Genomic DNA, 72,089 nt, shown 5'->3' with positions numbered 1-72,089 from the left:
TTATTACATGTAATTGTGCCAACAATGCAAAAATGATGCTAAAAAGATATTATCTTTAGACGGATGGGTTCATCCAATATGAAATCATTTCATTCCTTTTAAAGAGCAGAACACACGGTGTATTTCTGCTGTAGTAGCTTCTGTTGAGGTTATAGGACCGTGGGCACAACAGATTCATGCTCCTCTCTGGAGCACCAGTGTTGTGACTTGTTTTACTGATGCTTGTTTACTGACTGAAGTGGGTAATAAGCCAAACGTGCTAAACTGGCATATTAACAAACAGTCAAATTCGTGTACGGGCACGCCGCCTCAGGAGGCCTGTGAGAGGAACCGAACTGACGAGTCATGTGTGTAAAGAGAAGACCAAAGGACCGGATGGATGTAATTCTGACCCCGCTCTTTTAACCTGGATAGATCACCATGGTAACTGATGCTGCAAACTTAGAGTTTCAGCCTAAATCGGCTTAAAAAGCGCTGCCTTCTTCTCGCAAATCATGATGCAAACATGTTGTCTGTCTTTAAGTCTGCCCTCATGTCTGTCTTTAAGTTTGTGAGTATTATATGTATACAGAGTGTTTTGCTTTCACTGAAATAATAATGCTAAGAAAACACTCAAACAAATATCTGCATTTCATGGCTGCATCCCATTGGATGAAAAGTGTGGCTGACTCTGACTGGACTTGCTTTGCAGGAAGAGATTAAGGTCAAGATGCAAAAAAGTAAAATCTACATCAATATGCAAATTAGAATGAGTAATGTAGTATAATAAAACAAACGTTAATCTGCCCACAGGCGTATATCAGCCTGTTAACTTGAAAATCTTAATGAAGATTGGATGAATACTGCATGCACATATACATGCTACGTTAACGACACGTACTTTTGTGTATTTGGAAGTCTTCAGAATAATAAAATAACATATCAGTCATTAATCAACCATTTTTTGGTAACACTAAGCAACAAACAGATAGATTAGAGGTATAAACAGACAGAACTGACCTGTCCACAGTTGGGTGACACAGCGGTCGCTCATCTTGAGGAAGGAGGTAGGTGATACCAACTACGCCGACCACTCGAAGGCTGAAAGGTCCAACCTACACAGAGAGACACCACCGTCAGTACTTCAGTGAGACCCGTGCATCTGGCTTACTGACAAGATGTGATCAGAAAATATCAGGGGTGCTTATTACCCTTCTCTGATTTTACTCTTTTTGGAGACTTGAAATACACATTTTCAAATCCATCTTTCTGTCCGATCTGTGAACTATGCAGCATCAACTTATTCACTGTACATTCATATAAAAGGCAAAGTGCTTGTTCCTCTTCCTACCTGAATGTAGACACCAGGCCTCAACAGATGACGCATTTTCTCCAGGATTTCTTTCTGCAGAGCATCCCAGGTCACTGCGCGGTCCATGTACAGTACGAAAGGCAGACCGAACCTACAACAACAACAGCCCAATAACTCATTACTGCCAAAAACTAACTGCATTCTTTGGCCTTTATCTCTTTATTGCATAGTGATGGAGAGGAAACGGATGAGAGAGAGGGGAAGACATGCAGCAAAGGGCCCAGGAGCTGCAGTCAGGCCAAAGCCTTAATGGTTTGTGCTCTACCAGGTGAGCCTCAGGGTATTGCATTATAATGATCATATGGTCTTTATATTATGTATTCTTATTGTAGTACCTCTTTCCTTGGTGGCCGGTACAAGCTCTGTTACACACCAGAAGGATAATTTTTTCTGGTCCCAGGTTCTTATTGGGTGATGCAGTTAAAGGAGTCATGGCCCCCTGCATGAAAGACGGAGTCCTGCTGATTTCCGCCCCGTACTTCAAGTTGTTATGATTCAGGTTTGCCAGAAGACTTCCTGTGAAAGACACAAACAGGTCTCGATAGATTCCCTTCTGTTATTTTAATGTCAAAAATACAGATTGTTGGCTGAAGTACTAGTTAGATTTACCTCTTTTTGTGCGAATGTTCTCCAGTTTGAAGGTCTCTGGTGTCTCAAAGGCAAATATGGAATCACTCTCTTGAATGATGTCAAGATCATCATCATCGTCACAAAAGGAACGATGGAAACCGTCATAGTACATTTCAGTCAAAACAAACTGAAAGAGAAAAGAAAGTAAACTTAAAAAAAGTGTTTCTCTGGAAAAGGTGCGGGTTCTTTTAATGTTTTATTCTTATGTTGAAGCAACATCATCATCCCGCCACTCCTTATCCTGCTTTAGCCTTCATCTGCACTCACTCTTGTGGCTTTTTCACCACGCCAGCTTTAATCAATGTTAGCACTCAGTTATTGGAGCCTTAACCCCTGAGGACAGACAGTTAAAAGTGTCTTACTAACCAGCTGAACCTGCTTCATAAAAAAATTTTAAAAACCTGGGTTAATAACAAACTACTGTACAGACGCAGAGCTGGTTTCAGGAACAGCGAGCTAACATTGTATGACCGTAACACAGCCTGAGTGTGTCAGACCCTGAGCTGATAAGAGACAGGAATAGCACCTGGTCCATTGGGATCTTGGTCTCACGTGACACAGCATCTCTGAGGCGATAGACGGTGCTGTTGAGGGGAACAGCGACTCCAATCCGCATACAGTGGGAGTACTTGCCTTGGTAGACCACTGTCACATACAGGGGCCTGGCAAAAACAAACACACGTTTAAACTGTGACATTCTGTGGCTTCACGGTCATAGTTTACATTTCTTATCATGTAAAGGTGTTAGATTACCTCCCCCTACTTCATATTTCTAACAGGACGAGAGATTTATCTTTCTTTCAGGACTAAACACTCCCTTCACATCAACACACTGTTGTTTTGGTTTGAAAAGTGAGCGCTCCTCCCACACCTGTTTGCTGCTCCTGCGCCTTCAACCCCCCCCCCACACACACACACACTCTCTAACACACCTGGTAACATTCCTCCTCCTGACAACACACACTCTGCTATCTGCTTCAGGTTCTTGTTGTTCACACACACAGTGCGATCTCCAGTGAAGGTTAAGTTAAATACACTGTGACTGCTTACATCCTACAAGAAGAACTAACACACCACAACATGCTGTGACATACTTTAAAAGCCTTATTGAAGGATTTTTGTTATATATGGAAATCAGTAGTAATTAGTCGCGAACATGTAAAAGCCTGTCGGCTGAGCACTGTTACCTGATCACACCTCATGCTGGAGCAGAGCTCAGGAGAGCAACTCACCTTGTGTGTGGCAGTGGGATCGGTAAGGAGATGCAGAGGAAGGGATCAAAGGTATTGCTCTGCTTTTGGCAATGGGGGCATGTGAGAGAAGACCTGTTGGGGGGGAAAAATAAAATCTCTACTAAGTATAACAGGGGGGTAATGTGGCCACATTGGTAAAACATGGAACTGGACATAAAGCCCACCTGTACTGAGCCTGAAACAGCTCCTGCACAAAAGACCCAGCAGAGAGGGGAGGAGATGGTCCCTCTATGCTTTGGTCATCTTCTTCAATAGGTGGCTGAACAAACACAAACAGGTTTTATCAGTCAGGCTTAGAAATTACAAATAATACCTGTCTAGTAAGTTCCTGGGAATCAAGAGGAAACAAGACCAGGCAAGTAAGATACCAAAGAATAAGAATAATTGCTGTAAGTTATAATGCAATGCAATAACAGTTAGAATAACTATTTTCAGCTCAACTTCGGGGCTGTATTTATCAGTGAAACACCAAACTATGTCCATAACAACCTCCACAAACATTCACCTTTATAGCGGGCCTGCTGTTGGGGTTGACAGTGTTGAGGTCCTCGTGTACTCTGTCCAGCAGCCACAGTAGAAACTCTTGAGCATCGTGCTGAGCATTCCCTTTAAACTGGGTGGCATTTTTTGACACAGCATTCTGCAACAAACAGCATCTCCCAAAGGTTACAATGCATGCAAGGCCAAGATCTCACCACAGTTTATCCTTACGGGGTCTTAAATGTGTTGGTCGTGGTCAAGTTTCACTAACTGCAGCTCCTAGACATCGATGTGCAGCATGTTGTAGGTCAATACTGACATTCTCAGCATGTAAACCTCTCCACAGATGATAAATTTACCTTGAAATCCCTGCTATGCTGAGGGGTATACTCAAACGTCCACAAAGCCCGGACAAGTCCAGACAGTTGCTCTGTAACTTCTCCTTTGGCCAGCGGACCCTTCTTCTGCAGATGTACTCCATTTGTCTTTGGCTTGTTCTCATCCAGCTCGCTGTCTTTGTAGTGCTCCAAAACCAGGTACTCAGCAAAGAGTTCAGTGTTACTGAGGCACTGCAGAATTGCATTCATGAAGCAGGTATTCCCGTGGTTTTTCAGACCCGACACTCCAGGAACTCTCTCTCCAGAGAGGAAACCCCCGAGCTCCCCATCATCCATGGGCACATCTTTGCCCCCAGATTTAAAAGTGGAGAACCCTCCATCATCTTTATCATCCTCTGCTTGCACCTCAGACCCAAAGTGAGATAAAGCCGTCAGTGTCCGCAGGACTCTGCTCATAAAACTGCCCACAGAGCGCACAGAGCCTCGCCTGAACAGCTTCTTGCTGAAGCTCGACTTCTTGTCCTTGGTTGCGGCTTTGCAAGACATGATTTCTCTCTGACAGACGTGCAGCTCAGACAGATGTGTTGTGAGGACCGACAGCCATCTCTCTGGCTGCTGTCTGCTGCTCCATCTCAAAACATGTAGACAGCAAAAACGTCCCACCAGCTCGAGTCAAATCTTACGCTGCTAGCGACTTGTTAGCTAACCTTAGCTAATAACACCATTATGTGTGTGTGTATTCCTCTAAAACATGCAGCCGTGTTTGTTTAAATTAATTTGCCAAGCGGTAGCATTTGGTGCACTACAACCTCGCTAAAATACTGGCTAAGACAAATTACCTAACAGGCTAAGACGCCAAACATAAGCACTGCTCAGATCGGATGTTTACGCCAGCAACTTGCTCCAGAGTTACCTTGTTTTTACGGGTTACTGCTCCGCAGCAATGAATCAACATCGGTTATGCTGAGAGCGAAGACAGCAGCAGTTAGCTAAACTAGCTAACGCTGGCGCTAGCTACAACAACAACAAGAGCAGCACAAACAGCGGCAGAGCTTCTCAGCAGAGACGTCCGCGTCCGACAGAAGGTGGGAGTCCGCCATGGTCGGCAGGGGACGACAGCGAGAGCAGAGAGTGTGTCCGCAGTTTGGTTCACCTCAAATTTGTCACATATTTGGAGGCACAGTCGGGCTAAGCTACCACTAGCAGAATCGTTTTACTTCTTCTTCTTCTGCTTGTTTGTGTTGGCAGCGGGTTCGCTGGCTCACAGCGACATCAGCGCCACCTGCTGGCCTGGAGTCAGAGCGGCAGCCTGGAAATACACACCTGGTTCAGGTTGAAGGAGTTTAAGGCCTCAAACTACAGGCAAAAACTTTCCTCATGCATTTTGGATTATTTTGTAGATATGTTTATGTATAATATCTAATATCTGATGTGGCTCATGTGGGAATTCCTGAATCTGGACCTGCTCTTTGTGGAAAGTGTCTTGAGATAATGCTGTTATAAACTGGCGCTACATAAATAAAGATTAATTGATTGATGTTTCATCTTTAGATGTTAATTTTACTACACTTGGTTTATTGTTGTCTGTAGATTTCTTCCTCTAAATTCTGTCTTTAAAGTAAAAAAAATATGTTTTTTCTCTCACTATGAGGCCAAAATACACCAAACCTCCCAGTTTTATTCCTCTCTATATTCTGGTTTACATTTCATCCCTATAAATGTTGTGAAAATTGTCTTTTAATGGAAGAAAAACAAAAAGAAATGCAAATTAGTGTATTTTTAATTAGATAATGTACCATTTGCATATTTAAGCAGGACTTCAGAAAACATGTAATACAAAAATGTTTGTCATAATAGAGTTATCATCTGTTTCATGGTGATATTTATTGGTTAAGACTTTTATCACGTTCACCTGCAGTGTCTCGCCCTGCCAAGCCAATCGCCAATGATTTAAATATACCCAAAAACAACAGTTCTCCACATTACTTTACGGTTTCTCTCAGTTGCTTTGACACCGTTTTCTTAAATCTTCACACACGATTTTAAAAACTCACACTCAGCGGTACAAACATCAAACTTCTGGGTCTGATTCAACGTTTTCTGCTGAAAACTGCGGGATGATTTGTTCTTTAATTCAAAATACTGCCTCCAAAAAAGTTTAAAATGGGTTTTCAAAGAAATAAGTCACAGCACTGACCGTTCAGATCAGCCTCCAGGAGAACTTGGGGAGGGAAACATTAGTGCAGCCGCTCAGCAGAATCAGAGCTTTTTATAGGCTGAATATGAACAACATATATATAAATAGATTTATTACTCTCAGTATCTATGTGAGGTTGTCTTTGTGTGCGCTGTAGTGCATCTGAAGGTTAATCCAGTGCACAAACATCAGTCTGGCTCATCAGTAGTGGGATTCATTTCATCAATTCAACCTGTATTTTCAGGAGCTGATGATTTAAATGCACCACGGTGTCTGCACATGCTCAGTATACAACTTTTAGAGTCCTTGTTCTGATTATCATGGTAGAAAACCACTCATGTGCCATTCAGCAGTAAAAGAAAGTGGCCGTTGTCTCTTCTGTTAGTCAGTTCACCGTGCTGCCTGAGGGAGGCACAACGAGCTCAGGAAGACTTACAGGATGTGTGCATGTACTAACACACACGTCTGAATACTGAGTATCTAACTGCAGCGATTTTAGAAGTTGATGCATGAATATGTTTGCATGTGTGTGTGTTTTATGTGAGATCAAATGTGTGTGTGTGTGTGTGTGTGTGTGTGTACTAATTTAACTGAGCGTCTGTGTCTTTGCACATCTTACCTAAATAATCAGAGGACTTCTGCTTTAATGGCAACATGTGTGTGATTAATTAGAGAAGACCTGAGCCTGTGGGAGCAGAAGCACTGTGAGTCAGTCAGTCCGTCAACACATTGGGAGTATTTCTGATCAAAATGAATCATCCATTTACCTTTTCAGGTACAAGTGTGTGCAGAAGACGGATAAAAATAGAACAAAAGAGGACATTTTCATCATGAATATAATGATGCCAAATAAGTGAATGTACAAAGTGCACTCTTATAATCCACTGAAGGAAGAACATCCTGTTGACACAGATGTTTTATTCTACAATATCAGTCTTGACACAATCTTGTCCATTTATCTAGTTACACAGGAACTTTTGCTCCGGTGACATTTGACTCCTGTAATGTTAGAGACAACATTTTGAATCTCAATTTGAGAATCTGCATGTTAAAAGAAAGAACATCTTCAGTAAATCTTGGTGGGATGAACATGACAAGCCCCATCCTGTCGTAAACCTGCTTCGTCTGAGTGTGTCAGAAGAAACTAAAGTTGTTGTTACACTTGTCGTGTCAATAACTCCACCGCAAATGTTATGGAGATGATAAGTTTAGATTTTTGAGTGACAAGTGTTTTGTGTTGACGAGCTGCTTGTTTCCTCTGATGGAGCGAACCGTCAACACTGCGTTAGACTGATCCTTCTGTTGTGTAGAACAGGAGCCAGCAGTCTCAGCGTGCTCTCACAGATCAATAAAAGAAGAAGGAACGGGATATGAGTCCTCAAAGGAAAGTATAGACAGTCCAAACTGTGAAGGAGCTGCTCCTCGTCTCTGGGACTCTCTGTGGAGACACATGGTGGTCATGAGTGTGAGCGGCGTGTTTTACTTTGAGGCGTCGTCAGATGTAAAAGTAACGAGCAGGACTGATGTGTGACGGTGATTTGACAGCAGACAGCAGTGACAGTGTGTGAGACACTGAGGGTACAGCCTATACAGCCTGCTCACCACTGGGGGGCTGTACGTGCATCTCAAACCCCCAGCCTTTTTTTTTTTTTTTGGTAATGTTCTGCTGCTTTTAGACTGCTTTGTGCTGCTCATCGCTCAGCATCATGGGTCAAATCTGAGTGCGTCTGAGCATTTTTAACCTGTAAACAAGCGTTCTGCAGCGCTCTGTGTGCCGCCGCCTGAGTCTGAGCTCTGACTGGCAGCATCAGCACAATGTGCTGCTCTGTATTGATCTGGAATCTGAGTGGAAAATGTTGCTGGACGTACCGTTGGGAGGAATTCAGAGTGTACTTGCTCATTCTGCCACTTCCACTTAAGGCACCACTGTAAACACTGCACACAGTCCACCTTCCCCTCTGCTGGAAACACTGAAGAGTAGAAAGTGCAGTGACTCCATGTTGATTAGCGCTGCATGCATCATAGGATGCATTAAGATAAATGAGTAAAAAACTAAAAGAAATGACACAAATGAACAAAAATTAACAATAAGAAAAATTAAAAACACACATTTCTAACATGTGTGCTGTCGTTGCTCCATTATGTCGCAGCTTGAGGACTTTAATCAGGTTGAGTGTTGGACTTGAAAGTCAGTTTTGCTTTCGTCTTGGTTTATAACCAAATCCTTCACTTGTTATTTGCCGTCGACACTTCAAGCGGTTGAGGCCAGCTGGGGAAGTTCTCTAATGATGTGTCCATGGAAACAAGGCAAAGGGTCACATGTGTCTTATCACTCAACACGGGAAAAGCCTTCTGTTCAATTTTGCTGAGATTTTGAGACGATGTCAGAACGCATCAGAATCAGAGAGAAGTCAGCCTCTTGTTTTTCCTCATTAGTGAATTAGAGATGGTTTCTGATGGTTCTGGTTCCTCGTCAGGCTCTTTCCATGTTATCTCATCCTCATTTGCAGCTCAGGAGGCTCTCACAATCAGTCATAAGGAGAAATCTGCTGTTTTTAACTTGCATTGGTGATAAAACACCAGACAAAGTTGAAAAACAAGCAGCTCAAGCACTTAATGTTCATAATTATCCAGCAATGACCCAACTGTAAGGATCAAGTATGAATTAGCATTGTGTTACGGCTAAAAAACAGTGGCTGCAGGGACTCGTTTTGACCTCTGACCTGCAGCTGTTGAATGCACAAGTGTTTTCCCAATATGCAGCTCAAGTGTTGTGTTATTGTTCTGACTTCCACAGGAATGTGAAATGGCTCCACAATGACTTCTAAACCTTTTGAGCAGTCTGGTGTTCACAGCTGGGATTTTCAGCCACGCAGAAACAAATCAGATTTTCTTTTCTATGTGCATCACAAACAAATGTCACTCTTAGTAAACTGCAGATAAACAGTGATGATAAACTCCCTAATTGCAGGATTTTGATGAGCTCGGACCTTACTGATGCCAGTGAAGGGATCCATTCGTGAACTGAGATGGTGCCTGTCTGCCTGCAGCTTCTGTTAAAATGGCCAAGTGTTAAATCATTTCTATGCTTCCAGAGAGGCACCTCTCCCTTGCAAGCGTATAATTAATGTTCCTGTGCCTATTTAAAGCATTCGTGCACATGCAGATCCTCTCGGACGAGTGGGGAAAACACCTGGCGTGTCCTCTGATACCACGGCTTTATTATCTGCTCAACCTCACATGCATGTGCAGTAAATATTTGTGCCACGCCTCGTTCACCGAGGCACTGACACACAATAGATCGGAAAAACAGGCGCCAGGAGCCTATTTAGCACAAGAATCATAAAAGGAAGTTAAGATTTATTCCCATTATTGACATATTAATCACACGCTCAGTCCTCTACTAATGAAACTATGCTTCACATGTAATATTGAATACGTCCAAAATGATGAGATGATATAAGGAAGTTATGTTTCAGTGGCCTTTATGTGTTGAAATGTTTAGTATTTGGTTCATGAGAGACACTGAGACCTTTTGCACAGCAGCCTGAGGCCTCCTGAGGCCCACTGACACCTTCACATCCGTTTGACTTGAAGGAAATTAAAGCACCGGATGTGCTCATTAGGCAGCGCAGTAAAAGTGTGTGAGCCCGGTGTGACTGGCAGCTGAACCCACGGCTGAACCCGCTCCTCTTCATCGCTCCGAGGATTTTTCTCAGCAACATCCCTCAGCAACAGTCAAATGGTGCCTTCAGGGCCACACCGTAAAATGCTGTTTTTTTCATTTCACTGGAGCACCTTTGGTCGGAAGTGATGATCAGCTGTGACAAGAAAGAGAAACATTTGATCTTTAATTACAGCTACATAAAAAACACCATGCAGATTTTTTGTTTTGTTTTGTTTTGTTTTTATTCAAACATAAATGATGGTGTGTATGTTTGATTGACAGCTAACTGGCCACAACAAAGGGCAAATGATGTGAACAAGTCTTATTAATTATTAACACTGGGAATAAAGAAAAGCAGCATAAAGCCTGAGTTGCTCTCTTTCTCTCTTGGCTCTCTTCTCTCTTTCATTTTATTCACTGGACTGTGACTTTTGTTTGCATGTGACACAGGAACTATATTATAAATATATGAGTTTAGATCAGTTTTTGTTGCAAATATAACCTGTAGACTAAAACCCATTTGCTTTGTATTGATCTTTGTATTGACTGAACATTTACTTTATCAGCCTGTAGGCAATGATTAGAATTAAACATAGCACAAGTCACTTTTTCATTCACTGCATTTAACACAGCACATGTCGAACAGCCAGTATAAAGAATAAACAGCTTCATGCAAAAAATAAACCTAAAACAAATCCCCCTGCTGCCTTCAGCCTAAACCCTGAGCTGTGTCGTGCGGTCAACCCGTAACAGCGACATTTCCGACAGCAGTGGAGGGCAGTGAAGTGTCGCTGCACTTCCTATGGCCATATTTGGCTGAGCATCGGTGGCGCGTGAGCTCAGGAAGGCATTTGGAAGGACCAAAAATGAGCTTTTGTCCGTCGTCTATCAGCAGAAAAATACCCAAAGGTTGTTTCCTGCTAAGTTGATCGCGGATTGACGGAGGAGAAGAGCGTCCTGCTGCAGAGAGCACAGCTTTGATCCACAGCAACTCTGACACACGCAGCAGCAAAAGCATTCCACACTGGAAAACTGTCTCAGGTAAACTGGATTTTCTTTTTCATCATTGCAACATCATTAACATCCTCCTCTTATGATAATAATTACAGCACAAACGTGCATCAGCTTCACGGGCTCACACTGGGGCTGGAGAGGAGGCTGCTTGATTGGCACCTGTTGATCTGAATTTCCCTGCAGTTGAAAAAATAATTTGAAATGAGCCTTTTTTGTTGTTGTTTTTTTTGTCTTTTTTGGAGGATAAAGTTGTGTTGATGCTCAGATAATAACAATGTGTGCATGAATATGTGACTGACACATGCTGAAGCTCCTCCATCAGATCTGTTCCACTTTTTGTGCATCATGCCTGTTGTATTAGATCTGCCTTATGTCCAAAAGTTCCCCTTCTGTCCATCATAAAGATCTTTGATGCAGCACCAGAAACCTGATCACCAGCTCAACTTGTGTCTGTGTGATTCAGGCAGACGCACCAGACGCTTCACCCAAATGTTACATAATGTTGGCTTCACCAAAACTTGACAGGGTGGACCAGGTTGCATGGTCTTTGTTGGTGTATTCCTCTCCTGGCATGTAACCTCGTACTCTGTGCTGCTGTCAAAAGCTAGAAACGCCCCACACCCGTCAAGAATTAACACACACACACACTCACACACACACACACACACACACACACACACACACACACACACACACACATAGGTGCAACAGAGCAGCATCAAACGTAAAGCATGAAGTTGGTGTTGAGGACATGTCGAGCACTACAAAACATCTCAAATGCACTTTTCTGGACACATCTGTGGGCTCTTCTTTACTCTCCGGGCTTCCACAAAAGAACAAGTTCTGTTCTGTTGGGAAACTAAAGGCAGGTTTAGACCTCTTTGCACACACACACACACACACACACACACACACACACACACACACACACACATAGAAACACAGAAACACACAGAGACATCTAGGCTAGAAGGATCTTTTCCCTTCAGTGACAGCAGCAGCAATTCTGAGCGTGTAATTTACCTGAGCTTTTAATACTGAAAATAATTAAATGTGCAGCAGATTACAAGGGTAATAAAAAGGACTGTGGTTCATTATTCATCAGTGGCATGAAGCTGCAGCAACGAGATCACTGAGAGCGTCTGAGATCTGCAGAAACGATCTCCGTCAGGGTTCAAACTGAGGGTCTCCCAGTGGCTCTCTGCCTTTATCTTAAGAGGCTGCTGGTGCAGGTCACAACTCCACTTCAGGCTAATCACCAAGAGTCCATTACTCATTAATTATACAGCACCTCTTATTATTATACAGTACATCAGTGGGCATTATTAAAAAAAAAAAACTGCTTCCTCAATGGTTTCCTTTGGCCACACACTCACAGAGACATGACAAGACGGTTATGGTAATGCTGTACAAATATAGTATTCAGTTGTTCTCTTCGGAAGTACGCCATTAATTACAGTGCGTGAGAGCAGTTGTATGACTTCAGAGCCTGAGTTGTATTGTAGCACATCGTCCTGTAGATGCAGATTGATGTTTTCTTTGCGTAAACTCTGGAGGTGGAATCATTGCCTCTGCGTAAAGACCAAAAACGGCTTCTATTTTTGACGGCAGTGAGAGAGTTTTTTTTTTGTTTTCAGGGTGACAAAGGATGTATTATCTATGGCATAATAAGGAGGGATTCGTGCCATTGTTGAAGTTTTATATTTTGTGGGTTGCTGTCAGTGGTTTCCTCTGCCAGGCTGCGCTGCAGACGCCCTTTACAAAAAGCTCACAACCATCAGCTCCTGGAATTTTCTCCGGCAATCAATTTCCAAGCCAAAGTGCCCGTCATGTGCCTCGACAACACGGCCGCTTGGAGCTTTTGGGAATAGACAGCTGGGTGTGATGCGCTTCTTTCGGCCAGAGCCTGCTGGATTATAGATTATATGTGTTATCTACAGGTGCATACTGTAGAGATCACAGAGATGTCTACACTTTCCCACATCCAGTCCACTGGAAAGCTTGTTAAGATCTGGCAGCTTGATCGGTTCAGCCCTTACGTCCCTAAGAGCACATAAAGACACTGATGGCCAGTGATGAGGCTCTTGGTTCTGTCTTAAAGGTTATGATAGTCGTGCTTTTCAGCACTAAAGAATAATCCACTTGGAGCTCTGATGTGAGGAATATGGAAGGAAACGTGCACGTGTTTGATTCAATTACATAAACTGTCAATATCACTATAAAGGGAGCCAGCTAGTATTTCCCTTTCGTTTTGACTCAGGAGGAATGTAATGAATTAAATGCATGCTCCTAATCACATTGACTGGAAGACAATGAAATGTAGAGAAGCATAATCCTCCCCTTCGTTTCCTGTGTCTCCCTCATCCCCCCCCCCTCATTCAACATCGCTCTAGAGACACTTGTAGAAGTGTTCGACCACAAAAAAGACAAATGATTTAGAGACGGCACACAAAGACTAATGATGAGGTGTCGTTGCAGCTGCTGATGACCAACCGGCGCAGCGCCCATTGTAAACCTTGTTACTTCATTGATCTGCTACAGTATCTCTCGCTGTCTTCTGTGCTGCGTGTACGTTGAAAACATCAGACGAGAAAGTAATAAGAATCAGGAACAAAAGTTAAGGTGTGCGAGCTGACAGCGAGACACTGACTGACGCTGGTGGATGCAGATACTCTGTTGGGGAGAGAGGGTTTTATTTGCACCCTGTCTTTTATATTTGTCTCTGTCACAGTTGTGTCCGGAGAAGAAGTGACAGGATTGCGGCCTGTTGTGACCGTACCACGCTGTGCACACGCAAAGCTCTGCATGTTCTGTGCCGTCAAGGTGAACACATTTTAATCATCAAGGGTCTTTTTGCAGCGTTTGTAGAAACCATTTACCTGTATTTACCAGCTCCTTTTCCTCTGCTGTTACCATAGAGACACTCCATCCCTATCAGCAAGGCGCCTTTGGCTGCCGGGCTCATTGGCTCTCTCAGGAGAGAGACGCTGGTTAGCAAGTGTTTCCCTGGCACGACTTTGGCACCAGTGTAGCGAGAAAGGCATTTGTTTGGCTTTGACAGCGTTTCCTTGGCAGCCGGCGCCCCACTGTTGGTGGCACGTCGACCCGTTTTGTCACTATGGGCTGACGGCTGAGACAGAGTGAAATCCAGTTGGGAGAGATCCACTCCTATAATTGAAATGAGTTCACCTGGGAGGCAGCTGCTCTGCGGTGCCTGTTAGCTGTCAACACTCGGTGCTCACCAGCCTGCATGTAGTGGATATGATGTGATGCCTGAGCAGGTTTCTCTTTTTGTCTGTGACACCATAGTTTGGAGTTAGAAAACATTTTTTTTCCCCTTTTTATCACAGTGAAAAAACAGGCCTCAGGTGCTGCAGCTGCACGGCCTTTTAAAGATGCATGGAAGAGAGCATAACGCTGTCGTCTCTAAGTAAGACGAGAATGGAACGGTGAACTGCTCCTGGCCTTGTGGCATCTACATAGTCTTCAGGTACCTGTACCGTTCCCACTACATGACTTTCTGTCTCGTAATCGGGAATCATCTTGAAGTCATTCTGGTTTGCGCGCAAACCGCACGACTGATCAGCAGCAGGGGGGTCACACATTACAACCTTTCACCGGGAGGAATCCTCACACAGTAAATGACATGATAACATGCCGCCGGACAGGATTTTTTCTTCTTCTTCTTCTGAGATGGATGTCAAGAAACAAGCATTCCAGGAAAAAGACTCCCCCCTCCCCCCCAGTCCCTGTCTGCTCTCATTGGCTGCCTGACTCATCACCGACACGACCAGATATTTAGCCTGCTTGATGTGTTTTAGGGGACAGTGCAGCAGCGGCGAGCTCCCTCACCTCGGCTTTGATCAGGTCAGAAACGGTGCTCGTCGCTCTGTGGAACGAGCCCCGATGTACCTGTGATCAGGGGGCTTTTTTTCAGCTGTCTTCGAAAACTGTTGGCGAGTTGAAAGTCAGGGCTGCAAACCTGTAGCGTGAATGCGGCTTCACAAAGCTGTAGCCTCCGGCGCTCGGTGACAAAATGCACATAAAAGCAGCGTTGTGCTGTGTTAAAGAGTACAATCAATATCACACGTACAGAGCATAATGAACATCCATCAGATTTAACCATGCAGCTTTAATCCATGAACAGAAAATAAAATTAGTCATGAAGCATCAAGCTGATAGAACCGTGTTTTGAGCTGTTAAAGAGCTTTTGGGGCAACAGATTCTTTCATAAACGTGAGAAGGTGACACAATCAGGCGGATCGGTTTAAACCTAAGCTCTTATTCAATGAGGCTGGTAGAAACAGTCGCTCCCGCCGTTTCTTATCCGTGTGGATAGAATTAAGTATCTAAACTTTGCCATTGTACCTTCATATATATATAAGATATATTTCCAGCCATAAATATGGAGATTGACAGCAGGAAGGATCAACAACTCTGAGAGGCAGCCAGGCTCAAAGAGCAAGAGCTTTGTTGGCTCGTTGCAGTGACATTCAAAAAGCAGACAAGAATAAATCTATCGTCCGACAGGCAGCTACTCACTGCAGCTTCAGTAGACCATCATGCAATGCCACAAGACGTGCTGACAACTAGTAGGCTTGGTGAAATATTAAAATATTAAGTTCACACTCTATCTCTGTCTGCCATTTTGTCAAATATTGGAAATCACTATCAGGAGTAAAAATAGAGGAAAGTCCAACAGTTTGTTACTGGCGCCTGTTGGAAATGACACATTGATGATATCTGACAGAGAAGGAGTATCGACACTTGAGTCTAATAGAGTAAAGTGTAGATACTCCAAGTGGATAACAGGTGTCAGCCTCCTGGATCGATAGCATACTGTCCTTTGGCTCAGCCCATGATGGCACTTGTAGCATGAATTTCTGGCTTGCTCAGAGCTTGAAAGCCGACTGCATGCTGCTCTCTGTGCAGTTGGCCTGGGTGCTAAATGACAGCAGCCATCCGGGCAAATATGTTTAATTTTGTGGATCCATTTGGTGGAAGTGCTCTAACTGAAAACAGGCAACCTTCAACGATGCCATCCAGACTAAAAGGAATAAAAAAAAAAAAAAGAGTCCACAAGCACACTAAGCTAATTGTCCCTCATTACACTTTGTTGATAGTGACTATTGTGTCTTTTGCTGGCTGGAAAATCAGAGCGAGCTCCCAGCCCACGGTTCATCGCCTCTTTTTCACACAGACGTACAGACACTGGCTGTCAGCGCTTGAAAAGAGCGTCTGACTGTCTGAGTCTTCTGAAACAACTTCTCCATCAATCAAAGCCTCTCTCTTGTTGTCCTCTTTTTTTTTTTTTTTTTTTTGAGTGTTCTGTCTCTTCCTCGTTCACTGCTGCTCTTCTGCACGCTGACTGCTCGACACCGAGTCGTCCAGGTGGAGACAGAATGTCACATCACATGCAGTAAATTGGACGAGCAGGGACAAAAGTGATTGGATGCTGTTAAGGAGACTCTTTGATTTGACTATCAGCTTCACCCTCTTCCTCAGTTGCTAGGCAGATGTGCGGGCATCCTCGAGTGAAGCAACTGCCGACATTTATGCAGTTAATTACCTTTTGGAATGAGATAATTTTCGCACTTTTTCCTTGAACAGTAAGATGAAACGCAGCCTTGCCGCAGCAGCGGCGGCCCGAAATGTAATGTTATACTTGAAAAACGTGGCAGCAAATAAATGTGTTCTGCTCCTGTGAGAGTTCAGTGACCAACTTCAATATTGAACTGCAGGTATTTATAGAAGCCCGACCTTCTGCCAAGATTAAAAGGATTAACTCCTTTTGATAAGTGAGTAAAGCGTAGATGTACTGCAGATGCATAGTGAAGTCATAAAGGGGCGTTACGCTTAAAAACATTGACAAATATTGAGTTAATCACATGGAATACAGTATATCACCGTTTTTTGTTACACAGAACAGAAACATATTTATATTTTGGCTTCCTGCACCGACAGACTCAGACTGCAGCCTCAGCTTTGGTCACAGTTAACGGGCTAAACTGTTGAAGCAATTCATGTTGCTGTTGAAAAGAAAACTGTTTGCTTCCTGAATGTTTCCTTTTCTCCAGCCTTTTACTTGGGGAAAAACGCAGACATGCACAGTTTCAGTGAATATCCCTGAACAGAACAGCTCATTTTATTCTTTAACTCTTCCTCTGTGGGAAGCACCGACGGTACACAGCATGGTTGTGAGGTCATTTAATTCAGTTATACTTTAAAGACGCCATAAAGCCAAAATGAGAGTTCACTTTATGGCTTGGAAGGAGACCCAGCGAGCATCGTGGAGCAGCACAGTGCCTCTCTGAGGGCGACAAACAGGCTCATTTTTCTAAATTTACAAGTGCACCTCTCTCTACAGACACTTGGGTAACATTCTTTTATTGAACTTCATCAAGGGGAAAAGCTGCCGCATGTTAAAAGTTGTTTTTGTTTATTAATTATAATGCCTGGACTCCCATGTATTCCTACTGTTTTGATATTTGTGGTTAATGCTATTAAAAGTCATTCATTTATCAGTAAATACATTCATTAATCAGAGTTTTAGTCCCAGCTGGATTCATGAAAACAACAGTTTGGAAAAGTTTCTTTACACACAGCAAACAATGAAGCAAAGTGAAGAGTAACAGGACTGATTGTGGCTTCCTGCAGATCCTTCTTCTGCTGACCCTCAGTGGAAAATCTTAATATTCTCTGTTTCCTCTCATGGTTCTCACCCTGCAGATGATCCAGTGTGTGATTCAGGAAACATTTCTAAACACAGTGTTTACTCAGCTCTGTTTTGTTGCCAGTTCACTTTAGTGATGCGCTGCTTCTGGTGACATTGCTATCATGGCTCTCAGCTCTGCGAGGACATTTGATTTGCATATCTTGTACAAAGTGTGGCCTCAGAGGTAAAGGTCGATTGACTCTGAACTGACCGGACTGAAAAGGTGGAAGATAAATTGCACACCCTGCGGCCTCAGACGAGAACAGAAATAGAACACACCTTCTGCTGAGGAAGAGTATAATTATGTTAAAAGAGTAAGGGGGCGGCGGGGGGGGGGGGGGGGGGGGGGGGGGGTGTTGTGCTGCTGATTAGACCAAGAGAATCCCACTGTATTATTAGAAACAACCAGTTTTATGAATGTGATCCCACAGCTGCTATTAAATGTATTCTGACTCACTTCCCTAGAATAGAAGCTGTGAATTACTCCATCACACAAACGCTGCCAGTCTGTCAGCCCGACGGCGTCTCCGTGTTTACTCTCTGTGTCCGTCCCGGCAGTGAAACATCATGACGACGCTGCTGGACCTGAAGAGTAGTGTGCTGAGGCAGGTGCAGAGGAGCCAGTCGCTGAGGAGCCGCAGGGAGTCGCCGCCCGCCGCCAGCAGCCCCCTCACCCACTGTCCTGACCCCTTACCTCGCAGGTGAGACACTGGTGTGCAGACAGCCGTGCTTACACGCAGCTTCAAATACTGTAGCCGGATTCTGCGTATCATGAGGGCTTTTCACGCATGTGGCCTTCATAGAGGTTTGCGGACACTTAATGTTTGTTTTATTCAGCATGTTATTAATAATTTTCCCGGGGTTTCACAGCTCCTTTTACTTTACTGTCATTCAGAGTTTATCTGATGAAAATTTCACGATGCTGAAAATTTGAATCCCACGGCATCATGAAGTATGCGGCCTGAACTTAGTGTCTTATGATATTAGAAACAGGATTTTGTGACAGATTCGGCTCTTCAGAAGTCAGAAGGCAGATTACTGATATATTCCTGTTTCTAGAAACATAGTTTCTTGCTACAGTTAATATTTACTTGTCTCTATTTATAACAAGAAATTGCTTCGATAATGAGAGTCTTTTTTTAGGGAAAACTGAATTGCAGTTAGTATAATGCAGAAAGATAATGACAGGCTTTCCAAAACGGCGGCGTACGCTCATGAGCAATAATTCATGTCTGTTATTCGTTTGTTGTCCAGCTGAAGCCACAGGTCATCATCTCTTGTCAACAGAGTGTTTTAATGCGGTTTGGATTTATTCCAGAGTTGCGACTTGCTGTGAGCGGGCCGTGCACAAGCTGCCGCTCCCCCCCCCCCCCCAAGGACACATCAACCACACTATTACATGCACAGTCAGGCTCTGACTGGGATCACAAATGCTGCTTTCTTGTATGTCAGTTTACGCCACATGGCTCTGATGGCTACACGTCTCCTTCAACATATTAGGGCGCCATAATGCAGCACACTGCTGTTTTTACTGCTGGCATAAGACGTCCTGTTGCATCATAAATCAGGAGAGCAAATGACATCATTTTAGTTTATGTATGTATGTGATTTGTGTGTGAGTTCGTGTGTGTGTGTGTGTGTGTGTGTGTGAACAGTACGTCACAGACGCTCACTCACATGCATACATTCATAACATTATTTATACCATCTGGCTTTATGGCGGGAAGAAAGAAAGAAACCACTTTTGCTACAAGCCGAACACTTTTTTTCCTGATGAAAGACAAAAGTGAGGCTTCCAGATGTGACACGCTAACTTAGATGTCTCATATGTGAAGAGCCAATAAGGGAAAACATATTGGATCATTTACTTTATCATTGAAATGGCATATAGGAGTAGAGTTAACGATTAGTCAGTCAAAAGAAAATGAGTCTGCAGCTATTTAGAAAATCAATTTCCAGTCACTTTTCGGCAAAATTGCTGGAAGAAAATGCTGCCTTTCCTCATTTAAATGATAATAAATTGAATATCTTTGTTTGCTTTGTTTGTTTTGGGCTGTTGATCAGACAAATGAAGCAATCTGGAGATGCTACCTTGGGCATTGGAAAATTGCAAGAGATGTTTTTCATTTTTGGACATTTTATAGACTAAACAACAATTAATCTTTTAAGTGCAACTCACCGGACAGATCCACGTGGTCCAAACCTAAGATCTCAGCTGATACGAAGATGTGAGCATATGAAGATAAAAGGCATAAAACACTATTCTTTTCTACCGTATTTGCATTTTATCACACATTTATCATCACGTTACTCAAAAAAAAAACTGAAATATCAAACTAAACGTTTATTTACGAGACACAACCTGTTGATCTGTGTGCTGATTTGTTGTCAACTGTGTGTTTGTATGTATTTGTATCTGTATCTGTATTTCTATGTAGTCTGTCTATATGCTGTACACTGTATGTGTGTATGTGTACATGTATGTATATATGGATATGCTTTCTGTGTATGTGTATAATCTGCTTTATGTACTGTATTTATGTATTGTTCTTCTATTCTTTTTGTTTTTTCTGTTTTGTTTTGTAGGTTTCTCTCGTCCTGATTAATGTTGTGTTACCATTAGCTCGACAGATCTGTGTTCTTGGGGGGTGGGGGGGGCGACGGGGGAAACGGGAGCTTAGTTGATTCTCTGTCTTGATCTTGTCTGATCTCTTCCTCTTTTTTTGAACATTTCCTCTTGCCTGCCTCATAGCAACAAATAAAGTGACACAGGTAAAATCCGTCATCAGATTTTTTTCCCTGCTCTTGTTTTGAAGCTTCATCTGAATCCAAAAGTAGTAGTATGAACCTGGGGTTTCTATAGCAACCTAAACACAGGCTGCTGCCACGATGTGAACTTATACTTGTAATGACGCCCGTGTCTGTTTTCTCTTTTCTTGAATTTCTTTTTATTTCCTTTTCACAGTGCAGTCGTACAGTACAGTCACGTGTCTTCAGGGAGTGAATATATGGAAATATGGACTGATATACATATAAGTAGTAAAGAAATCCACATGGATTGTTCGCATTAATTGGAAAAATGAAATGATTGGAACTTTGCAGCTATGTTTTCCATGCACAGCCCGTATAAAACAGTTTGCATGTAGTAAACATCCTTAACCTTCTCCTTCCGCTGTGTTACCGTGGGGGGCCGCAGCCTCCGCTAAGAGACTGTGATTATCATTATTATTTTTCAGCAACTAGACTCTCAATAGCAATATCTGATTGTCATCCTCACCATCTTCTGGCAGCACTCCTAATGTAAAGTAAGGCCCCAAAAAAAAAGAGGTGTGTGGTCTCCCACGATGCCACAGCCCCTGCAGCACTGATCGAAAGTGCCAAACACGTCCATTCTTAATATAGAAGGTAACACCAGATGCTGTGTTGCACACTGATCAATTCTGGACGCTAAATCTGCAAATGAAGCATTCGGATCACATTTTTATCAGATTTTATTTAAAGCTCATGCACGATGCTGTCTCTATATGCTTTATTGGATTAGTATTTTTAATTATATCTTAATGCGATGTAAAGTCTTCTCCGGGAAGACCCTATTTATGTTCTTCATTAAAGAGTGATTTGAACCTTCAGTATCTCACCTTCTTCTCATTTCCCATGCCAGCTCCCTGGTGCTGCAGCCTCCCCCCTGAGCCTCAGCCGTGCACACACCCAGAGTGCTCATCATTAGAGGCAGGCTGTTGATCTCTGTTATCCATTCAGACTGCTGCCTGCCTGCCTGCCTGCCTGCCTGCCTGCCTGCCTGCCTGCGCCCTCACTTTAATTGAGAATTTGCAAATGAGGCCGGGTGGATTTGGGCTGCTCCGTCCACAGTTGTTGACCCAGTAGTACAGTCTGAGCTCGGAGCAGAGCCTGGCACATTGGAGGTGAACTTTTTAATTCAGTGGAGCAAATTATGGTTTTACCTCCATGTGAGCTGGTTTCATGAGTCTGTCAAAAAGAGCTGTGAATTAATGCAGAATAGCACAATGAATTTAGAATGACATTCAGTGGAAGCCGCTAGTGCGCATGAAATAACAGTAATTATTGACAGACATACAATGTGTTCAAAGCGTGGGGGGCTGGTTTTAGTCTATTCTTTTTTTTATTGTTAATAAAATACACAAAAACACCACAACCAACCATGTGATCCTGTCTCTCAACGGCATCCTGATCTCTCCGGCCCGTCCACAGCTGATGCTGTATAATTTAGTGTTTTTTAAAAGGTAGCTAAGGTAGAAGGTCAGAGTTTAACTAACATCACTCACACAGAAGTCAGTGGTGGACTGAATGGACTGTGGGTGTAGACGGCCCTCCGCACTCAGTCTGCAAAAGTGGTGAAGTCCGAAAATTTGAGATTTGAATGGTTCGACTGAATATGAACATCTCAGACTGTGACATTTGAATAACAGCTAGAAGCTTGAAGAGGTAAAACTGTCCAAACCCATGAATCATCTCACAACCCCTCAGGTCAGTCTGTTGATCCAGTGATACTGTACACCACTATATTCTTTGGTGAATAAAATATAAGGAACATAAGTTAGTAGAGTTAGTAGAGTTAGTAGAGCTTTAAGTTACAGTCGCCTTGTACCTGTTTTAAAATAAGTGAAATCCTCTATTCAGCCGGACAGTGAGGATGGAAAAACTGAGAAGCGAGCAAGGCGACCAAAGTTGGAAATAAGTGTGTTACCGACTAGAGCTGGGAGACTTCACAGGTTAGTGAATGGAGAGGTGTGGTTGCAGTCGTATCTCCACATTAGAGTCCTTTCACCTGTAATGTTTTGTTGCTTAATGAAACGTGTAATTAGAGCAAAACAAACAGTCCTGTGTGTGTCGTGGAGGGGGATCCTCGTTATGGAGATCTCTGGTCCTGAGAGTAGCCGCAGGCCGACATCATGCTCTGACAACCGATGAATCGGATAAAACAAATCTGATTATTTTATTAGAATGCATACAGACGTCACATTGCCTTTCATGCTGCAGACAACAGTGCTGTCTTCACTATCAATTACTCTGCCATGTTGTGTTGAAGTTACCTCACACTCCCGTATTAGTCATGTTTTAAAGGCGTATTCCCACAGATAGAAGAAGCTCAGAGAGTCCCATGTTTTCATTTATGTTTTCCTTCTGATTTGCTCTCCAGACAGGAGAACATAATTGAATGAATTCTGAAAATAAATTAGAATAAAATGACAGTAAAAAAAAAAAAGGGGCCTGTTTCCTAGCAACATCAAATCAGTTATTCTGGTGGTGTGTGTGTGTGTGTGTGTGAGAGAGAGAGAGAAAGGTTGAAAGACATCAGCATCACTTTTTTTTAGATGTATCTAATCAGACTCGACTGGATTTGCATCATTTGGGCATTATTTCTGCTCATAAACACGTCGTCCCGAAGCTCACAACAAAAGATCCCAGACTCTCTGGACAAATCAACAAGCTGTCTGCTTGACAGAGGATGGGACAGATTTCTGGAGACACAGAGGCCCTGGACGGTTGAAGATGGATGTGGAGAGAATTGAGTGTCTCGTAACTAAAGTGAAGTGTTTCGGTGGAATGAAGCTTGTTTGTGCTGTATGTGCGAAGGTAAACACCAACAGGATTTGTTTGTGGAGCAGTTACAGTTTTTAGACTCGGTTTGTAGTCTCCAGCTTTCAAACACTGACTGAGGGGACTCAGATAAGAATAACAACACACATCTGTAAGGCTGATTTATTGTTGCAATGCTGATGAACTCCATCTTTTTGTAAAAACAAAGGGCTTACTGAGCACAGCGGAAACTAAAGTTAGCAGATAAGTGACTTCGTCTAAGTTAAAATGCTGAAGAGTCACTATTTCAAGCATCTAAAACGGTTGTTACAGTATTAAACTGAATATCTTTGGGTTTTTTGGATTATTGGTCAGACATTGTGAAGTTGTGATGAACATTATCCTCTATTTTGTTAATGAAAATAATCATTAGTTAGTCAGTCATTAGCTTTTACCAAGCATGCATGACTTAATTAAAACTGCGGTGGGCTATAATTTTAGTTAATAGAGGATCCTTTTGGCCGAATACACTGTATTTTACAGTCTGGCATTGATTAAGAAATATAGATATATAACCGTTTTAAGTGAATCCACCTTTGAAGTTTTACTGGTGAACCTGACCAACTCTCCCAGCATGGCTGCCATTAGTCCTCATCAATACCTCAGGGGTTTGCCATCCGCTCCCCCACCATGGCGAGAGTCAGTGGGTGCTGGGATGGGCTGCCACATGCCTGCTGTGATGCAATGATGCTAATAAAGGAGCGTGACAGGGTCTCTATGGAAGGCTCCTCTGTATAATGTGAAGGGGTGGGGGGGCTCGGCTGAGAGACGAGGAAGGAGACAGAGGCTGGGAGGGGTGAGGGGATGAGGAGATGCGGGCAGACAGTATGGCTAATCCCAACAGCTCTGAAACGCCTCACATCGGAGCTGCTGCCTGAGCCGGTGATTTCCATACTGGCTGGGCGGAAGAGGCCCGGTGAGAGATTTGGGAGGGAAGGGGCGGGGGGAGATTGGTGTGATGGTGGTGGAGGGGATTCCCAAGGTGTTCAGCGAGCTACTCCCTCCCAGAGTATGCCCGTATCACCATGACAACTGGGGCCGACGGGATTCAGTCACACCTGGAGGAAACAGAAAACATCATTTGCATTTTGCACTCAGCCCTGCTCATCATAGTAGATTAACATGGTTCATGCAGAGTGCAGACATGTTGGTTTACTGAGCGCTTTGGTCCACGCCTGCTTTTCTTTTTAAGAGCACGAGATAAGACGCTGTTTGATAGCTAATAAGGAGCTGAACTGCAGGAGATGGAGCGCAGCAGTTCAGTAGTTCAACATGTAAAGGGAACAGATCATCGTTATTTGCAAGCAGCGTGATCCCGCCAGTGTCACTGAGTCCTACTTTGTTTTTTTTTTAGTACGACCCACACATTCTGTCAGGCTTACGAGATGAGGCATCTGTTTACCATAATGCATACTCACTTTTCTCGTCAAAATTTACATATTTTCCAAGTATTTCATCTCTGTTTTAGAGATGAATCACCAATCTGTGTCCTCTTCTTGGCAGGATTTCTGAGGAGAGTTTGGAGTTTTTTGAGCGTGTCAATGCCATCCTTCAGAAACAGGAGAACATGCTGCGGGCCGCCCAGGCTGAGGTAACCCCCGCCCAACTTTCACCTTTCCGTCTGTTGCACAGTTGAAGCACGTTCCTGTAGCGTGTAGGCCTCAGCGCTGTCTTTCAGCCCACCGCTGTGGCCAGTATGACGTTTGTAGACAGAAGGCCCGGGGTGCTCAGAAGACTGGAGGCTCAGCTGTGACAAGCTGCTGTCGATGGCAGCGCTCAGCTCCTCCTGCTGCCAGTGCTAACAAGGCAATGATGCCCTATTAACATCTTTGCTGAGAGCCACTGATGTCTCCATGTACACGTTGCTGTAAGACAGGGGAGTAACAAAAGCAGCAAAAAGCAAAAGAGTCATCGTCAAAACATGAGGAACATCCACAGTATGTGTCGTAATTGGCAAGACATAATATTATCCTCTGAGAACTGAAATTCCAATGGTCTGTTTACCTTGTTGTGGATGGAAAGAGTCTTATTTTGGTCAGTGCACTGTTGATAAAGTGGCTAAAATACTGTGTTATTGCTTCAGTACATTTATTTGACAGCTATAATTATTAGTTACTTTTCAGATATTTTACATAAATACTTTTACTTACTTAATACTTAAGCTTAGAAAATAAAATGCCTAATAAAGACTAGAAACCAGTCCTTTTTGACATGTGATCATCATCACCATCATGTTGGGACCCTTCCTAACTTTTAGATGTTAGCGGTCCAAACAAGTTTCTCCCTCCAGCAGGTTTTCATTATTTTTCCTAGTGATGATTTAGGGTCAATAATATCCCAAGTGGCCTCAGCGTCTCCTCACTCCAGCTAGTCACAGCCTAAACAAAGGCAGGTTTTGTGTTTCTGTCCCCTCACAGTGCCAAAAAGGTCCCTGCACGGTGCCGCCGCCTCAGGAGCACGTGGACCAGTCCTTCATCCCAGAGAGAATCAGCAGGACGGAGGTGTGTCAGCAAAGTTCTCTGTTTTCATCCTATTTCAGCAGGGGTCACATTTCAAAAGTCACTCCAACAGAACGCTGCCGAGGCTTTATCCACGCTCCTTGCTTTTGATGTGTAGCAGAGCAGAGAGCATGTGGGCAAAGAAACATATTTTAAGGCTTGTTATTAAGTGGAGCGTGTTTTCCTGTAGCTGGACCTGCTTTATGAGGAAGCTGTGTACACGGTGGTCAACCGGGTGGGAGTGCCTTCATCAGAGCATGTGAAAAGTGACGAAGAGCTGTTCGCTTACCTCCTGAAGGTATCTATCTATCTATCTATCTATCTATCTATCTATCTATCTATCTATCTATCTATCTATCTATCTATCTATCTATCTATCTAGTAACACAGTTAATAACACTCTCACAGAGGCTGTTATTTGTTGTGCACAGGCTCTAAGAATCCGAGCAGATGCTCTTGGCTCAAACCTGATTAAACATCAAAGCCCAGTCACACTGTGTACTGAGATTCAGCTGTGATATTACATCCATTCAGATGACGCCCTGCTCGGGATTCTAGCCTCTTTTATCTCGGTCTTCTTTTAATGCGTGTTGCATTTTTCTAGCTCGGGGCTCTGACTGAATCAGGTATTTTATGAAGGAATTTCATCAGTGTCGTAGCAGCTTTATAAAAATACGCTTTTCATCTGTTCAGACACAAGAAACTGTTTCTAGAATGTGCATTCAGGTTTCCTTTGCATAAGTAAAAACCTTTTCTACCCTCTGATCATCTCTTCAAGGTGTTTGATATGGGCGAGGAGGAACATGAAATCATTCTCCAAAAAGTTCAAGAATCCAAGGTGATGCACTTCACACAGTCCTTGTCCATACAAATATAGTCATGCAACAGCTTCCCTCAGCTGTACTGTGCTGCTGAATGTGTTTTCTCTGCTGAAAGGGAAAACATTTTCTGACGTAATATCATTACATTGTTTGCTGTTTGGAATATGTTGTGAAACGTTTTAATTTCCAGGTTTAGAAACTTCAAGTTTAACATTTTGTGTCCTGTAGATGTAAAACAGAACGGAGGCATCATCACAGTTTCAAAGATATAGAACAATGAATAATGTCGAAACGTACCACATGACTTAAGATTATTTAATTTTAAAGAGTCTGTAAGAGAATATATTGTCACATTACATCACCTGGTGGCTGGAACAGTAGGAAAAGATATCCAACATGTAACACCTTTGGTTCGTAACAGTGTGTGACTTGTTGGAAATGTGCTAAAACATCATTATCTTCCTAAGTAATAGAATGAACTCCTCAGTGGTCACAAAGTGCACATTTAGAGTCATCACTGAATCCTCAGCTGTGCAGCCACAGGTGGTGTTTTAGTGCATTTACTGATATTTTTTAATAATAAAGCGAAAACATGTCCTGGAGAGTCGCAGTGCACCGATGTCCTTAGAGACGAGTGAGACCTGTAACTCCTTAAAAGCCCCGTTTGGTGTGAATTTGCTTTACTTGACTGCCGGGGACCTTTCAGATGCCTCCGTGAAGAACTGTGAGCCCTCATGATAGACGGCCAGAAATGTCGAGATCAGAGAAGAAAACATTTTGAATTCTCTCTCCGGTTATTTTGCCTCTGCTGGAACATTGAATTGTTCTACCTCATGATTCCCATAGCCGCTGTATTAGATACCTGATGAAGCATAGAAGAATTGATTTGTTACATTCTTACCCGACAGTGCATGCTGATGTTTGTTTAAAATGGAGATAGAGGAGAGTTAAAGAAAGCAAACACGCTGTAATGTTCCAAATGCATGACCTTCTTTTGTCATAGTTTCTTTCTGAGACACCACATTTCTTATTTTCACAGCGAGCCAATTTTTCCTTGAGAGTTTCTGTTATGAAAGCAAAGAATCTGATGGCCAAGGATGCAAATGGTGAGACATCTCGAACATTAAATAATCATTCTCTTTGAGGAAACAAAGCACTTCTGTGAATTGGGTCTCATCCAGCGACAATATGGAACTGAAAAGCTTTTCACGGCACTCACCCAATAAATTGTCAAGCGATTCAGCTCCTGCTAGATAGTTTTCAGCACATCACGGCAGTGGGGGTGTTTAAGATAAGTGGGGCCTGCACAGCAGTGATGATGCACTGCATGATGGGTAGAAATCTGTCCAACCTCCTCACAAGTTTTTGTGGCGTTACAATGAAATTAAAGAAGTACAATTTCAGAATATCAGCTCAGAGTCAGGAGTCAGAATAAAAACCTGCAAATGGGGAATTACTGGGTTTTCCATTTCCCTCTCACTATCTATTCATGCAGCGATGAATGAAATCAATGAAATTATAATAACTGCTTGATTAAATATGTAAAAGATGAATAAAAAGCAGTCTCTCAGTGACACCTCCCTCGAGCACAGGGGCTTTACTTTCCAATGCGAACACTTAACCAAAACACAACACTGATTATAATCACGAGTGTGATTCCCTCTTCCTGCTGCTGTGACAGCATCATCGGGGTGATATAAAAAGATTCACACGTGCGTTAACCTTTTCTGCATGTCACCCTGCGGCCTGCCAGGGTACAGCGACCCCTACTGCATGCTGGGAATCCTGGTGGGTCAGAGCCCGCGGGAGATGGAGGAAAAGAAGGAAAGAAAGTTCAGCTTCAGGAAGAGAAAGGAGAAGCTGGAGAAACGCTCCAGCACCAAGGAGGTGTTACCTGCCAGGTGCATCCAGGTGACCGAAGTCAAGCCAGAGACTCTGAACCCGGTGTGGGACGAGCACTTTGTGTTGTGAGTACAGCAGCGTAACCTTCATCAGAGGTCCGGACATGGTGATATGACAGTTATGTAAGATTCACAGGTTCATTTGTTTCACACTAACAACCAGAGCTGTTAGTTATGTGACCAGTGCAGCACATTGTCATCTGTGTGGAAGGGTCACTGAAGGACGGAGGTGCTGATTGTCACTATTTACTGATGATAATAAAACTAATGATTTTCCTGCTTTTTTTCACAGTGAAATAGATGATGTCTACAATGACCTCTTACATCTTGACATATGGTAAGATTAGTGTCCGTGATGTCCTTCAGAGAGAATATTGAGTCAAATTAAAGGAGAACTCCAGTGAGACAGACCTGGAAGAACCTTTCTTGTTTAACCAGAAACAGCCGTCGTATTGCACCATTACCAACAGTCATTTTACTTTGTAGGTCAGCAGTAAGTGGAGCGGTTGGTTCACTGCTGCCTCGATCAGTTAGTTTGTTTGTGTTATTGTGTGTTACAGCACAGTTAAGTGTTTTGTCGCATCCTTTAAGGTGCCACACAATAACACAAAAAGCGATAAAGCAGCAACTCTGTGTAAAATTACTGTTCTTTTGGGTGATAGAAGAGGGCCCATGTTTAAAATACTGCTGTTATCCTTTAACCCCCCCACCCACTTTGGTCCAAGCCCTGTTAAGAGACTCTTGACTGAAATAAAAGTCGAGTCTTGCTTTTCTTACGCTGGGTGTTGATTGTAGATCTCGCTCACCTCTCTTCCTTCTGTCTGTTGTTGTGCAAAGATGATGAAACGTGTTCTTGCAGGAGATGAGAGGTTTCAACAGCCTCTGAATGATCCTCTTTTCTGCAGGGATCATGACGATGACGTGTCTGTTGCTGAGGCCTGTAAAAAACTCAATGAAGTCAGTGGCCTTCGAGGAATGGGAAGGTTGGAGAAACTATGTTATCAATAATGCAGTGAAGATAATGATGTAACTGTGTCTATCTATATCTAATGTAAGAAACATTCATATAAGTCAGTTTATTATTATTATTGTTGTTTATTAGCTGATTCATCCTGCTGGCATTGTGGTAGTGGATAGATGAGTCACTCAACCTCTTATCAGAGGGTCATTTTCATTTGAATTAAGCCAAAAGTAATCTACATTAGGTGAAAAATACTGACACCAACCTGCTTGCTAATATCAGGGGATCATTTGTCCACTGACCTTAAAGAAAGACTGACATACAGAAAAGCTCAGTGCCAATAAAGCTGCGCTCACAGAGAACACCCAGAGTTCAGCCGTGGCCGTGGAGAGAGTAATAAACTGAAAGCCCAGGAATGTCAATCCTAACCAAGGGACCAAAGGGTTGTAATCCTGTGGTGGGAATGTGCAATTTGATCAAAAAAAAACAAACAGCCTCCTTTCATTAGGAGCTAAAGCTGTTCCTACGATACTCTAATTGTAAACCACACTGGAGCAAAGCAGTAGCTAAATCCCTTCAAATGAAAACTGTTGAATTAAAGCGTTCGTAGTACAATTCAACCTGTGATAATCAACCCCCTTTTCCTTGCACTTGCATTTCCCTGTCAGGTATTTTAAGCAGATAGCCAAGTCGGTGCGTGCCAACGGGTCTGCATCATCAGGCTCTGAGGAGAACGCTGATGACTTCCTCGGATGCATCAACATTCCTTTGAATGTGAGTGTTCAAAGCGCAAAAGTTCAAAAAGAAGCTGTGGCTAGTCGGAGCCGTGGAGCTACAGTGACAAATCAAGCGCAGCCACAAATAGATTCTCCCCTGAAGGATACGGCGTGACGGATTTCCCTGGAAGTGTGTCAGTGCCGTAAATCTGGTTTCCTTCTGGCAGGAGATCCCCGTCGTTGGCTATGACACCTGGTTTAAGCTGGAGCCTCGATCGAGTACGTCTAAAGTCCAGGGAGAATGCCACCTGATATTAAAGCTCTTCACCATCCAGGTGTGTACGGTACAACTGTGATTCACTCTGCATCCTGCATGTGTAGGACGTGAAGAATTACAACTCTTAATACTCTTTCATTTCTCTCAGAGAGACACAGCTTTGTCTAAGAAAGACTCCAATATCTCTATACACAAGAAACTGCTGAGTCAGATTGTGGAGTATGAACACGCTCATGTTAAGGTGAGTTCCCTCCAGATATTTATCCAAAGCAATGAAGCCATTGTGGTTTTTGGCAGTGACGTATTCTCATGCAACAGATTTTATTTCAGTTCTTTTTTTCATTGTTTTTCGTCCGTTTAATCAAAGACTCCATGAGTAATTCCACTACGGATGTGACTTACATGTTTTGAAATGACAGAAAGAACATTTTTTTATAACTGCAGACAGACAGACGCTCCAGGCAATGTGGGTGAACTGGTTTGAAAAAAAAAAGGTGTTTTTGATGACAAAATTGTCAAAGTATGATTGAAATGACATGACAATCTACCGCATGTAATTCTAGCGAGAGCCGTACAACTGGAACGGGCAGGTTTGCCCTCCAGCTTGGACCGTACTGACTCACCATGCTGTGCAAACTGATCTCTCACCCCTCCAACAGGCCATTATGTGAGTGTTATGGAGGAATGAAATCGATCAAATCAGACACGAAAGCTTTAGCATCAGGTAAAAAGGTGCATGTTTTGTTTTTTTTGAGCACAGACGCTGGCAGTGCTACAGCAGCCACCATCGGACCCAGAGGGTGTGCTACTCCCTGCTGCTGCGCCTCCTGAGGACCATCGATGCAGAGTGGGACCCTGTCGCCGTGAGGGGAGACCTGGTAGGTTCTCTGCCATCAGCCTCTCATTAGAAAAAAAAAAAACAAAGAAACCTTTCATCATCTGGAAACAGTCACCTCATTAGCTCAGCCCTTCACTGACATTCATCGAGGTTTTTGGTTCAGCCAAAAATGTCTCACAGCCAGTGTACTTGAAGCTATAACTGAGGGCCCTTCCTGTGTCCAGGAGAGGCAGCTGTCAGACAGCTTCAGGCTGTACACAGAGCACTGCCTGTGTCTGATGAAGAACATGCGTCAGGTTTTCCCCTGCACCAGCGCTGCCGCCATTACACGCTACGAGCTTATGCTGAGGTAAAGTCACACTGCCATCACATTACGTCATGCACTCGCCTGTGCCACCATACCAGACACATGCTCAGCCTCTCAGCCCAACAGTCCCAGAGAGACTTCAACCAGTCAGTCACACTCTGTGGAGGAAGCATGTTGGGCTCCTCACTCAAACAGAAATATCTTAATCATTGCTCATAACTCATATAAAGTGTTAAACAACAACTCCGGGCCTCAAAGTTTGTTGAATAAAACCTGAGTTTTTATTTGCATCCACATATTGCTGCCATATTTTTACCCTACATAACTTGTATTATTCCATATATGATATTATGCTTCCATTCCACCAGTACAATCAGTGAGCAAGTCCTGTCATGCATACTGGTACGAGGGCCATACAGTCATTGAAGTCTGCACAGCAAACTAAGAGTTTATAGATTAAGACGTAGATGTAGATGTTGTGTACATGTGCAGCTTTTAGTTCGAGGAAATCACCAAATCATAAGCATCCATCCTTTGGAGAACATGAATATCCGCAGTGAGTTTCATGGAAATCCAGGCATTAATTTTTAAACACATTGTCGTCGACCAATGTGTTGGCCAAGGAGGAACTCAGGTGTCCATAAAATCATCAGAAACAATCCATGGACGACCGTGGGTATCTGCACTAAATGTGATGACAGTCTAGACGGTGTTGCAGAGATCACAACCCTTTGACCTCAGCTTTGAGTTACCTCTGCACAAACAAGGAAGTCAGAGCAGAGAAATGCACCAAACTAGGTGGGAGTCTGGTCCTTATAAATGTCAGCCAGTAAAATCAGCTAATTACTAATTTGGAGGAGACTGTTTTTAATAGAAACTTCCCCTGTAAGAAATCCAGCTCTGCCCAGTGATCAACACCCGAGGGAGATCTTTTCAACACCTCACACACACACACACACACACACACACAGTGACTCACCTAACAGTTAAAGTAAAGCTCCTGCATAGATAATACAGGATCCTTGCATACAAGAGTGGAACGAATTTAGTGAGATTGTAGCTTTTGTGCTTATTTGATTCTAAGAATAGTGTCAGTGTGTAATGTGAAACTATGGAAGCCCCGAGAGAAAAATGAGAAAAAACAATGTTGCTTGTCTGCATTGTTTTCTCTCACAGTAGTTTGACTTAAGAACAGGTGATAGGTGCGTCCAGCAGAGTGCAGATCTCCACCAGACGGTCTTTGCTTTACTATACCAGATATTTCTTTCTTTCTTTGTTGTTTGAACGTTTTTTATTAGAACATTTGTCCCCCCTGGTGTGTTTCTAATTTTAGACTCAAGCTGTATGCACTGTATACGGAAACAGGGATCTATTCATGTTGTGCTGAGTGTAATTTCAGTGGATCAGAACATATCGGTTATGGAATTAATCATCAAATGCTCTGGTTTAAAACAAGACCAAATTTTTCGGTGGATGTCAGTATTTGTCTAAAATGTGGTCATGATCAGATGAGGTAAAGCTTGTTTTCAGCCTCGTTGAATGCTTTTAGCTCTGTGATGTCGGACTGAAGCAGCTGTTGATGACCTGCAGCCTTCAGTGGGGGGTGGGCGGATCAATGACGGCAGAAAACTGTCAATAAAGCAGGTTTTTCAAACATTGCGAATCATCTCATCTGGAAGAGGTTGTTCATCTTACTGGCAGAAGTTATTTCACCTGTTTTTAACTCAATAAACACAAGTGAGAAATCAACTCAGATCAGACTTGTAAAAAGGATCAGCAGATTTCTTTCTCTCGTTTTTCTCTCAGGGCTTCCATAGGAAGCAGCATAATGTGGCCTGACAGAAGTTTTGCATTGTAAATGACTTTTTCCTGTTTGTGTACGCCAGGGGGATTGGCTACATGCAAAACATGCGGGCGTTTAAGACTGTATGTCCTCTTCGAAATGAACTGCATTTGGACATCACTACTGCTGTCAAGGTAATATTGAGCATTAAAAGTGCAATACAAAACACACATGTTTCACAATAAGCCCATGAAGTGGAGTCTTTGATCATTAAAGGTGCTGAGCTGTGCATGTATGCCAGCAGGCGTTTCATGTTGTTGTAAATGTATTAAACACTGCGAGCTTTAAGAAAGCATATGTTGTGCTTTAGGGAGAAAAGCTGAATGTAGATGCTGAATTCTCCACAGGGCCTTGACCATAATCCTCTGTTTAATTTGTGTAATTATCTCAACAGAAGGGAAGTGCGGAGTGGTACGAGAGCTTAATTGCGCGATATAAACCAGAGGAAGGTGTAAGTTTGCAATGATTAACAGAAGTCCTATTGATAGAAATCAATACATCTCATAATTGTACTGGCTGTGGTGTGACAGTTGAGATGCAGGATGTTGTTCATTGGGTATTGATAATGTAGACTCTGGAGGAGCAGCTGAAGAAGCTGGTCCAGGTGGTTGATGCTGCGTGTGCAGACGTGCAGAGAGCCCAGAACATCTACAACAAACTCTTCTACAGGTGGATATCAGTGCTGAAAGTAGAAGAAAGTAATGTAGAAACGTTGTGCTGCTTGGAAAAGAGATATTGATTTGCATTGATTCCATTTCATTTCTTTTTTTTTATTCTCACAGTGCAGTTAAAGTCGATTTCTTCAGTATTTCGTACAGACAGTTGGAGAAGCAGGTATGCCAGTGAAAATGAAGCCACATAAGGGCGTCTGTGCGTGTTGCTGTCGCTGACTATGACACAGGTGCTTGAACGCGGTCGAATCCCTTCATCCTGCAGGTAGCTGATGATGTAAACGTAGCGATGGAGCGGGTTTGTGGGACTCTGGAGCAGGAGAGCTCCAGACTGACTCAGACCATGGGAGAGACCATCTTTGAGCTCTTCATGTCCTTGAAAATCCTCAAAGGCTTTCGGGAGTTTCTTCCTCTCAAGTTGGTCACCAGTTCAACTCTAATGATCATTCATATAACCTGTGGTTGAATGTCAGCAAGGACATGAGACCTTTTCTTCAGGTTTGATATTAATAAAGAAATCTGTTGTATTTCTCTGACAGGGACACTAAAATGTTGGCCTTGACTGGCTTTCACAACTGGTTCAAATCCTCCATTCATAAGTGGCTGCAGATCGTTCACGACAGATCCTGTGACAGAATTCGTAAAGCCGTGGAAACAGACAAGGTGAGAGCCAACACTGTAGGAAGTGGTCCAGTAGATCACCTCAGCTGCAGAGAACGGGCAGCGAATGAGCTGTAGTGGCTGTGATGTGCTGCACATGCACAATGCTAAATAAGGGATTTAAGTAATCTATTACTGAACTTTTAAGAATTGTAAATGAATGCATGTTAACTGTTTCATGTTGTGCTTCTGTGTACTTTGTGAGCAGCTGGAGCCGGTGCAGCAGGCCAAGCACAGCTCCTCCGCTGTGGAAGTGACAACATGCTTCAGCCAGGTACGCGAGATCTGGCTCCAGCTAGCCTGGCCAGACTCTGCGGGGGCCTTCATCTTCATCACTCGACTGACAGACGTGAGTATTTCACCTCCACTTTTGCCACACTCACACCGAGCACATCGTAGACGCACACCCAGGATTTAATAAAAGACTTAGGGTCAAAATCAAACCCGAGAACTTCACCGCACAGGACTGGTATTTTATCTGTCACAGAATTTCTGCAGTGAGGCTGTGTGCTACTCAGAGATGATAACGCGCAAGATTGAGAGGAACCAGCTGGGCCGAGACCACAAGAGCTTCACAGTGCAGGTAACGCCTGTAGCAAGACAGAACTGGGGGAGGGCACACAATGACGTGGGAAGTAAATGTCAGCAAGTGTTCTCCCTGGCAACACAAAGGGCTCAGCAACAGATCAAATATGTTTGCACTAAAAAAAAAAAAAAAAAAGCAGTTGCCTCTTGTCGTCAGTCATTTACACTTGCATTCCGCCCCTCCACTTCTCTGTAGCCCTGCTTCTTTTCCTTCTTTGTTTCTCCACCTCCACCCTGTTTCTCCTCTTCTGCTCCTCCTGGCTTTCTGCTAGCTCTGCATCGCTCTGAACAACACAGAGCACGTGCGTGTTTTCCTGGGTCACCTGCCTCGTGACCTGGACTGGCAGGGTGTGGAGCGGGCCATGGAGGAGTCCTGTGGGGTGGAGGGGAAGGAGCAGGTTTACAAGGCTCTCAATGGGCAGCTGTTTAACATGGACCTGGACCTGCAGAGAGAAGCCAAGCGTCTCATCACGCTGCTCACTGACAAGGTGCCGTACACAGAGCATGAATGCCTGCAGGTCAGCTACACTTGAGAGTATGAAACAGAGTACACATAAATAGCAATGTGCCACTGCAAGTGAAAACCTTGCAACTCCACTGTTGGTAATTTTGCTGCTATAAAGGGAATGGACTAACCTTGGCATTGTGAGGCTTTTACAAGCAGCTGCGTGTGCATATACTTTTCTACGTTTGCACATGTGTGAGTGAATGTGTCTGTGCAGATGCTGCCTGAGCTGCGGAGGTACATCCAGCACATCAGTCTGTCTCCAGACTCCATCAACAATGACGACGTAAGGCCGAGTTGTGGTTTTCTACAGCAGCCATTCTTATATCAGTGGCGTCCACAGCACTTATGTCCTTTGTGTTAATGTGGCGTTCTTCCAGGCTGTGTCCCCTCTCATGAAGTACTTACAAGACACTATGGTCATCCTCACTGAAAACCTCGTGAAGGAGAACCTGACCAGGTAATCAGTATCTCCTCCTCACTATGAATAGGACTTAGAGACAATAGGTAGAGCGATAGCAAAAATACAAATTACTCTGAATACCTATTCTGAGTCACATTCTGCCTAATTGCATTTCACATCTGGTGTGCCTGTGCAGCTAATGATAAAGTATAAAGAAAACATTTGGTACAGAATTCCCAACATGGACGACAACAACACATAGAGCAAGCCTAGCAAACAAACCATAAAAGCCACTATGTATAGAATCCTCCCTGTGGTAGTAATTATTTCTTTCGGAGGCATGATGAAAGAGCTTGACAAAGGCTGCACTTTAGCAGATGGCTCATGTCCAGTCTCTGGTCTGTCTTTTGCATACACATAAAACACTACATCATCGGCATATGTTTGACTTGTGAACCAGGACGAACGCCAGCACACACAAAACTGACTTTTGTGGAACTTGACTTTGAAATTCATGTCTTTGTACCTCCAGTTCTCTTCTCTAAATAAGTTTTTGCAATAATAATTATACTCCTCAGACATGTTTTGCATTACAACTTGAACAATAAATTAATCAGGCTAAGTGAGGGAACAGGGGTGTAATTGGAAGATCTGGTAAACGCTCAGTCGTGTGGGTGTCTCGTCGTGTCTGCCGCCCTGTAGAGTTCTCCAAAGCATGTGGGAGCTGCTGCTGCGGATGATCCTGGATGCCGTTGCAGAAAACAGAGGGGTTCAGGTGGAGTTCTACAACCGCTTCCAGTACACAGTGGAGGTCAGTGATTGCTGCATTTTATCACACAATACTCTCATATCGATATTTCCAGTCTGTCGTAGTGGCCTGCTTAAAAACACGCCTAAATAGATTTTCATCTCTGCTGTTAGCATCTTCCTGTAATTTACTCGCTATGCTTGTTGTCATGCAATCATTAGCATACATTAGATATTTATGAAGTCACTGTGAAGGAGATCAGCAGCAATGTGAGTTCCCTCATGAATGACAATATGGCCGCTACTGTATTTCTAATGCCAATTTAACCCGCTGGCAGGGGATGTGACACATTTGCATGAAAAGTCATGGCATGCTGTAACTGGGCCCAGTTTGGAGTTTGGCAGACAGATTTGGAGTTTGCCTGCTAGAGGTTTCATGCTGTTTGTGTGAGCTTCACGATGCCTCTTGGGGATGCATGTGATGACTCCTAGCTCGTAAGTTATATGGTGTATTTTTTGTGCTCAAACTCTTTAGACGCTGTTGCACTTCTTCCATGTAAAGGGAGAGGGTCTTTCCCTAGAAGACATGAAAAGTGGGGACTACAAGGTAGGAGTCGTTCCAGTTAGATTTTTGAGGATTTTCTGTGTGTCCTCCTGCCCAACGTGTTGTTTATCCTCTCCGTACTCCTGCTGCTTTAGGTCCTGGATGAGGAGCTCAGGCTGAATAAATGTTCCTCCTTTGAGCTGATTGAACAGTACTATCTGGAGAAGATTTCCCACCAGGTGTGTTTCAATTCACCAGGCTCACATCTATGTTTTAGTCCTAGAATAGACAGAGGTGCCTTAATTGGAGAGCACAACACTTTCTCTTTGTTGTTTTTGCCTCAAGAGTGCAAATCTGCATTCGTCTTGAGTCTTGAAAAACAAGATGCTGTGAGATTTTTTTTTGGTGCTGTTATAAAAATAATTCTTTAAAGGAGAAGAAGAATTCTTTCACCATGAATTCTTTCTTTCCAAATGAATTGTTACTTCACATTATATTATGATATTATTTCAGTGTACGCACTGATTATAATGATATTCAGTGAGGATGCTTAATGTTTCAGAAAACACTCAAACATACCCGTTATGGTCGGATCAGTGTGAAGTGCTACTATGACGCTCCAGAGCAGAGACTGACTGTGGAGATTCTGCACGCTGCAGACATCATTGCACTGGACGCTAACGGTAAAACTGCACCAGTCAGAACAAAATACAGGTTTTAAATTGTTAAGTTAAGCCCTTTATTCTGCTGTAACGATACAATATCTATATATCTATCTATCTATGTGGTCTTCCTCAGGTCTGAGTGACCCCTTTGTCATAGTGGAGCTCTGTCCTCACCACCTGTTCCCTATGGCCAAGAGTCAGCGCACCCAAGTGAAACTTAAGACTCTGCACCCAGTATTCGACGAGCTCTTTTACTTGTGAGTGCTGTTTCCCTTTCTTGCTCTCCTTATTTGTGCATAAAACTAAATCTGACTTCTTTGTGTCCTGTGTCGTCCAGCCATGTCAGTCCAGAACAGTACAGACACAGGTTTGCCTGTTTGACCTTCACTGTGATGGACTATGACTGGCTTTCCACCAACGACTTCGCCGGAGAAGCCGTGGCTCCTCTCAGTGACTTCTGCTGGCCGGGGAGACCAAACGCCTCACCAGCCGGGAAGAGCGTCCAGCCCATAATTCTCCACCTGTCTCGCAGTAAACCCAGTGGTCCGTGTAGCTCCAGGCTGTATCAATCTTTTTGTTTTACACAAACATAATATTGACTTCTTGGGAGACCAGAGGGTGTTGGTCTGGGTTTCCAATTACTTCTCCAATACAGCATGAAAAGCCATTCAATCTGGAGATATTTGTGTCAGGTGTAGGAACTACTCTCATCTGTTTGCTCTCCCACCCCCCCAGAGAAGCCAATCATGAGGATGCTGGACGCTCGCATCGGAGACAGGGAGGCTCAGGAGTTTGTCCGCAGGCTGAAGGAGATTGAGAAGTCGATGGAGGAGGAGTAAAAGCTGTCAGTGCCGCCTGTGTTGGTGTTTTCTGACCACGTCTTGCAACATGTGCTTTTGTACTGGTACGATGTTTACAATATTTTACAACAATGTTCTTGTTTGTCAGTAATTATACCAAAATGAAAAGAAAAAAAAAGAAACAGTGAAGCTTCTCGCTGTTTTCTAACTGGGAGATGAACATCCTGTCACTGTGCAACCCTATGCTGTCTCAGTTAAACTATATTTTAGAATTGAATAGATAGTTGATCCTAAATGTTACTAGTCTATATTTTTTGTAATGAGGTAATTGTTATCTTTGTTGTATGATCTTTGATATGATAGATTTAACATTTAAGAACTATTTTGTGGAAGTAGCTTACATATCCAATAGTATCCAGTCAAAGTCTAAATCTATACCTCAGATATGCTCATTAGTTCCAGGAGAGTTTTACAGGTATCGAGACTTTTCACATTCTCCGTGGACATTGTGGATGACAGCCCGTTTGGGATGTGAAAGCTTGAACCCACATTGGTTTCCCTGATCATACAGTGGCTTACCAACAAACAGTTATAAATAAAAGTACCAATGTCATGAAGGAAATCATGAAGACATAGCTTTGGGGAATTGTGCTTTTGAGACTTGGTGTTTTAAGGCCAGTCAGACAGATGAGCAGTGGGGACGGGGAAGCAGCCAAACACTCCCCGGAGGCACACATAGGTTCATTCAGCTTTTCAGATTGCTCTTCACAAAGCTCCTGATGGGTCATCGAACAGGCCAGAAACCAATTCTTTAAACTCTCCTTGCTGTCTGACACCAGTGAGTCAACATCTCTGCTAGACATATTTGTGACAGATTTACGGCAGCAGCGCCCTAAAGACACGTGCAAAAGAGGGAAATGTGCTGAACAATGAACTGGTTCATTTAGAGAACTGAAAAGGAAATAACTGACATTTGTGCAGCTTCGTTTAATCTAAGTGTTGTCACCTTTACGATAAATGAGCTACTAGTCCGTATGTTAACTTGATGATGCGTAATGAAACTTAATCGTGCAGCTCTGCAGGAGCTCAATAAAATAAAAAGCATTGTTTGGATGTCATCATGAGAGGATCAACACCACAACTCAACTCTCTACTTTCTCAGAAATGTTGACTAGATTTTGTGTGGTACTGAAAAGTGAAGTGAAGTGAACAACCACTTTACACTTACCTCCACTACAGTATTACACTAACTACTGTGTAAACAAGAACAGAAACCAAATCAACAAGTTGAATGTTATATAGCACAAGCTGTATTCAGAACAATTCATACTTTCATGTTTATTGGGATACACCAGGAGACCCTGACGCCTGATAATTGAAAGTGAGAAAACACACCCTGAAGTCCCCAAAGATAACAGTGTGTGGCACAGTGTGTGGCCTTCTGTCCAGATGGTAGCGCTTCAAAAACATTTATTGGGAGAAATCCAGCTAACTGCAGTTAATGAGCTCATGTAGCATACAGAAAGCTCTGGAAACAGCCATTAAACGTGGCAAAGGCTTTGTTATCCCAACTTTAAATCGATGCAGGCGCAGAAGAGGCCTTCTGCAAAGACCACGTTTTGAGCTTGTGTCTCAGTGTGGGGCTCAGTCTCTTGAGGTAAGAGAGAGGAAAAGCATAATGAACCTGTGCAGTGGCATAATTATACTTCAGGGGTAAGATCCCCATGGGCAGAATTCAACTCCAACTCTCACCAGTCCTCCAAAGCTATTTTACAGAAGAAATACGGATCAGACTATCCGACTATCATCTAGTGGAGAATATGATATTGTTATGCAATTGAAACATTACTAAACAGAATGTTAAAAGCACAAATTATGGTCACAGCTTAATGATAGAGTAGTCTACATTTTACTCTAGTAGCGATGACTTAGTGAGCCAGTGTTATTGTAGTAAGTCTACTCTCACTAATGAGGTTAATCTGGTCACTAAAGCTTAAAAACATGGAAACAATGGAATCATAAAAGTACTTGGAACAGTCTGCAGATCTGCCAAACTAGAGGTTTAATGTTGGACTGTTCTGAACCATGTCTGAGAATTAATGTGCTTGAAAAGGCCACTTTAGATATGAGTTAGGATTCATTCCTGTCCAGCAAACTGTTCCTAACCGTCACAAATGTAGCTGAAAGTTTACAACTGTTAAACATGTAAGAGCATTAAGAAGAATGCAAAACAAAAAACAGGTAAGGTGACGCTGAGTTTATTACATATTGAAGGAGAACTCCTGTATTGTTAAGCCTGGGGCCTGTTTTTAAATATTTTGGCTTCAAAATGACAAAAACTTTAGGAAGTGGTCGTAAGTAAGCACTTTTAGCGGACGTACTTGCATCACAGCCATCACAGCACGTTTATCGCCCTTTCTTGGCTGCTAGACTGAGGTGATCTGCTGGACCAATTCCAAAAGTTCTTTGTACCCTTCTTCTCAATTCCAATCCCAAAATACGTAAAATTGGAGCCAAAAAAATATTCAAGCCTTTAAGAAACACTTTTAAGAATACACAGTTCAGGCCTGTAGGATGTTTTGCAGTGTTGTGAGCTTAAATTTGGCACTTTTACCGGCGAGGCTTAGCTTCATGACCAGACAACAGGATCACAAACTATCAACAGATGTGTAGAACAGAAACACTGTAGCAAGCGCCAAGAACTTAGCACCAAATCTTTCACACCGACAGCATTTTGATAGTGATGTAACTTAACAGTAGCTGCTTGTGTAGTGCTTTGTGGTTACCTGTGGAGTCGTGAGGATGAGCACGCAAAAACCACATCTATGCCTGGAGAGTGTGTTGCGTTACAGGGATTGTTCAGGTGTTCAAGAAGACTGCCTTACTTAGCAGGAGCGAGGAATCCTTTCAGTCCGTCTGAACAGCAAATGCCTTTATGTTTCATTTTTGGTTTTTAACACATTGAGGGCAGCGTTTGCGTTTATGTGCAATGCTATTAAACTCTTTCATTGTTAGTAGATTAATATCACCTGTCATAATTAAAACTAAAGGACTTCAGTATGATATATGAATAGTTAATCGGTCTATTACCTGAAATATTCTTAATTTTCAGTGAGGCAATTATATTTTTTCTGTATTATTTTAAAACCAGGTACTCTGGCCAGATGTTTACACAAAACATGCAACCTCACTTTAGCATTATGTAGTCAAATAAAGCCACTATTATATAATGACATTTATAATGGTAGAAATAATGTTATTGACATATTTATATAACAGTGTTGGAAGTTAAATGATATTAAACAGGGACTGTTTTAAATGAAAAAATCTTTTCCAGATTTGTCTTTATGTGAGGAAAGCACGGCATCTTTTCCCATTAAATACAATTCAATGTCAATGTTCAGTCAGAGTATCGTAGACGTCCTTATGTTGCCCTTAGACAGGCGATCTGCTCAGTATTAGTCAAGTAAATTGATTTATTCGGTTGACGTTCAAATTCAGATAAGGTATTTTCAGTCTAATGTTCAGTGAAGTCGATAGTATTATCATGGTATTAATGTTCTGAGAAGTTACTTTTATAAAAGACTGTAGTTTTGCTGTCCATCATTTCTTTTTTAAAAAGCTAAAGTTTCAAGGCCTCAGTACCCAGTTTGGAAATATGGCAAAGATTATCCGACTGTGAATTTACAGAATATCATATATATTAGTTTAGTTTCATGACCATCAGCACTGACATGGACATATTTTATTCAATGCACTGATATAGAAATGTTGTTGAAACGAGTGTTTGGTTCGTCATCCGAATTAAAAGGCAACAGTTGGTGAAACATATCTTCAAGAGGCAAAACACGTTCAATTTGTTATTGTAAAAGTGAATTATTTGTCCTTGAATTGTAAATGCCTGTGTTGCTGTTTACTGGATTATACCTTTGGGAGATGTCTATGACCTTGAATAAAGATTGTATTTAAATTTGATCTTCACTGACATGAGTTTAAAGCGTTTAGATGTGCTGCATGGATATATGAATAATACTTTCAAGTATTTCTAAACGAACAAGTGGATTTTTTCATGCACCTGCCGATTCTTCCATGCAGCAGGAGTATTTAGTGTGAAGAAATGTCGCCTGTTTGTCTTCCCAACAGTATCCTTCCAGCCAACCTCCCACGTCCCTACCCTCAGCGCCGTCTGCCTGTCTTTCCTTGACCTTTAATTTCTTAGCTTTCCTTTGCAGCAGCTACTTGGAGATCAAACACATCCATGTCACACCAAAGCAACCCTGGAGGAAGACCACGTAGAAACAGAGGTGTTTATTATGTCCGGTGTGAGATCAGAGGGCCAGAGGACTCACCGTGATGCAACCATTGTACTGCCCACCTTCCTCAAAGAGCTTCTATGATAGTCAATTAGACGACCATTTCTCATAGCTGGAGGACACGAGTGTCTGTGAGTGCTTGTACTCTACTGAGTCCTAGTCGCTACATTTTAAATTAGAACCCCAGCGATGACTGAAGGGTATTGAATTGTGTGCTGGCTCAGGTGCGGAGAGGAGCTTGTCATCTACTGCCGACATCATGCCCTCTAGTCAGCGCCTGGACTCACTACATCTATCGGTGCGCCTGACAGCTCTGAGCCACTTTAGTGTGTCCGTGCAGCTGGGAGCCTCATCGACGTTAATGATGCTCTCACTAGTTTCTTCTCACTTATTCTGGATTGTTAAAAAAAAGCAAATGTCAGGAAAAAGGCACATGAGTGGATCATTTGGGCCTCCTAATTTTAACCACTAGATGTCCTCGTAATTTTACAAATCCTTTCACACCCTCGATCCATGCTGGTGGTAGTCCAACACATGCAGCACTCTCGTTTATTACAACTTTGTCAGTCGGGGCCTCTTAAGGCTCACAGTCATCATCCTCCTCCATCAAGGGGAAGACATCTCTGATTTAAGAAGTTATTTGGAGCCTTAAAATAGTCTGGTTCTTTATAATGCTGATGTGGTTCTCTAAGGGCAAATGGACATATCAATCACCACAGAGGTCCATCCATCTGTTATCTATACCGCTTACCCTTAAGGGGTCACAGCAGGCTGGAGCCAATCCCAGCTGACACACACGGGTCCACCCTGGCCTGGTCACCAGTCAATCACCGGGCCGACGCACAGAGGCAGACAGATGCTCTCATTCACACCTGCGGCCAATTTAGAGTCACCAGTTAACCTCGCCTGCGTGTCTTTGGACGGGGAGAACATGGAAACTCCACACGGCAGGGTCGAACCTGGTCGAACCTGGAACCTTCTCGCTGTGAGGCAGCTGTGCTAACCAAGTTAAAAAAAAAAAGATTCATATTAACCAGCATGCCTCACTACGGTGGCACTGCACCACAGCTCTTATAGTTGAAACTAGAGGGGCAACTAAGACCAATCTTGACCCATATATTGACTAACTGCCAGTAATTTTGAAAAAAGCTTCTTTCATTTGGGAACTCCATCCTGCTCTGATCAAGAAACTCCTCCTAATGTGTCATTTGAATACCATTCATGAATAAAGACTCCATTTCTACATGGTTTAGTGCTTTCAGAGGCTACAGTGAGCTTCCCTCATCAGGTATTCTTTAAGTTTTGGCAGCAGGGCAGAGAGGTGGGAGCCTTCAGCTGGTGTTGATCTCCAGGAATGTTGGCAGAGTCTCTGCTTTGCTGCTCCTCCTGCGCTGGCTCTGGCAGACACATTTAACAGCACTGTGATCCCGCAGTGTCTTATCTCCCTTCAAACAACCCTAATCCTCCACGCAGAAATGTTACACTGCAGGGCCGGACCCCTCCCACTATCGCAGCTCAACCTGGAGCCCCCACACAGACTCTCCTTTTCCTTTTTTTTTCTACCTCAGATTTTAGATTACACACCTGCAGATTCCCTGACGTGGTGCTGCGTGGCTTTCCTCTGAAGACTGGCACAACAGGTTTAGCTGGGACACCCCCCCTGATATATTTGCATCTGCCAAGCAGCCGAGCATTAAATTACACCATTAAAACGACATCAACCTAACCAAGCTATCGTGTGTACAATATGCTTGTGTCCCTGCATGTGCCTGCTTGCGTGCAGTACTTTATTTTAGAGCCGAGGTAGGCAGTTTTATTGGACAGGCACAAACAGTCAGAACCCCTCACCTGCAGCTCTCCCCTCTCTGCCCTAAGCTCCTCCCACCAGACAAGCATGGGCACATGCAGCGCTTCATATACACAAGAATATTATATCAGCAGCTTCAGTCGTTCCCACTGTGACTGTCATCCCAATGCTGTTATACTGTGTATCAGCAGTTCTGAGAGACATATCGTCCTGATTTCTTGCAAACTTGTGGACCTGTAAAGCTCTTATTACACCATTATTTGAGGCTCTAATGTTCTAATGTTAGCTGGCTACATAAACATGAAGTGCAATGAGCCCACAGCCAACAGTCTTTGGCTAGCAGCTGTCAACATAACCACTCTTCACCTGCTTTCATGGTAAATCTACGTACACAACTCAGCAGATCTCTATCTGTGAAATGCTTTGTCGATACTGATATTGTGTTTCATTGCGTTTATTTTCAGCCTCTCTTTTAGACTGTTTGGTATTATCGTCTCTGTTTGGGGTTTTCTGCACTGTAGACAGTTGTTCCAATGCTCAAATAGCACATTTTTCTGCAGGGTTGTCCTCCATTGAAGTAGGCTTTCAGTGGCATCTGTGTTTGTAGAGCAGCCAATAAGGACACTCTGTCTCTGAAAGGCTCTGTGAGACTGAAAACAGCCTAGAAGAGGTGCAGAAGTCTATTTTTCTCTCAGACTGTTTGAATTATAATATGCTGAAAGGTTTTTATGGAGCACTTGCCCGGTTACGCCAATGACATGTCCTCCTTTAAACCTTCTACTGAAATGTGTTTACATTGGATGTGGCACATAATAAATACCTGTTACTGCCAAGTCCTGGGACGCTGCCTTTAGAACAAAAGAAGGTTCCTCACAGACTGAGGACATAAACACCTGTTGCCTGCAGGTGCATCCTTTGCTGTGGCGTCAGCTTAACTAGGTGCCTCTGAAGTCGGCCTCTCCTCTCCAGCAAACGTGATGAGGCCAGGGTGAGGAGAGGCCGACACAGCAAGTCCTTTGTGGCTTCGGGGGCCTCTGCCGGAGTGAGCAGAGATAACATTGGACAGCTTGCCCCTGAGGAATGCATTTGAGACAGTGCTTGGGCCAAAGCCAGAGACTCCACTGAGCCTTTTAACAGAACCCATCAGAGAATCATCCCCTCAGCTTCACACAGAGCCGCGTCAGCTGATCTCAGTACAGTGAGTTACTGAGTGAGCGGTCCAATCCCAGTCCATCGACATGAGCGCACAGGCTGTGACATGCTCCAATTAGGTTTACCCCACTGTAAAATGAATAAGTACCTAAGTGCTGCAGGGCTCCTTCCTTTATGAATGTGTTTCAGGAGTTGACAATCCAGCAGAGCTTGCTCAACAGAATTGTTACAACTCATAGCAGCGGTACATTAAAGAGGGGAGTGATAGGGGGAATCCAGGACAAGTTTAGACCAAGTTTACAATCACTGGTTGTAGCTGCGCTTTCAACAATTTCCAAATGTCTGGCTAGTACAGGTACAGTGTGGTATTTTGAGCTGATGTCAAAGTGTGTGCAGGTTCACTGCTCAGGGCAAAGGGAGAGTCAACATTTCTATATTAACCACTGTGACCCACAGAGAGTTACCGTCCAGCTCTGCAGTTCCTCAGCTCTACAGAGAGTTTTAGCATCTTTGAGCTCTTTCTTTTGGTCTTCACTCTCTCTGATCTCATTGGCGTCTTTTCCAGCAGCAGACAAAGAAGAAAGCAGCTAGCTAGTGAACACAGTGTGGCATTTCTCAGCTTTAGAACCAGATATTTCCCTCAAATATTAGTGAAAGACCAAAACCAGAACTAGAATGAGAGCAATCGTCATCAGGTGGACCGATACACGACTCCAAACCAAAACTTTTGGATGTAGTTTAACTAAGCTGCTCGTTGCAGTGCAGTCCAATAAACATTTAACAGTGCATTTCCACCATCAAACTCTTCTTCTCTTTTAGGCCTCTTTTTGTGCTCAAGGATGTCTACACTGTTCATTGTGCTTTATGCTGTGAAGAGCTCTATGTGATTAGTTGTGACACCAGATGAAGTAGATTATGTATGTTAGAAATATACATTGCCTCAGCAAATAAAGAACAGTAAGTGCTTTAAGAGGTTGTCACATGAAATGTGTCTGATTCCTTCCAGTCTTGAATATATCCACCAACAGCCCATAGGAAGTACTTTGATTTCCCAGAAACTACAGATAGTTTTATTATTGTTAGTCCTCCAAGACAACTGGACATCCTGTTTGTGAATTTGCTGGTAGACAATGAGCGCTTGAGTCCTTAAGGAGTGTGTAAAAGCAGGAACAAGAGCGTACAGTGACGGCAGGCTAACACCATAGTCTGATGTCTGAGGGGAATGTTCATTTTGGGACCTAAATGAAAACAGAGCAGTTTCCTCACCGAGCCCTCTGTGAAGAAATCATTATTGTGGCGGAGCACGTCCACATGAATCCTCTGTTTATCCACTCAGTTCAGAAAGCTCACTGACTGTGGTTCCCTCGGTTGGTCCCAAACACGCACATCCATCCCTGGCTATTTCTGCAACAGTACAAACGCCTTATAGACTTCCTCAGCAGTGTGTCCTCCCTCAAAGCTCACAAGCAGATCACAATGGTGGAAAAAAATCATGTTTGCTTTTTTTTGGATCTGATGACACCAGGGTGCCTACGTTAGACATTATTTTTGTACGCATGTTTACAATGAATAGAGGATTGGAGCGGGCATTAGACGCCATTCATCCGCTCTGCTGGTATTCTACTTTGTCTAAAGAAAGTATGCGTGCACCTTCAGGCTTTATTTTCTCTTGGCAGTTTTTTTTATGTGTGTGAGGGGAGACAAACTGTTCCCAACTTGGCTGGTGGTGTTCAAATGAAGCTTTACCTTACTCAGGAACATTGTGGTCGCACACTGTTGTTGCCACGTGGTGAGAGTCTACATGCCAAGACTGGCTTCTGAAGCTGCATATTTCCTCAAGCAAACAGGAGGCTGTCCCTAAATTTTAATGTGCAGCAGGCAACACTTGATCCAAACAGGAGCCGTAAAACTGTCCATGACTTTCTGTGAAAGTTTGAGAAGTTAGCATGAGAATATGCATAGCCTTCGATGTGGAAAATACCACAAAAACAATACTGTAAAGGGTAATTTCACTGGAATTAACCATGTTCACATGCAGGAAGGACGATTTAAGGCTGTAAACGCATGAAAAAATTAATCTCATCATGAGGATCCTCTTGCACCACGTCACCATACTAAATAACTAATCTGCTGCGTCGTATTCTTGTACTTTTAATCAACGCTGTTTGCTTTGGCACTGCAAGAGCAAAATGGCAGACTCGAGGAAAACTGTACTTAGCGATCATGCCAGTAATCTGGACTTGATAAAGCACTTGAAACTGAATCATTTTCCTTCAGGACCGCGTCTAGTTTTCATCACATTAGTCATACACTGTGACACAGTTTTACTTTTACTACCAATACACAAGCAAACGTAAACCTTCTCGGTTTTTTGGCAAAGGTCGACTGCAGTGATGGATGTAATAAAATTATTTTCTTCTCTCCCTAAAGGACATACACAAACTGTATCCACTTTAATAAAACCCAGAGGGTATGAAGGTCACAAAAGGTGAAGATTGTTGCAGTGGGAGAAGCCTTGCATGCTAAACCACTGCATCAGTGACTGGAGTGACATTAAAGATGACATTTTGACCGGAGCTGTTCAGTCCTAATGGTATTTATTCCTCGTCACTGCTGCCCTTTTCAAAGGCACGAAGTAACCAAGCCAAAGTCTGAAGTCTTCAAAGTAGCAGCCATGCCACCCAAAGTCAGTATTAATTGAAGGACCACCACCCTGGTATTTATCTGTGAATGGCCCACGTATTCTTCTCTCTCCGTGCTGCAAAGGCTAATATCCTCTGATGTGAAGCCCTTTTTCATCCCCTGACTGATTGTGGTCAGAGTAATCTTTAGTTCATTTCCTATTACAGCTCTCTACAAGCGGGGCGTCTGAGGGTCAAGTGGTCAGTCGCAAAGCCAAAATGTTCACAGCTCTGTCTTTGAAGTCTTTGATGGCCACTAACTAACAAAGACGACTGTATCCATGGCCACCAGTGGTGAAAGAGGGAGAATGTGACCGGTCGCTGCAGATAAAACCTCCTGGTTCATTTCAAGGTCAGCAGACTTTTCACACTTCCCAAACTTTGTTGGACAAGAAACACATTCTGTACGAGGCCGCAGCGGCACCTTTGGAAACCCATGTTATGATTCATACAGGAAACTTTGGCCGCAATGTGCTTCCTCTCTTGCTCCTTCCGTGCTTTTATATTGGCTGCAAATATTCCACAAAACGTAAGTGGGTGCTGCACACAGTCTTGTCTTTTAGTGTCGAGTGCAGATTTTCAACTCCACGTTTTATTCCACGCCTTCACTGGAAATGAGGCATTGTACTAAGGTGGTAAAGCTAAAGATAAACTATACACAGGAACAGTACACATCTTTTCATGCATGCTGAATAGATGTGTAAAAATAAAGAACAGCTGTATAGAGCGCTCTCTGTCCTGACCAGCCTCTTACATGGAAGCTGTGGGAAAGGACCGAAGGAATCCTCCCAACAGGGAATGAGGGTGAGAAACACAAATCTAAAGAGAGCCTCTGTGGTCATATGGTCTGTGGGTACACTATGTGAGGCCGAGGAGTGCCGTATAATGTCGGCCTCTCTCTCATGCCCCCCAGACCTTCACATAAGTCACATCAGCTTTCTCTAACAAAGCCTCTGTGGGGCCAAACACTACCGCTCAGCCCTCCAGCAGTACATCAGCAGTGCTGAGCACAGCGCACACTGCAAATGGGGGGGTCAGTGATGGGGTGTTGGCACTTTCAAGTTGTGTTTTTTCAGGACAGGAGCAGCTGTTAAAATGTTATCCTACCATTCTGTCCAAGCACACAATGTTTCACAACTGGCTCAGCTGTCCCATGTTTTGTTTCACTGTCACCTGCGATCTTGACTTTAACTTTGAGAGCCCATTTACCCTTTTAGAAACGAACGTGACATATTATCAGAGCAGGTGACAACTGAGTGTCTGCATACTATCTTCCCTCGGCCCTGACAACCTGTTTACACGTAGCTGAGCTTTGGGACACAAAGACTATATGAACATAAACACTATATTGTAGAATAGACAGTCCACGTTCATGTTCATTTTGCATTTTTGTACTTTTTTTGCCCACACGAGCCATGGCTGTCTTTTAAATAGCACATTCCTTCAGCTATGCCATCTTTCTATAAATACACACGCTAAACTAAACATATATAACCGCCATATGAATCTAGGAGAAGCTTGGAAATATAAAAAAGTGAACTCCCTTCTCAGAGGAGCGTCTCTACAGTGGTGGGTCTTCTTTAACACTTTTGTCCTCGAGTGTGTCAGAAGAACAAAGATGGACTGTAGGGAGAGGCAAAGAAACTGAAAGTGACAGTTTACTGCAAAGCAAACCATACGGTCCTCAACGTGCCAAAATCCTCTACACCTAGCCAGGCTTTAGCCTGAATCCCACATTCAGCCGCTTTAGTCTGCTCAAAGCCTGATGGATGTCGTCGTTGAGTCTCTGGGACCACCATGGCAGCTCTCTACACTCGCAGTCTGCTCTCATCAGCTCCCACATAGCTAGTAAACTGTGTGGCCATTGTGGGTTGGTGCTGCAGTGTGTTTTTGTATCATGTGGACATCATGTGGTGAGCTTTTCAAAAGAACCTGCCATCCTGTATTCCAGCAGAACACTAGCTCAGTGCGCCCCCACCTCTGTTTGCAAAGGATCCAGGAGCTAATGCTTGGTAATTCGAGGGTACACTCAGTCTGGATGAAAGGAGGGGAATATTGTGAGTCTGGGTGCCAGCTTGCAGCGAGGTGACATCTCACTCTAATGTCGCCTTGTACTTGTTTGTTCTTACTGGCGAGCTTGATGAAGATGTTTTACAGCAAAGCTGGTTGAATTGAACTGTTTACACAACACCATCTGTCCCAAATTCCTTTTGCTAACATGCAAACAAATTGCTTCTGTCACAATGACATAAATTAAAACCTAAATTGCATATTCAGACGAGGCACTTGTAGTTTCTCCTCGGAGGACACGGACACAAAAAGAAACACAGCGGATCAGTCATGTCTTTACTGTAAATGAAGCCGTCCCTGCCCACACCACAGAGCAGCGTGGAAGCAGTCTTCTCCCTGAGCTACGTGCTATTAAAACTGGCCATTTGACAAGCATGCACGAAATGAGTGCACGTAAGTGTAAGGACCGCCCCTCTGGTTCTAATCAGAGTTGTGTTGCTTGTTTAGCGAGCACCATCTGCTAAGGACTCGGCCCCACCGGGGTGAAACTAAATCCAGATGCCTGCTATTTGGCAACACCAGCTCTGTCTCATCCGATACCCCTGACAGACTTCCACAGACAACGCGGCAGACTCCCCTCATGGCAGCAGAGCAGTCTGTCATGAACATGTCTTGCCTTTGGTGGAAGTTCACTGAAACCATCTGACGGTCTTTTCAAAATATGAGGAATCTGACAAAGACGGCAGATGACCTGATGATACAATGATAGTCGGGAAAAGCCTGAATATGCTCTTGTGTCTGGGTGTGTTTGAGGGAGTTTTTCTTTATCTGATTTATGGGATGAAGGATGTTGTATTGAGGCACAAATTTTAAAGCTCCTTGAAGCCAATGTGTGATTTGTGATATTGGGGCGATATAAATAACAATGACTTGACTCTACCAACATGATATAAGCCGTAATTTCTAATTTATTCTTGCTTTGATATGTGGATTCCACTTCCACTCAAGATAAAGATCACCTCGGTTGTTTTGCTCTGGTGTGAACACACTGTGCTATGTAGATTGAGGTTAAGCTATCATAGTTTTCATGCACATCATACAAACTTTCTGTGGAAAATACCACACAGATAATCACAGTGCATGAGCAGACAGACTGCACTTTATCAGATCAAGTGCATTCACCCCCCCCACACACACACACACACACACACACAGCCTCCCTTTTGCTTAAATCCTACAAACACCCCTTTTGTTACACAACAGCAAAATCCTGCAGTTTTCCCCAGAATGCAGTGCTCTCTTTGAAGTAAGGAGTGATGGGTTCATGGCATCTCGGAAAGAACCCCTGCTGTAAAATCATGCTGTCTGTCTGTCAATCTATCTATTTCTATCTATCCCAAAGCTCTCCCTCCATCATTATATCTGTGTTCTTAGCAGGAGCAGATGTCTGACAAATGTCTGGGCTTACTTTGGTGTAGCTCAGGATTTAATTAATCCATAAATGTCTTGTATTTATTCACAAGTGGATGCCCAAAACCTCTAAGCAGTTAAATGTCAGAGTATTTGGTTAATTAAGGTTTGAACATACCATCTCTTGATATGCTCACACTTAGTTACAGTATGGAAAGACAACCATTGGCAGAGGTACACCAGCTTTTTTGGTTTGTGTTTGCATCACCGACTATTTCTAAAATAATCGGAGTCATAAATCTCCGCACATGTGGTGCAGTGGCTGAATTACAGTGTAGTATACAGAGTTTAAAGAGCCATACATCAAACTCTGCACCAAGTCAAAACCAGTAAACAAGCTATTAGACATAATGAAGTATTATTTATGGTAAGTGTAGAAAAAAGCCAACATAATGACATCAGTTATTAATGGGATGGAAACTCTTTTCATGACGATTTAATCAATCAGCCAAACCTCAGAAGAGCGGCATCGTAAAAAAAGGAAATAGTTTAGCGCTTTGTGATAAAAGCAGCTCAATAGCAAACTTGTGACTTTCAGTTTTAAGAGTTGATCAAAGTTTTGCAAATATGGAAATCAGCCGCTTAGAGTCAAATTAAAGAGCTGAAAGCATTTTGTGTCTGCAAGATGTTACACAGTCATATGAGAATAAAGCAAATGATTGTTGTAGCCAAACACAGATTGTTAATTGGTTGGTGAATATCAAATATCACTTGCACTTGTAATAATTATTGTATTGTTATGGTTCAGTCATGTTTTACAGTATCATTCATATCAGCATCTTTATTTAGAACTTGACACAAACTTGTCATTTAATCCAACTCACATTTCAACCTTTTGTTTGTGCTTGAGAGACATACACCGAGGCCTAAAAGAATCTATTGTCTCCCACAGGCATAAATTACTGTTAGGAGGCAGTATAGATTACTTTCTTTCCACCACCACAATGTTATTTCTGTCAGTGTTTTTGCTGGTGTAGCATACTTGCTTTGAATTTAATGCATCCAGGTGTAGAAAGTGAGAAATGCCCCAGAGGGTTCCAAATGTAATGATACCTTTTTCTCCGCGTGCGCCCAAGTAGAGATCATTAACCTCTTGTAGCCTCAGTCTCGATATGTCAGCGCCTCAGGATTTATTGAAATGTTAGTTGCAAGCCATAGATACAGCAAAGTAAACACCAAAGTATTACTAAACCTAAGCTGCAAAGGTATAAACACACCATGCATAGTGATAACATAATATATAGAGGCTCTGACTGACTTTCTGCTATCTCCATTAAATCCAATGCCACATACTACGGCTGGGTGGCCCATAATGTACAGTAGATATAGGCTCTAATCACAGCATCTTTCTGTGTGATCCAGTTAGGAACAAGTGACTAAAGGCTTCTACATCTAATAAACAGCATGCATCCTGCATTGCCACTGGAATAGGGGCCAGATATGGAGGGCAGACAAAAGCTGCCTTGTGTTTAGCAGCAGAGGAATGCTCAGCGAAGTCCATGCCTGCTCCCTGGACTTACTCTTATCTGATTGAAAGCACAGGGAGGCCCATGCATTTATTCAAGCTTTCTTATACAAGCCGGTTAAATCTGAAGTCTCCTGCACAGCTGCAGCAAGGTGACCCAAGTTCAAGATTTCACCTCAAGCTCAGAGAACCTTGTGGTGACGGTTTCCTAGCCGTCAATCCGTCTGTGTGTTTCTGGACAGAGCAGAGGTATGCTCTTTGTTTGCACTACAGTCATGTGTTTTTGGGTGTGAAGGAAATGTGGCTGATGTAAGAAAAACTGTGTAATGACACCCTTGTGGTTCACTGATCCAGCCCAAGGTCCTCCATGTGTTGGCTATAAACACGGACTCCCACCTCTACATGACCTCACTATGCTCACACAAGTCATCCCTCTACCCCCTTAAATACATAAATAATGTGCACATGAGGAACATAAGGACAATGGATTATGTTCCAACAATGTCTTCACTCCAGCTCTGTGTGGGAAAGGGAGGTGGGTATGTCAAACATTCTATCGTCTGCTAAAGTCCGCATGTCTCTAGAAAATCCTGTGTGGTGAATGTAGACCTCCCATAAAACAAGGCTTCCAGACAAGGGCGGCCACCTCAGCTCTACCTCCACACAAACCTCCCACAATGCATTAAAAAGGCCAATAAACAGGGCTGCTGGCAGGCAAAGACTGGGGAATGTCCAGGGTGTAGAGAGAGGATAGTGATACGTGATGGAAGTAGACAGAGCCGTAGATGGACATGGCCCGTAGATCTGTCAAGCTGTGTTAAATGCAATATTCAGTATTTCAGTTCTTGTGCGAGCGAGGCAGCGAACGTGGAGAGAGGGAGATATTTGAGATGTTTATAAATAGGAAAGTTGGAGCCTGCGCATCTGATAAGGGAAGGCCTCAAACAAAACACCAAACACAAGAACAATAGGGAGTAGGAGGGCTTTGGAAGGGATAGGGGCCCAGAGAGGGGCGGCTGAAAGGCCCACAGTGTAGCTGGACAGAGAGAGAGGGAGGCACACAGCGCCATGCTGACAGCACCACTCTGAAAACAGCACAGCAAATGTGTTTTGCCATCATCTTTCACCAGCTCACGGATCAGCTGCTCCATTTTGTTGCAGCAACAACAAAATCTTGACATTTTACTATCAAAAAGGAAAATCAGATAGAAACGGCGCCTCTGGCGGAGCCATATCCAGTAAATGCTGCTTTGTTTTGCTGACATTTGGAGGGTGTGAGCACAGGTCACTTGTTTAAGAGAAAACTGTAATGATCCTCATCAGATCTGAAAATCAAAATCATGGTCAGGTCTTTACATCCATGCGTGTGCAGAAAAATACTAAAAGTGTTAAACACTGCTTGGATACATCACACATAATCATAACTTGTGCAGTATTTTCTGGTTGTCCATCATCTAACATATGCCTCGGTTTAAGATAAGCTTCACTAAAATCACTTACCCACAGCTGACCCATAGATTGCACAAAAGAAGTGGAGGTGGCTTCTGGGTCTGAGAAGTGAAGCCAGTGCTGAGGGGCCTTAAACCTGCTGTCTTTCAAAACACCAGAGGGAAAATGAGTCTGCTTGTCCTAAAGACTATCCTCATGAGTTTATGATCTCTGTCGCTAGGTTCACGTCCTTTTCAACAGAGCATGATGTTTATTTTGTAAATTATGGTCCCATTTAGAGGAAAATAGACCCTAAATCTGGGTATGCCATTGGACGGAGCCACCATGTGACTCACCAATCAGAGGTGGGTCATGCTGAAATCTAACCAATCAGAGGAGTGTGTCCCCGGCATCACTTCTGGTTTCCCAACGAAGATGCCTTCACCCAAAATGCCAAACTCTAGGCTTCAAAAACTGCAGTCCAGAAACCAAAGGGAAGTGGCTACATCCACTTCTTTTATTCAGTCTGTGATTGCCAGACTTTTTCAGCCTTTTGATGATGTCTCTTCAATGACAAACATGGAATTATTTTACTACAGAAACTGAATAATTCAATTCAACCTCTGGGCCACAGTCGTATACCAACACTGATGGGACAGCCACATAAAAGGTGGTGGAATTTCCCTTTGATATTGCTTGTGACCCATTACAACAAACAAGTGTTCCCCCGGGCTAATCTTCATTATTTTACTAATGCCACAGGAATTCCCTCAAGTTTTATCACAAGTTTGTCAAATGACTGGTTATCTATCCATTTCAAGAGTTATCCAGGATAGAAAGTTTGGACAACAGAAAGACAAAACGCACAAAGCATTTTGGCTGCAGTATTGTGACAGATGCACCAAAAAAACCCCTCATATAACGACATCATCACTCACAATACCATCATGATAACAAAGTGTTTGCTACTGAGCAATAGAGACCTAACTAAAGCCCTCAGCATCAGTGCCCTCCATCACTGTGGCAGGAGACGGGCTGTTCCTGCAGCCCAGATGATGATTTAATAGCACATCTAACTGTGCCAGAGAGACTGATGCTGCTTTCCTCCTCTTATACATCATGTGAAAAATATCTATACATGTATATTTGGAACAGTTTAGGCAGAAACGCACCCAGTCTCTAAAGAATGCAGACTGATTGTTATTGTTCATATTTCCATGTCTATTTGTCTTCCTCCCACTACTTTAAGTGGCTCATTTCTCCGTCTAAGGAGCAGTTCCCTGTTTGAGTGGAGAAAAAAACACAGAAAAACATTTTTTGAGCACTTAGAAATGCACTCTCCCCTTTCTCTGTCCTGTGCCATCATGCACACAACAGATATTTTAATCTGAATCATTTTTGTGTACTAATACAGCCTTTCAGCCTCCCTCTCCACTGAGAGATCTCACATGGCCAGTCAACTATACATTTTGCAGCGAGATCAATGGTCTTCTAGCGCATGTAGTTTCATATTTTCTGCACTGCTGCTCTGCAGTGGCATAACCTCCCAGGGAGAAATGTCAGTCTTTAATCTTTAGAGGAATATTAGCGCAGGAATGTGGATTATTAGCGTTTGAAGCTGGTTATATAAAAATGCAGCCCGCTCTGTGTTATCTGGCTTGAGAGAGCTCGGTGTCATGTGAAAGGTAGTTCAAGAAAATGAATTCAGAATTAAAAGCGTCTCTGTCCTCACACACTCAGTGTTCTGTCAGGTGTGCTTTCGCTATCTGGGATTAAAAAGAAAATCTCTGACTCCCTTCTGTGTAAAAGGGCCGTGCACACCTTGCATAGAAATATAAATAGTCAAGAAGACTGGTCTATCATTAAATATGTAGAGCTGATCTCTGTATACACACCACTCTCAGGCCTGGTGTGCATATTACATATTACATCCATATTCTCAAGCCAAATAAACGGAATAAGAACTATTTGAAAACAAACTAAAAATGCATTTCACCTGATATCACTGCCAGACAGATTTAAATATGTCAGACTTAAAAAAAAAAAACATAATTACCAGATAACAGACAGCCTGTTCTGATGTTCATGCATCAGAGTATTGTGGCTCTCATACAATGGCAGAAGTACTTATTGGACACCTGCTAGCCGATTTGAAACAAGTGTTCTCCAGTTCTGTTAGGGATTGATTAATGGGTGAGAGGTGACTTAAAATAGGAATTTCAGGCCACTTTGGCAAACATCTGCATTGTATTTCATATACTACATTCTAGCCATTTAGAAATCACAACTTAAGTTGGTGCTGCACAAACATTTGTACCTTGTGTGACTGTGAAACATGTGGTCCTATTCTGCGGCCTTATTTTCTACGAACGGCTGGTTGAAGTTGGATCCCCCGCTGGCTGACGTTTGGTACACCACAAGGGTGTAGGAAGATAAATCTCTTAGAAACTGTGGTTTTTGCCTGATCTGGTGGTGGAGCTACAACATGAGCCATAACCACAACAAGAAGGTATGAAGCATTTTGACTACAAAACATGTGGATGTCATATGTAGTACAGCGATACAGAAGGGTTGTCCCACACTGGGTGATTAAAAAGGGAGGTGACCACCACTCTATCAAAACAAATGGGCAGGTGTCAGAAACATTTTGGCCACAGCTGTTAGAAAGAAGCCAGCTCACTTTATTTATTAATGTGGAAATGACATATTTTATATCTCCAACACATCTGGAAAATCCATTCTTCTAGTTTTCTGATATAAGCTAACAGTTAGAGTCTGAGCAGTGGGGAAGCATTCGGTTTTCTAAGTGCATCATTTGTTAGCACCCAGTGATCGTTTCAAGTTTCTTATCACTCTCATGTGTGCAAAGTAAATGTGAAACTGGGATCATCAGCAGGCTAGTTTAGCTTAGCTTAGCATAAAGACTGGAAACAGGGGGAAACAGCTAGCCTGACTCAGTCCAAAAGTAAGAAAATCTGCATACCACCATCGCCACCTTCACTAATTAACAAGTTCTAGGTCTTTGTTTAATCTATACAAAGGTGGCCAGGTGACTCCAGGTAGTGACTGCAACAAGCCAAGGAGCAATTCAGGTTTTGCACAGCATAGGATAACTATAAAAACCTTTGGAATTGGTCCAGTAGATCACCTGCACTGGCAGCTGACAATGAGCAGCGAATGAGTTACAATCACTCCCAATCAAACTACGTCAACCAAATGTGCTTGTTTCTGCCATTGACAGGCTCAGATTGTTATTCTAAGAGTATGACAACATTACAGAGACATTTTTCACAGAGATAAACCTGTAAGAACCCTTGTATTTAACCAGAAATAGGCATCATATTGCTTGGTTCAAAGCCGCCAGACTCCATTGACAAAAACAGTAATTTTACACAGGAGTTGTTGGTCTACCGCTGTCTCCATCAGACTGTTTGTTTGTGTTGGTCTGTGACTTTGGTCACATTTTAAAGAGTGAATTTAGATCCAACACACAGATGAAACACACAATAACACAAACAAAACAAACCAGACCAGCCGCTCCAGAGCTGTGTAAGGTCAAATGATCATTTTTGACAGTGGAGTCTGGTGGGTTTAAATAAAAGCTGCAGTAGGAGGCACATACAGTATATCCACCTTGAAGTCCTAAAACTCCTCATCTCTGATCACAAAATACAACACAGAGAGTTTTGAATGTATAAAACGGTGTCAGTGATTGGCAGATACTGGAAAGATCGATGATGTTCACGTCGGATGTGTTCTGAATGGAAAATCTCAATATTAGTAAGTCACTGAGAGCCTGAGTGAAGGTGGACTTATTTTGTGCCAAGAGTTTTCACAGTGAGGTGAAGCAGAAACATTATGGTTCCAGGAAGAAAAGAATAGATCAAGACTAGACAGTTTATTCTGAGAGAGGGCTTTTCAACTTCTGTGTTTTCTCATCTCCGCTTCACTAGAACTCCAAAAGACCTTTTGACGCCAGGCTTCCCAAGACACTCACTCAGATTCCTGAGTGTAACTAAATCACCCCAAGGGTCATGTGCATCTATCAAACTGAAGATATATGTCCTGTTTATTGCCCATAAAGATCATTAGCATTTCCTCCCCTGCTGTCTTCCGTTCTCTTGTACAAACATCCACACCAATTCAATTCTCCACACTCAGAGAGCTTGGCCTGATTCACAGTGAGTAAAGCTCAGACGGCCACGCAGCACAGACAAACTCCAGTCACAGATCAGACTCGTAAACTCTGAGGTCCATGGGCTCTTTGTTCTCCACTCAAAGAGTTCCTGACACTTGTTCACTTCTTTTCTGTCATCCACTCGGTCCCCACACAGTTCCTGCCAGTCTCTGGTTCAGATATTCTAAAAATGTTTTCCGAGGCAATGTGCCTGAACTTCCTTCAGGCATCACACATGCACACTAAAAAAGACACCATTGTTTTTTTTTTAAAAGATGTCTATCTCAAAGAAACACAAAGGATTCCAGTCAGGAAAATAAGAGGGAAAAAGCATGTATTTTGAAAAACCACATTACTTGTGACCAAAACTGTAACACATTGTAAGGCTTTGTAATGTCAGCATTTTGATGAAGTGTTCATTGTTCGTCTAATCCTGTGGAAGTTGTTGTTGTATTGGTGAATACATTTGAGATCTAAAAATACCATAAAATATCAAACCCGGCCTTCACTGCAGTGACAGAGTTGAACTGAGCACTGACAGTGAAAACAGAGGTGTCGGCACTGGTCCCCTCCGACAGATGAAGGTAGTTTGTTTTGCATCTGGGTGTGAAGGTGCTGTGTGGAGGAGATGACCACTGTTTCCAGATGTACAATAATGAACAGTAATTTTGCCCTCTGTACAATTTATGATCAATAATGCCAAAAGTGCCATGCTGCATGATAGTTTGATCATTTTGTGACACCTATAAATAGTAGCTGGCTTTAGTTTAGGCTCTCTTGTGCACAGACGCAGGTGGATTTTCCACATTTAGGCCATCAGGCACTCTGATGGCCATAAAAGGACTGTCCCATCAGCATCTGGCACACCTGCAGAGGACGTAGCAGCCACAGACAGCGACCCCGGAGGTGGAGCGCCAGCTTTCATGCAAACGCTGCTCAAGTCGAGCTGGTTCGAATGCACCAATACGACCAGTTATTTAATTCATTAGCTTAGCGAAAATGATCAAGATCAAGTCGTGCTGTGTTGTTCGTAAAGTCTATTATTTGTACGTGTGTCAAAAAGCTGTTTGAATCTATGTTTTGTAAAATGTCACAGTTCCACCTATTTGTCCTCGTGGTTCTGACTCATGTTCAGTCATTTCAGTCTGACTCCGCTGTAGCTAGAAAGATATCAACAGTAGACGGTAGATGATGGATTTGCTGCACAAACAACTGATTTCATATATAATTTTACTAACTTACTGACTTAGTGATTCAGAACATAAAGCCAGTCCCTCTAGTCATCGTTTCTCACACAAAAAGGTCTTCCTGTGGCAGATACGATGAATTTAAAAGAGGCTTCCTGCTTATCTGTTCCTGGAAGTGCAGCAGAACTGACTTTATCTAACAAAGTGAACGAAGAACACTTTTAACACGATAAGCTCTGCACTCAAATGAGCAGCCTGCACAGAATGGGGCTCTGACTGTGATTAGAGAAGATGGATTTCATTAAAAAGTAACGAGCGCGTTGTATTTACGCTCCTCACCCTTCCATTAATAGGCCCATGAGCTGACTGCAATATGCTGTATGTGTCTGCACGATGAGTGGAGCTGAAAAACATCAGCTGACTGGAGGTTGGTTGTTGCGCTGGCTGACAGCCAGGGGCTCTTCTTTATGGTTCACCTCCGTTTCCAGACTAAACAAGCCTATTTTACAGATAGAACAACATACACTGTACAGCAGAGGCAGTTTATTGTGGAATACACAATACTTGTGAACAAAAAGGAATACTGTGCTCACACACACACACACATAGAGGCAGTTGCTGTAGTGGATGGTAGACCACAGGGTGTAGGCAGACAGCCAGGGAGTCAAAACGAGGCCCAAAGTAACCACTCCGAAATGAACGCTTTAGAGGACAGCCAAACCACGACATCAAACACACAGACACACACAGAGAGTGAGAGGAAAGAGACACTGAATCCAAACAGTTGTTAGCGATGTTGTGTGCGGACTGAGGCCTTCTAGAAAAAAGTCTGGAGGGACAGCAATTTCTCCTGACCGCTCTGCTTTCCGGTTTATTGGGAAAGTCTTTGAGGAAAAGTGTTTTGAGAAAAAGGGTGAAGAAAACAATGCAGCCAACGCCAGAAAAACTAAAATCTGGGTTAGCAAAGAAACGAGCTCAGACAGCTCTGAACTGACGTCTCTGCTTGATGTTGTACTTGTGCTCATATCTCTGAGTGAGCCTCATGACAGGAAGTACTTCAAGCATAATAACAGCGGCAGGTAATCAGCATCTTGCCGTGCTCTGATTAGAGCTACAGAGGGTCTGACCTTATTTAATACTCATTAGTAAGTAACCTTGTTTGCTCTTGTTTAAAAGATGAATGGGCCTGACTAGGTCAATAAAATCCACCAAACTTTTGTATCCCACATACCACAAATGTGAGAACACTGCTTTTATCTGCAAAAAATGACAAACGTTTTTAATATTCTTCTGTCATGACATGACTTATTCGCTTCACGCTGGTGTCCAACACTTGCAGAGCTAAATCCAGCTGAGTGTTTTATATATTTCTCCAGGAATGTTTTTTTTTTAATGCTGGTATGTTGAGACATTTCTTTCCATGAGACATTTATCATCTGACATTTTCCACCAACTTTGTCTGAGGGGATTGTTTTCTGTAAATAGAAACTGTCACCAGCTACCCGTGGCAGCCATGGGGACTTGAAATATGACCACAGTCACTGAAAGGACATAAACACAACTTGGCAGCTTCACCTGCATTGAAGGAATTGTCTGTGCCAGCAGGGGTACCAGCACATCTAGGAGCCGTTTCTCAGGCCCAAACAAGGATTTCTTTCTGTATGAGAGGATTATTTAATTGTAGCCAGGAATTACACGGTGTCTTTGTTTAGGAAACATACCTTTAATGCAGTGTTAATACAACTGCAGCTTATATATTTCCCCACTGAATTATATTCTGAAACTTCTTGTTCATGAATGCTTGAAATGTTTGTGAAGCCGTATAAATCCCAAACAATTGCAGCCACTAAAAAAACACTTTTCAGATGATACAGTGCGCCGGTCTGAGCACTTCTCTCCCACAATCCTTGAGGGAGAATCATGTTTCTTTGAAAGCTTTTATGCCGTTCCAAAAATTTCAGAGTCCCTGCTGTCTGCAGTCCGAGAGCTCCCTGAACTGTGAGGTCAGTGGGAGGGAAAGGTGGTTCAGGGTTGGAGCCAAAGCCAGAGACAGGCCAGAGGCCAGAGCATTATGAAACACACAAACACACAGCTGTGTGTGGACAGCCTCCCACTGTTCTTGCCGATCCACCACAACAGGCCACTAATCCCTCTTAGATCTGCTCATCAGGGCCAGACAGTGCCCATCCAGTGGCGCTGCCGCATCTGGTGGAACCAAACAGTGGAATAATCTTGGCTTACGGCCGCAGCAGAATGGAGCACGGGGCCCATGTGGCGGGAGTCCTGGGGGCCCTCACCGGATGCTGTGCTGCCCCACCCCTCCCCTCTGTCCCACTGAGAGAAAGAAAGCATGACAAAAGGAGAGATGCCATGAGGACATGTGAGCCTCATTTTTTTGGTTTGTTTTTCTTCTTTTAAGCCAGAAATATCAACCAGGGTTGATAAGCAACTGTTGAACTAAACAACACTTTATCATTATCTCAGTACAAATACAGAAAACAGTAAAGGGTGAAGAAAAAAGAACAGTGGACTGGAAAATAAAAGTGTTTAAAACCAATGCATTCTTAGCTAGATTAGGTACAAGAGGATTTGCATGGCCTCCCCAGACAGCAGAACAGGACTGCAGAGTTTAATATGAGTTAACCCACATGTATGAGGCAGTGTGACTGTGTTCATCTGCTCATAATAATGGAATGATTGTCCTTTTTTCTTGTGTGAATGATTTCATTTATAATATTACATGTTTAAGGTTTTGAAAATGTTCTAAACACGTTAGATTTTCCAGTTTTCTGCATCACCTGTGCTTCATGAATATATGACCAGTGTCTGTAGTCCACGTCTCTCTTTGTATGTTTATCCACTATTTTGGTGTTTTTCACACTAACTCCAACAGAGAGATGTTTTGCTATCACTATCTACACATTCCAAGGAACCCAAAACACGGCTGTGTGTGCACAGCACTCCAAACAGCAGCGATGGCGATACTGATGAGCGCACAGTGATGATCAATTTGGCAGCGAGAAACAGAGCATATAATCAGGAGGCTATTTAATCACTCACATTCCTAATGGAGGTCAGCCCAATCTTGTGGATTGTATGTACACCAAAAGCTGCATGTGAGCTGACCTGGTTTGGACTCCTATTCTGTGACAAAAGGCAACGAATAAATTTCCCTTGAGAGACAAAGAAAATCCAAGGAACGTGCCATAAAACTACTGTTTAAGCACGCGGCTAAGGTGGATGTTATTGAAAAGGATACATTACAAGGTTGACCTAAGGTCAGTGCTCAGTCCTTCATTGGCGACAAGCTAACAGCAGAGGTGGAAACAGCTGACTGCATGTTTTCTCTCCCTGCACTTGAGCACCACCTCAGTTACCCTGCATCCCCTTTTTAAAAATACGCCCACTACCCAAACATGAACTGTCCTACTCACTTACTCCAGGAATGTTACAAAGCTATGCAGGCCACTCTGCAGCTATGTACTGCAGGAGATCATCATTTCTCCATGCTGATGTGTGCAGGGTCAGGGTCACCCATGATTTATGCCTGGGATAACCCACCAAAGAAAACACGTAGAGAGTAAGTAGTGTAGAGTTGGTAAGTAATGTAGTAAAAATGTCATTCACAATAGTATAAAAGAATCTAGACAGATTTCAGATATGAAAACTAATACATTGAGTAACAGGTTTTACATACTTTTGCAAGACCCCTAAATTGATCCGAGTGGTCAGAGCAGAGGAGGACCGGCAGCTCTCTGCCATCAGTGTGTGAGTGACTGATGAGTCACTGATAGATATACAGTAGAAGAAACAGAAGATGATTTGATATGCTGATCAAGGCCTCTTTAATTAATCTTTACCCTTGATTAAGTCATGTGCATTTATATAAAAGGTATAGATGGACATCATCTGCATAGCTACATACAAAATCTTCTAAAAGTATTGCTTATCTCTCCATGGAGAAGTCTGAACAAGGTTCACTGAAAGAGGCCCACAGAAGAGCACTAGTATTAAGTTTCTTCTGCTGTTACCATGTTAGTTGTTATGTTCATGTTGAAAATAATATATATTGTAGGTCCGGTTAGCTGCAATAACCTAACAGGCTCTATATGAATTATACTGGTTGAGTTTCGGAAGTTTCCCAAAGTTTCCCAAATTGCCCTTACTGGTTTTTAGTGGAGCTCCAGTTTAGCAGATGTGCTATTTGCCATCCTCTGCCAAGGCATACTGCTCACTTCAGCATAAACAAAAAGGAGGGCTGTGGGCCAAAACAAAGCAGAAAAAATCACCACTGCTCATGGCATTATTCAGCTTCAAAAACACAAAGGTTAATGAATCTTTGGGGGGAAATGGCAGGAGACAGACAGATGGGAGGCGAATATCAAAATTCATCATCAAAAATCTTTCCAAAGCATCATTTGTCCCAGCAGAGGAAATACACACAGACACCAGCTTAGGAGACAGGCTTATGTAGTGTTATATTAATCCAGGCTCCACTGCTATTCCATTCTTTCTCTGCAGCAACACCGTCATTTGTATGTATTTACTCTCACCTACTTAGTCCAGAATTCAAACACTTTAACACTTTTATTTATGCTCACATTCACGTCAGCAGTGATGACACACACACACACAAACACACAGCCAGCACACACATGCGCTGCCACCTCAAGCAGGCCTGGTGACACAAACACATTTTGCTACATGGGAGGCTGTTTTCCAGGAAGCCGTCTGACGGGATGACAGACCTCAGCGTGGTGCCGAATCAGACGTGATGGCAAAGCAAAAACAAGCTGCAGGGTTCGCACTGATGTTTATATTATGAACTTGTTTTGGATTATCATGGGAGCTTGCTGTGTCTAAGCTCTGTTCTCCTGCAGTACATCAACATTTTATGTCGCATTGTGCTTGTTTTGTTTTGTGTAGTGTGGGTGTGTGCAGTCACGCTGCACTGTATTTTCCATCATTAGAATACATGTGTGTGTTTTAGATTAGATCTAAAATGAGATTAGTTATTTCTGTCAAGTCCTCATGCTGTCTGATTTTATATATTAATAACACATGCAGGTTCCTGAGTCAGTCATCTGAGTGAATTGGAAATGTTGACTTGAAAGTGACGAGGAGAACCTCTTCCACCTTCGTCTATCCACTTCCTCTCCGCCATCTGCAAATGAGGAGACGTCCCAGCCACTGGACGCTGGTGCCCGGTCTGCAACACACCATAATCTCCACCGCAGACTTAATGAGCTTAATGTGCACTCCCAGGCCTCTGAGCTTAAGGGCATGCGCACAGCGTGTACGGTGCTGCTGTGCTGCACTGTGTGCCTCTGTTAGTGTGCATGTAATTCTCCATATAAAAATGTTTGAAAAGTCAGATACACAAGCACTGAGGTGTGTCTGCTGCTGTGGTTGGTCATAGCATCTTGTAGTACTGTAACAGCTCCAGGATTGAGGCGGTCCGATGTGCGAAGAGCCACGACTCAAAGTCATAATCTGATGAGATATTTCAGAATTTCACTGTGCCCACAGACACTGTGGTTTAATCATTATCATTAGACTCACATTACGTGTCTGCAGCCATCTGCTGCCAAAGTGACTGTGCAAACATCTGACATGCATCCTGGGCTGACTGAGGCCGAGCACAGACCTTCATTTGTAAACAAGCCATATGTCGTCATGCAGCCTAAAGTCTTTAGGGGAAAGTAAATGCAGACGGGAGCCTTTCAGTGGTGCTGAGGCTTCCAAGAATAGGAACAGATTTCAGAGCTTGATTGGGGATAAACCGTGATTTAGTCCTCAGACCCACGGTCCACTCTGCCCCTAACACTAACACTCACTTTCTCCCCTGCTGCAGCAAATGACCACGTCACAGGCACTGCCACACGAACCAGCATTAATCAGCATGTGTTCCCTATTTAAATGTGCAATCAACAATTAAAAAGAGCATGTGTTATTCAGATGGCACACAATTCATTCTAAAGAATTAAAACTAAAATATACAATAAACAAACATTCTAAAGCACCAAAAACATGAACTTCAGTAATTCAAATTTCTGTGTCCATCACGTTGTAACCTGAATATTAATATCATAGACACACCTAAACTGGCTTCATGTACACATAAGCCAAAGAAAAGCCTCACTAATATCGTGGGACTCACTTGTATGTGAGGGATTATTGCTTTAACACCCAACCGTCACACACAAGTGACTCAGACTGAGGCTGTAAGTGATGAAGAGTTTGCTACTGTATCACTTTTTAACCTCCTCTGTTGAATGAAAACATTGTATCTCAGATATTTACCATTTGATGCAACTGTAATAAAAAAAAAAAAAAGACAAAATACCTCTGTACTGTTCCTGTTCCTCATCAGGTTTATGAGTTTACAATAGCTTGCAGAAGTGAGACGTGCATGAATGACCAGTTTGTGTCCCACGGCCAATTCTGAACGGTGACCTAAAATGTCTTACGCGATAAGTAAACACAGTCAACAGGATAATTGCTGGAACAACTCTAAAGTCTGTCTCCAGGGTGATGCTTTTGCAGGAAACAGAAACCTGTGAGTGTTGTTCCACTGCTGCACCTCAGTTAGTTGAAAAGCAGAGATTAAAGACAGAAAAATCAAAGCTCGCTGGACAGGAGCAAGAAGGAGGTTAGTGACGGCTTTCCATCTGGTTGTCACGCCGTCGGGCCGTACATATATTCCTGCACAGTCACAGCTTAAAGCCACCCAGGAGCCAGACTTATAGACCTGATGCTCCTAAACCTATCAACCTGGCCTGTTTAACATTTGTTCTCAGCTAATCAGTGTGGGTGTTGGTAAAAGGCGTTGCTGCGTTCACTGTCGTCGTACCATCTATGTAATATTCATTGTGCAGGAGAGTCCTGCAGAGCCTCATCATCACCAGCACACTTCAGTGAATATCTCTCCCCTCCTCTGCTGGAAATACTACTCTTTATCCACGCTTGCTTCTGATCTGGCTCCACCATCGATGCAGCTGTGGAAAAGTCTAGCGCCTGACATTTAAGACTCACTCCTGAGATGCAGTACGCCTTCTTGCGAAAGTGATCACCACAGCACATGCAAAAGGAAAAACCGTATGTTTCCACAGCACTAATCTCCTGTTACTGCAAGGTACTGACAACCGAGATTAGGAAAAGCATTTTTTTTTTTTTTTGTCCTGGAATGTGGATTGATAATCGTTGAAGATAATGTGACGAAGTGACGGTCTTTTCCAGTCTCATCTAGAACACCGAGTTCTCTGCTCCGACTCGGCTGATTAGACTCAGTGATATCTACGACCACAGAACAGTTTCCTGAAGGGTCAGTGATCAAATTGGACACAATAAATTCTCAAACCGTGTCTCTGGTTGTGGAAGCTAACCCCTGGATCTGTTCTGAATAGGACTCCGGCTACACTACCTCTTAAATATATGATCAGTGAAATATGCTGCTTTTGAATTATTCCCTTCCAACATTTCTACTTCAGTTCTTTCAAAGTGGCACAAGAGACTTATGTTCAGCACTCCTACGCACTCTCTATAAAGTTTGAGCGCACTCACTGGGCCGTGGCAAGGCATTTTGTTTTGAAACGGTGCATTCCAAAAATCTTTCATTGCTTTTTTTTTTTTTTTTTTTTCGTTTTTATTGCTGGCCTAGAACTAATCCATTACTCACAAGGAGAGCTGAGGGGGCAAAGAGGTCTTTCTTAAGAGTTTAATGAAATATCTACTTCCAGGTTCTTTCTGCACAGTGCACCCTCAGGGTTTCACTCAAGGGCTTTGTTGCTGTATCCCTCCTTCCCCTCAGGTGCTGAGCAGGAAATTAAGGGATGGATGTTACACCGAGAAGCACTGATTAAGACCTGATGTTACCGTGCCGCATGTGCCATGCTGTCGAAGGCCAATGGATAAAGCTTAGCAATCATCAAATAGGGTTTTATAGGTCCAGTGACGGTTGTCATTGTAATTTACTTGTTATCTCAGTGTGACTCATCAGCACCTCCTGAAAGATGTAGCAATGCTGCACTGACGGGATTTTATGTTGGTAAGAGACCTTGAAATCATTGTGAATTATTTCAGTTATTAAAACACAATCTGGTCTCCGGCTTTGCAAGAAAATGAATATATTAATATGTGTTCAGAAGACACTGCAGCCCGTGGGCACTGAAATAAAAAGAACTGAGTTACTAACTAGCTCGGCTCATCACCTGTACAAGAGTAGGCTTGAAACATTCAATACTTGGAATCATCTGCTGTGCAGCATCGTTCTCCACGTCAGGACTATGATACATATAGACATACATGTACAGATGTATATATATATATAAACTGTGAAGAGCTTCTATTTCATCATTGTAACGCACTGATGTTATAACAGTATATCCAGAGGAGATAATCGTTTTCATTTTTCGCCCCACAGACGATCAGGACGGCAGAGAATCACTAACACACCAGCAGAGATTTGTCTGGAGCACATATTTGTCCTCTGAATGTAAACTTTCTGACTGATAAGCCCTCAAAGTCTTTTATTCAAACTGGCCTCGGTCAGATTCTTCATATCTCACCACCAGAGCCTGGAACAAAATGACCCCACCAACCTCGTGTTGTTTTAATGATGCCGGGCTGTTTTAAGTCTGTTCAGTCTGAGGAGAAGTAGTTAGGTTGGAGAGAGAGTCATGATGCTTTTATGGTGACACACTGGACCTGTATCATGTTTAATCTGTCCTGGCATCCGAGGGGACTCTTTATGTACTGTAGGGTGTGTTTGGGTGAATGTTAACATAAGAGAAAATACAAAATAGCTGTGTGACTATGGCTTTAAGCAGCCACACTGATGAGCCGCACTGGATGTTAAAAGCCGCCACTCTGAATGTTACGCTGATGATTTTTTAGGCTTTTGCTTTCACTTCAGTTTAGTTTAGAGTGGGTTTACTCACTTCACTTTTGTTTTTATTGTTTGGAGTGTTTTAGTTTGGTTTCCGTTAGTTTCATTATTAGTTTTTTGACATAATATGCGACATATTTGTCAAGGGCAAGATTTAAGAAGATGAGAATTGGTTTTAAAAATGTACAAACTCACTTTGTAAAGGCAGCTGACTCCCAGTCACACACACATCACACCCCAGTGTCAGCAAACATTATGTACCAATGACTCCTCGGGCCGCTTGTGTTGCCAAATTTGACCAAAGACATTTCCACTGTATTTCTATTTCACTTCAGTTAGTTCTCACAACTGCAAAAGACCATTTTAAGGTTTAAAGTTGGTTTAAAGGTTCAGGTTAGAATGAGGTTGAGGTTATAGGTAGGCTGAGGGCTGGGGAAAGCATTATTCCAAGGAAGGCCCTCAGAAATATGGAAGTACAACTGTGTGTGTGTGTGTGTGTGTGTGTGTGTTCCCCTCGCGCCCCACCTCCCTGCCCTCCGTCCAATCAGAGCAGACAACGTCCATTCAGGCCTCACGACCGTGGAGCAGCGGCGCAGAGCGCAGCGCGAGGCTGTGGGGGAGGGTCACGTGTGTACACAGTGCGGGGCTCAGCAGCTCTCCAGCAGTAGTAAAGTCTGCAGCGGACGTCCCCCCCCACACTCCCCTCCCCTCCCCTCCTGAACAGCCCTCGTCCTAAAAGTTGCTAGATGCAGACAGCCTCAGCAGCTAAACGCGTCTTTTCGCAGGTTTTGGCTTCCTGAGCGCCAGCGGAGCCGGAGCGCGCACTTTGGGACGTCTGTTTGGGAAATGAAACGACTCAGAAATGCCAGTGGAAATGCTGCATCCGAACTCTATGCCTCCGTAGGTTTGTCACCGACCCAAATCTATACGTTTCTGGTGAGTTTTCCTTCCCAATTTTCCGCAGTTGTGACCCACTAATGTGATGGTTTTTTTGCCCTGAATTTGCGCACTGGAGCGGCAGAGAAGTGGGTTCGGCTGGATGCGGGAGAAAGTAGCTGTAGTTGTGGCAACAAAAGCCGCAGAAATGGTAGAATAATGGAAAAGCCGTGACAGCTATGCACGCTGTGATCTGTGCAGTCAAGTGGGATGGAGACACCGAGTGTCCGCAGGAGCCCCCGGACTCCTCCGGGGCTTGTTTGGTCAGCCTGCTTCAGCTGGAGCCGCTTTAACGATGCGTTTATATTTGGAAAACAACACCTGAAGACATTTCTCACGGGATCAGTTTTCTCCTGGGGTGGGGGTGGTGGTGGTGGTGGTGGTGTGTGTGTGTGTGTGTGTGGGGGGAGTTGTATCAGTTTAATCAGATGCCTCTTGAGTTAAAAGCTCCTTCACTGGGGAATGAGAAGTGCAGTTTAAAAGTTGGAGTGGACTAAAAGAAACAGCAACCTTATTTTGACATGACATCCACCATTGTGGAGCTGATGGGGTGTCACATTTAACCACAGGCAGTGTTTACAACCAGTAGGTTGAAAGATGGGGGCAGCCTTGTTTACTGGATCAGTGAATCAATTCATATATTTCATTAAGTCTCAGGCCATCAGTGGTTTCCACACAATTTGACTAATTAATAATATTATTTACAGATGTGTGTCCCTTACTTACTAATTCATCCACCTGACTGTATTTCACATCAGCTCAGTGGACGTTAGGCTACTTCCTGTCAAAGCTGTCGTGCTCAGATGAGTCTTACTGCTCACCAAATTAAATACTTCTTGAGATTTGGGCTTTTGCACTTGTTGTTGTCAACTCCATCCATGTGAGCGAGGGGGGACACGGCCATGTGTGCCACGGCTTAATGGCAGTAAGCCTGCTTTGTGCTGACCGTTGAACTCTGACTCCGCTGATGCCTGTGACAGTTCAACACGTTGTCGAAAAAAAGACCCCGAGGAAGCTGCCGGGAAAGGCCGTGACCCGTGCTTGACCGGAGGCTCCCACACTAGAACTTGATGTGACAAAATACTGTTTTTTTCCAAAGCAGATCTTCCGTCACTCCCCCTCACACACCCTCTGCAGTGCAGCAGTGGGTCAGTTCTTCAATCTTCAATTCAATCTTTGAATTTTTCTGTGTTTAACCAGGAAAGATTTGTAGGTAAACAGTTTAACATGAAGGACGTGCAGCAGGTAGATAATTCAATTCAAGTCAAAAAACAATCCAGTGCTGTGACTCAACTCAAGAGATTTGGCGAAAATGTTCTGATTTGTATAAAACCCCTCTGCAGAAATGGAGTCGATGGCAAGTATTTTCAATCAGCTTAGTCATTTTAATTTGCAAAATGTTGTGCAGCGTTAGCACGCACCTGAAGTCAGATCCCTCATTAATGCTCTCAGTTAATGGGCTGCTTTCCAAGAATTACAGGCAGCTGAGAACAGACAAAGATTTAGAGCTTTCTTAAATGAACTCTTACTTCTGTTGAGTTGCTAGTTCTTTAAATGACTTTACTTTAAG

General features: G+C 43.1%; 3 protein-coding genes across 3 annotated transcripts in view; 2 read left to right on the top strand and 1 right to left on the bottom strand.

The window, feature by feature from the left end:
• Positions 1–4,660, bottom strand: part of usp31 (ubiquitin specific peptidase 31) — an 11,586-nt gene extending 6,926 nt beyond the window's left edge. The window contains exons 1-9 of the mRNA XM_070847595.1: positions 4,074–4,660; positions 3,740–3,874; positions 3,399–3,493; positions 3,214–3,306; positions 2,508–2,643; positions 1,961–2,108; positions 1,687–1,867; positions 1,331–1,442; positions 1,000–1,094 (exon numbers count right to left, since the gene is read on the bottom strand). Coding sequence (XP_070703696.1) covers positions 1,000–1,094; positions 1,331–1,442; positions 1,687–1,867; positions 1,961–2,108; positions 2,508–2,643; positions 3,214–3,306; positions 3,399–3,493; positions 3,740–3,874; positions 4,074–4,598 — 1,520 coding nt within the window. The 5' untranslated portion in view covers positions 4,599–4,660. The remainder of the gene's footprint in view (positions 1–999; positions 1,095–1,330; positions 1,443–1,686; positions 1,868–1,960; positions 2,109–2,507; positions 2,644–3,213; positions 3,307–3,398; positions 3,494–3,739; positions 3,875–4,073) is intronic.
• Positions 4,661–18,212: 13,552 nt separating this feature from the next.
• Positions 18,213–39,045, top strand: baiap3 (BAI1 associated protein 3). The gene is made up of 33 exons (XM_070848263.1): positions 18,213–18,346; positions 24,768–24,855; positions 25,682–25,765; positions 25,953–26,060; positions 26,541–26,600; positions 27,623–27,689; positions 28,337–28,550; positions 28,777–28,821; positions 29,390–29,467; positions 30,114–30,219; positions 30,389–30,496; positions 30,587–30,679; positions 31,002–31,105; positions 31,199–31,316; positions 31,501–31,625; positions 33,470–33,560; positions 33,821–33,877; positions 33,998–34,095; positions 34,209–34,260; positions 34,363–34,514; positions 34,637–34,760; positions 34,966–35,106; positions 35,245–35,340; positions 35,615–35,830; positions 36,065–36,133; positions 36,228–36,307; positions 36,953–37,061; positions 37,533–37,604; positions 37,697–37,780; positions 38,104–38,224; positions 38,340–38,463; positions 38,544–38,749; positions 38,942–39,045. Exons 1-33 carry the CDS (start codon positions 18,213–18,215, stop codon positions 39,043–39,045), a joined length of 3,528 nt encoding a protein of 1,175 aa, XP_070704364.1.
• A 31,281-nt stretch (positions 39,046–70,326) lies between these two features.
• The window catches only part of gpr146 (G protein-coupled receptor 146), a 7,014-nt gene continuing 5,251 nt past the window's right edge, over positions 70,327–72,089 (top strand). The window contains exon 1 of the mRNA XM_070848058.1: positions 70,327–70,519. The gene's annotated coding sequence lies outside the window, so the exon portion shown is untranslated. The remainder of the gene's footprint in view (positions 70,520–72,089) is intronic.

This window comes from Pempheris klunzingeri, chromosome 17, assembly GCF_042242105.1.
Source record: "Pempheris klunzingeri isolate RE-2024b chromosome 17, fPemKlu1.hap1, whole genome shotgun sequence".
NCBI classification, from domain to species: Eukaryota; Metazoa; Chordata; class Actinopteri; order Acropomatiformes; family Pempheridae; genus Pempheris; species Pempheris klunzingeri.
Note: the sequence above shows the minus strand (reverse complement) of the source record. Positions and strands in the feature narration are given on the sequence as shown.

Coding starts and splice junctions, on each gene's coding strand:
- baiap3 (XM_070848263.1), top strand. CDS start 18,213: ATGACGACGCTGCTGGACCTGAAGAGTAGTGTGCTGAGGCAGGTGCAG. Junction 34,261..34,362: donor ACAGACAGTTGGAGAAGCAG/GTATGCCAGTGA, acceptor TTCATCCTGCAG/GTAGCTGATGATGTAAACGT. Junction 38,464..38,543: donor TTCGACGAGCTCTTTTACTT/GTGAGTGCTGTT, acceptor TGTGTCGTCCAG/CCATGTCAGTCCAGAACAGT.